Raw genomic sequence first — 71,676 nt, 5'->3', positions numbered from 1 at the left:
TGTAAGGTAAGGCGAGGGACCAAATGGCCTCTGGTATTCTGCCCCCAGCCACCTCGGAGGGCTCCCAGGGCCCTAGAACCCTGGTAGGACACAGGGCCAGCTCCAGCCTCCACGCCTTCCCCTCTTCACAGGTATTTGCAGTCTCAGGCTTGTCTGCAGCTGACCCAAGGAAGCGGAACAGCAGAATTTCGGAGCCCTGGCCCTCTCCCTGCCACCAGACTCAGTGGTGGGCAGGGCCCAGACTGCCCCGAGTTACGGGAGCTGCGTGCCGGCCTCTAGCCCCCTCTTCCCTGGGATTCTCAGGGTCAGCAGGGAATTTGTTGTTGAGTATGGAGCTGTCGTGTTAAGCCTCTGGGGTCGGCCGCCCTCTCCAAGGAGCTGTAGCAGGACTCTCAGGACTACAGGGTCTTATGTGGACTGCTGACAGCCTGAGCCAGGCAAAAGGAGCCACTGGCAAGAGCATACCCCAGGCCCACTTCATTCAGGTGAGGTTTGGGGACTTGTCAGGTGTCCAAGATGAGCCCGCACCATCCAGTTACCTGTGGAGGACCCCTTCTCTGCTGTACTCCTTGGCTGAGGTGTGAGGTACCCTCAGGGCAATTAACTCTAACAAAACAGAATGGGGTAGGGTCAAGTGCTTCACCTGGAGAGCGGGGGGGGGGGGCACCCAGCACTCTGAAACCATCCAACCATTCACGCTCCTTTAGCAGAGGACTTTACTGGTCGCAAGCAGCTCAGGTTTCTGCCGTGAAGCCTGGGCATTTCCATACCAGCCTGGTAAATACATCAGAACCAGATGTGCGCTGCTGCTCTGGCTTCCACCAGGAGCCAGCGAGGTGCCGGGGAGATGTCCTGAACACATTCACTGCCCCAGCTCACCCAGTGTCCTGACAGGCTGGCAGGAAGGGCTGAACGCTGGGGAACGAGCAGAGGTGACCCAACACCTCCGACTGCCCCGTGGCTGAGCCTGCCTGCGTCATGGTGGCTGGCCAGGGCCCCTGCAAGCTGCCCTCCCTTCTCACTGTGGACTCCCAGTGGCGATGTATTCCCTCCCTCCCTCCCTGCCACCTCCTCCCATCCCAGAACTGAGCCTGGATTTCCGTTTGGGGTGAGAAGCGGTGTCAAGAAAGAGGCAAGGGGGGCTGGTGAACCACCTTCAGCCTCAATAGCCTTTACACCAACAGATGAGTCTCACTAACCTTTTCTTTTGAACAGTCACTCAGCCTGTGACAGGCTAAAACCATGTGAACCCATGAGCAAAAAGAAAATCTTTTTTCAGACCAAGTTCCTTATTTCTCCTTTGCTCCCTGAGTTCACCAGCCCTCACTTCCCCAGTTCCTAGCCTTCCCGATATCCACGAGTCCAGCTGAAGATTTAAAACACTTGTTTCTTAAAATCTTCCAGGGCTCTCAGTATTACCAGAGTAACTGGAGGGAGAACGCACCCTCCCTTCCAATCCCCCCACGACCAAATTCTGCATCCAAACCAAATAACCACCACCATCAATTACACTTCGCGTAACTTGACGCAGCCAGGAGTGAAGACTCCGTTATTTACCAGAAGTAGAAATCAACTTTACTGAAATAAATAAATTCCACCTTGACCATGGGATACCTGCTGGAGAGCTCTTTGAGAACTTCATCCGTCTTCTTACCTCCTTTACGGGGGTGGAATGCTATAAAAATCTGGGGTAGCAGAAATTTGAAACAGCGTGGTTTGGAGTCCTCAACTCCAATCATTAGTAATACAGTCATTAATAGTCATTATTGGCACTTAATTGCTTGGTCTGATGGGTGCTTTAGTTATGACCCGATTTAGTTTCCTGGAGAAGTAGAGGTGGTCCAGGATCAGTGAAGGGAAGCCATTTGCAGGCAACTTTTTCCAGCAGAAGGGAAAGTACTTTTGATATACTTGCAGACATGTGTCTCACACATTTTTTTCCCTGCCTTTTGTAAACTAAGAATAAACATTACAGATCTGGGTTTTAATTTATCCAGATGGGATCATAAAGTACCTAGGAGATTTCATAGATATGTGTGTGTGTATATATATATATATATATATATACACACACTCACACTATAGAATATATATACACACTATTTCATATATATTTCATATATATACAAACACGATAGAATATATATACACACTATAGAATATATGTATACATAAACGCACACCTTAGAGTTAAGGACACAAAGGCTGTTCACACTGAAAGGTGGAAAAGAAACTCAATACCAAAGCAGAAAGAACTGAACCGCCAGCGGAATCGAGTAGCTGAGCAAGTTCACTTTATTCCTTCGCAGGAAGAGGGTCAGCGGCGGCGAGGGAAAGTTGCCCCGGGTCTTTGCAGAGGGACACGGCTGCGAGGCGCGCCAGACCTTCCCACCAGCGGCCGCCTGGGCTCCAGGCTTCGCGACCCCTCGTCCCTTATCACCTCCCCATCCACCCACCCACCCACCCACACACACACACACGCTCCTCTCTGCCGGGGTCTCCGTTTCCACCTGGCTCCCCAGTTCAGGACCCAGCCAGCCGGAGGCCTGCCTCTGCCAGGCGGCCCTCCCCCTCCGCCGCCGGGCCGGCTGCCCGCTCCCCGCGCTCTGGACTCACCCGGCGCGGTCCTTCCATCCACTGCGCACACAGACAGGAAACCGGCCTCAGTCGGGGCAACTGAATTTGAAACCGCACTTGGTCGATACCATCAAAGACAAGAGCGTACACTTGGGGCTCAGAGCTCCCGAGCCCGCTTCTAGCAGAAAACCGGGTACGGGGCGGGGCGGGGGTGGGAAAGGCGGCCGGGGCCAAAATCGTCCTTCCGACCGCGCCGCCCGCTTTCTTAAGGAAATGAACGCGACGGGCCGCGCGCCCCAGCCCGGCTCTCGCCCCCGGCCCACCGGCCCCCGGTCCCCGTCGCGGCTGCGGGGACCCGGGCGCGGGGCTCGCGTCCGCGCCGCCGGCCCGGGCCCGGCATTAAATATTCATAGAGATCGCTACTTTCTTAAAGGAGAACCCACCGCGCGGGAAAGTTCACAGCCAAGTGTAGGCACAAAGGAAGGTCTCGCTGCTGCGTGTTCCGGGTCTGGGAGACGCACCCCTTTCCGCGGCGGGGCCAGCGCAGGCGACATAAGGAGGAGCCTAAGGGACGGGAGAGCGTGATCAAGTCACTTTTTTTGGAGAGGGTGAAAGGGGAGCCGAACTTCGTGGCGGAAGGAAAGCTCGCTCCCTGATCCCCGAACAGTTACTTAGAAATTAACCGTCGCGTTTTACGCCCCAGAGTCCCAGGAGCTTTTTTCTTTTTTTTAAGGAGGCTGCTTGAGCTTCACCCGGGCTCCACCCGCATCGGGGACAGCAAGAAACTTTGCCCCGTGTTGTTGGAAACGCGAGCGCCCACGAAGTTTATTAAACCTCGTACCGAACCACAATTTCAGCGGAACGGTTCAAACACACAACCGACCCCGCACCTGCCCGCTTCCCCGCAAAGCAGAGACCGGGCTCGCGGAGAGCGGGGCGGCCAGTCGAAGAGCCTCGGGCGGGCGCGGTCTGGAGGCTTGTGTCTGCGCCCCGGTTCCCACCCGGCGCGTCCCCGGCCCCAGGGCCCCCGCGGCCTGAGCCCCAGCCTCGCGGCTCCTATCCCCGGAGCGCAGCCGGGCCCCGGGACCGAGCGCGAGTGGGCGGAGGGGCGAAGGGTCGGAGGCCGCGGCCAGCGAGCCGAGGCACAGCGGGAGCGCCCCGCCCGCGCCCCGGGCCTGGTCATGCGGCCCCGTGGGGTCGGTCTCGCGCGCCCTTGCCGGCAGGCTGCGTCCCCCCCGGCCCGCGGGGCTTTGTGTGCCCGGCCCGGCGCACTTTCGCGAGTGGTCGGAAAGCCTCGAGCGCCATCTAACGGGAGCAGCCGAAGCTGCCGCCGGGCTGAGGTGGGGACAGGCAGCGCGGCCCGGGCGGGGCCTCCCCACCTCCTCGCGCGCCGGCCGGACGCCACCCCCGGCGCGCGCACCGCACACGCGCTTGGGAATCTGGAGCCCCCGAAGCCCGCCTCCCCCGGGGCGGGGGCTGGGGGTGCAGCGGCTGCCTGGCCGCCCGGGACCGTTCCCTATGGCCCTGCCCTCTCCTCCCTTCCTCGCGCCCCAGGCCACAAGAGACGAAGGATCGTCTTGCACCTGCCTTATTAGGGCCCTGGTGTCCTTCAAGCGCTTTTGCCTTTTGGCCCGCGATGGAAAGTACTAAGAAGTCCCCGTCGGGAGCACCAGTTTTCCGAAAGAAACAGCCACTTAACGAAGAGGTCTGCAGCCAAAGAAGCTTCCAGAGGGATGGGGAAAGGCGACGAAAGAGGATAATGGTAACAAACAAAACAGAAGTGCCCAGCTGAGGGAGATTTGGTTCTGATGGGGCCTCACGGGAGCTTCCGTGGCTGCTACTTGGGAGCGGCTGTTTGGCGGGGCGACAGGTGGGGAAGCCCTGCAGGGGCCTCTGGGGAGGGCGCAGGGAGCCGGGCGCAGGAAGGGACGGAAGAGAGGAGCCGGCACCCCAGAAGATGGGCTGGAGCTTGAGGAGACTCAGGCCTCCTGAGTGTTCCAGGCCACCGTGGCGGGCCAGCTGTCCTGGGCGGTACACGTGGCGGCCATGCTCTCTTGTCAGCTCAGGGACTTCCGCAGAGTTGGGAAGTTGGCAGAAGGACTGGCATCCCTGACAAGGCCCAAACTGCCTTCTCCGCACACCCCGTAGCTACCGTCTGCCCTGATGTTTCCAGTGGGGGTGACCTGTCTCGGTGCTTCCAAGCAAAGGGCCAGAGGCAGGGAAGGCCGGTGGGCAGCCTGAGACCCGCCGCGTGGGCCCTGGTGATGAGACCAGAGGGACTGGAGTCTAGATCCCCCCAACTCCCGGGAACGCGGGGCATCTCCCCAGTCCAGGCCCAGAGGCGGTGAAGAGCTGAGAGTTTTCTGCCCTGCCTTCCTGGGGACTGGAATGCCTGTTCCTCCCTCAAATATGTCAGGAGGGTAGAACATGGTGTCAGATGGACAGTTTTTATTGTGGTAAAACACACATACAGTTCACCATCTTAGCCATTTTTAAGTGTACAGTTCAGTGGCACTAAGGACATTCCCTCTGTTGCACAACCATCACCACCATCCACAGAACACTGTCATCTTCCCAAACTGAAACTCTGTCCCCATTAAGCACTAACTCCCCCTCCCCTCCCCCAGCCTCGGGCACCCACCATCCTACCTTCTGTCTCCATAAACTGGACTACTTTGGACCCCTAATATAAATGGACTCATAGAATATTTGTCCTGGCTTATTTCACTTAACATAATGTCCATGGCATACATTGTAAAGCAATTACACTCCAATAAAGATGTTAAAAGAAAACAAAAGAACTCAGTCCTTTTTAAGGCTGAATAACAGTCCATTGTATGCATAGATGACGTTTTGCTTATTCATTCATCTGTTGATGGACACCTGGGTTGAGACCACCTTTTGGCTATTGTGAATCATGCTGCTTTGAAAGGGCATGTACAAATACCTCTTTGAGATCCCACTTTCAATTTGTTGGGGTGTATGCTGGATCACATGATGATTCTCTATTTAATCTGGGGGGGAGACTGCCCTGCTGTTCTCCAGAGTGGCTGCACCCCTTTGCGTTCCCACCAGCAGTGCCCAAGGGTTCCGATTTCTCCACGACCTCAGCAACACTCGCTATTTTCTGTTTTGGCTTTTTAAATAAGAGCCGTCCTAAGGGTGAGAAGAGGTATCCAACTGTAGTTTTGAAACGTTTTTAAGTGTAAATATAGAAACATAAAGAAATCATATTATTAGGGCAAATTGGCCGTGGGTTTTAGCAGAGTGGAAACATTCTGGTGACTCTCTCAGTTTTTAGTCTAATTTACCAAAGGGGAAAAGGGGAGAAACCGCCAAGAGAGAGGGGGGCGTGCAGACCTAGCACCATTTATGATCACTTCTAATCACCTCTCTTTCTAATCACAAGCTGGAAAATTGAGGGGCTATCATATTAGCGAGCCCTATTCCTTTCTTTGTTTCCAGAAGGAGACCAGAGATTCACCCCCTCTTAAATAGGGAGGAGAAAAGAAAAAAAAATGTGCTTGTCTTCTTCCTGGATTCTTTGAATTATTCCACTTGGAAGCGATGCTAGTGTCCCTGACATTGGTCGTGTGTGTTGGGGGGGGTGGGTGGGTGGGTGGTGGAAACCCCTGAAGTCCTCTTTCCTAGGGAAGGGCTAAGAAATAGCAAGTGTGCACGCCGGAGAGCAGCCGTTCCATCCCAACTCCCTGGCTGGGAGCTGCCTCTGCTTCCTCACATGGCCCCTGGTGGCTGGTGAGCTCCGCCAGCTGTATTTAGAAGTTCCTTGTGGTGTATTTACAAAGTGCCCCGTCCTCCTTTCCTCTTCTTTATAATATTACAGCCTGTGGAGACAGGTCAGGGTTTTTATTGCCCACATTTTAAGTGAAAATATCTAGAGTGGGCACAAGATAATCAGTGGCCAGGACTGTGGTGCCAGGGTCGCAGCCGAGGCTCCCAGCCCGAGCTCTGCCTTGGCCACTGAACCACACTGTTTCTTTCATCCGACAGGAGGGCTGGCGCAGGACACAGATGAGAGAGACCAGAGCAGCCAACCTTGGCAGAGGCCTTGACCTCCCTTCTGCCAGCAGGCCAACCCTGCCCCTTGCTGCACAGCCAGAGCTCGGTAGTGTCGCAGGGGGCATGGAGGGAGGGGGCTGAGCACACCCTTGGGGAAGGGTGTCTTGGAGGCGCTTCCCAGCGCCTCGGCTCCGCGTGGTATTTGGCCCTCCCCTTTAATTGCAGCGGCTGCTCCCCAGAGAGAAGGATACACTGCCCATCAGGGGCTCCGAAACAAGACAAAAGAAAAACTCACGACTGTGCCACATGCGTGCACACACAGTCATTCCCTCTTCCCTTGTTAAAGCTACTTCCACGTGAAAGAGAAGATGCCGGAGGATTACGTCTGGGGGCGCTGGGACTGAGAGACCTCTCGGCATTCTGAAAGGGTTTTGTAGTGTTTGGATCCAAGCCATTTGTTTCTAGAGAGAATCACATTGGGTATAGGAGCTTGCTTCTTCCATTTGCAATGGCTTATTAAGTATAAGCATCTCTCTTCTCTGTTTACTGAGTGATTAGCTCCCCCTCCAATGACCTGGCCAGGGGAAATAGCCAAAGCATACCCTTAACACACAGTTACCCCGCAAAATGCCCTTCCCGTACCCCTGGAGACCACAGGCAGGACTCGTGGTGAATTTTAGTGTCTTCTTTTAACGGTCCACAGCGAGGAACTCCACTGATGGTACTGTGTCACTAATGCCACCCACACTTCCACGTTCCGCTCCAGTCCCAGTGGGGAGACAGAAGTGGTACGTAGTATAGCAAAGGCAGGCCTGGGCTGTGCCCTCTGCCAGTGGCTTGGCTAGGAGGCCACAGTCTCAGGGCTCACTTGTTGTCACGGAATCTTGTCTGCTTTTCCCACAGAAGGCTGTTCTTCCTGTCCCCGCAGGACAGGACAAAGAAAAACAAAGTCTCCTTCGTGCACCTGGATGCAGGCAGTTGAAAACTCTGGAAACTCAATAAAGATTAACCAGGTACTGGTTGATTAGTAGCTGGTGGCCTGGCTGAACCGGCTGGTTGCTCGTAGGTCCATTTAGTATAAGGACGGACCACTGGGCGTGCAGACCCAGCCTCCATCAGCCAGGTTGCAAAGGTCAGAGTGAAAACAAAGTCATGCGATTTACCCAGATTTCAGAGACTGAATTCACTTGTAAGGTTTGGTCTGGAAAGAAGGATGAATGATTTCCGACTAAGTGGATTCTTTTTCCTCCCTGCCAATTTCTCTATTGTGATATAGAGAAAGCCTAAGATATACCATCCAGACTGTTAGATCAATACGGTCTACCTGCCTATACCATAGTAGAGACTGTAGTGACATAATTAAACCAAACTATTTTCAACCTCTTCCATATTCTCAGCGGAATATTATTCCACATTGTTAAGCTTTTGTGATAGGGCTGCGCTCTCACTCTTGTTAGAGTTAGAATTCTTCTGTAGGGGTTGTCTTTATTGTGTGAATCTGGTCTTCTTTTACACTTGGTAGAACACAGGACTGAGGCAGATGCCGTAGATAGGAGTCGGCATCTTGTCTAAGGGTTGGGATTATCTCATCTGCCAGTCACTCCATCCTTACCATCTCCTGAAGACAAAGAGACCTCTCAGGTCACATTACTGAGTGGGAGGGGTCTGGGGTGGGTGGCAAAGACAGACTTGAGCTCTGTTTGAGCTCAAGATTCACTGCACTGCATCCCATGATTTGCGTGTGTGTATCACACCACACACACAGCGCACATGACATAAACAGGATACACAACACACACAGCACATACCACACACACCTATGTGTCTAGTTTTTTTTTTTGGCTGCGTTGGGTCTTCATTGCTGCGAGCAGGCTTTCTCTAGTTGCAGCGAGTGGGGGCTACTCTTCGTTGCGGTGCGCGGGCTTCTCACTGAGGTGGCTTCTCTTGTTGCGGAGCACGGGCTCTAGGCGTGCAGGCTCAGTAGTTGTGGCACGTGGGCTCAGAAGTGCTGGCTCGTGGGCTCTAGAACGCAGGTTCAGTGGTTGTGGCGCACGGGCTTAGTTGCTCCGCGGCATGCAGGAATCTTCCTGGACCAGGGTTCGAACCCATGTCCCCTGCATTGGCAGGTGGATTCTTAAATACTGCACCACCAGGGAAGTCCCTCACCTGTATGTCTTAAGTCGCATTTGGGTTCTGAGCCCAATTCCTTCTCCTCTGGGAGTCTGGGAGACCAGGTCCTTGAAAGGGACGTGAACTGGCGTGGGTGTGACATGGCTGCCCAGGCTCGCCTGGCCTCTGAGATGAAGCATGGTTATCTCAGGTGAGAGCAAGTGGTAGAGGAAAGAAAGCTGGCCTTTTGTTTTGGGGGGTTTTGTTTGTTTGTTTTTTGGCCAACCCTTGTGGCATGGGCATGTGGGATCTTAGTTCCCAGACCTGGGATGAAACCCGCGCCCCCTGCAGTGGAAGCTCAGTGTCTTAACCACTGGACCGCCAGGGAAGTCCCCTGGCCTTTTGTGTTTCTGGTACATGGTCTGCTATTTGTTCTCTCATTTTTTTTTTCAAATCTTTTTGAGAAACACACACACACACACACACACACATTACCCATCTCAGCTACGCTAAGAGAAATCCCCGGAAGCAAGTTTTTCCCACGTTTGGGCCGGAAGATGGCTGCCTAGCCCTTCGGCAAGCAGAACAGCGCAGCAGGTCTCGAAGAAAGAGGGGCCCTGGGGGAGAGGGAGCCAGGGCCCCTCCTGTCCACGGGGCCTCCTCCCGCCACCACGGCCTCTGTGCTCTGTCTTCACCACAGAGCCCGTCCCACGGGTGCCAGTGTTCTCTTCACACCTGCAGAGGGCGCAGGTGATGTGTCAGGTCCCAGGACGAGTGCAGCCTGTCTTCCTGGAGCATCAGGCACCATGTGATTCTTTGGGGGACAAATTAAGTCATTTAACTGATAGATAATTTCAAACTATACCTTTAGATAAAAACAAGCACGGATCTATTATACAACAGCACACAAAGTCATCCCGTGATTTAAAAGCAAAAACCAAGACGTCAGATGCATTTTGTGATTGGAGATGATGGCTTTGGACCAATATCTGGCCCTTCTTCTCGTCCAAGGCACATGGAGTTTCTTCTGACATTAGTGATATTTTGGCGGAAATTTTTGAGAATACTGCCTTACAGCATATTTCCCCCTTCCTTTATGTGGTTGGGATTGAAGTTTCAGGACATTATATTTTAAGATTCATCCTCTTCCCACCCACCTCCACCCCCTACCACATAGACAGATTTGGGGCCACCTGTTCACTCCACAGCCAGGAGGATGGAAAGATTCCTTGTGCCAGATTCTCGCCTGCATCCTGCGTACTCTGCAACAATGCCCTCCAACGTGATGGGAGGAGAACGCTCCCTTGGCTCCACTGCCAGGTTCTGCTTGGACGGAGCACAGTCTGTACAACGACTAACTCCGTGGGACTGGCTGGAGGGGCACCGTGTTCTGGGGGAGCAGCCCAGGGGTCCCCCCTGCACCTTCATGTTCCCTGCCTGCTTCAGGGCGCGCTCTGTGCTGGACCACGCTCCCCGCCAAGGTCTGTGGCCGAGTTTGTATTCATTTTGCTGGTGTCATCAATTCCTTCCCTTTAGAAGTGTTCATGTGACTCTCCTCTTGTTTCTTGGGCATCACCATCAATTCCTTTCTGATTTGTTCTCCACTCTGCACCAAGGAATGGGTGCAGAGCCCAGAGAAGAAGGACAACCTCTGCACTCTGCTTTCCTTTTTTCTCCTAAAGATCTGGTCTGTTTGGTTGGCTCAGTCCTCTGAAAACTCTGTGACGGGCGCTGTGGTCCAGAGCGATTCCCGCGGGCGATGTTCCCGCCTCTTCCCGCAGCCAAGGGCTTGGACAGGGTTTCCTTGTTCAGGGCAGGGGTGGGTTGAGTGCTGTTCTACTAGATAAACCAACACAAGGCTGTCCTCTGCCCTGAGCAGAGATTGTGGAATTAGACTCAGTGTATCATACAAATGCTCTGAAAAGTCAATGAGTCAAAGACATTGTATCGAAAGCTGCTTGCTACATTAACAGGGTGAAAATATTATTTCTTAGAGGCTTTAGACTCTTAGAGGATGAAGGACATCTGGTTTATTTCAAATATAACCTTTTAATTTCACATCTAGTTTATTTCACTTACAATCTTCTTTTATTCGTATTCAGTCCATTTTTCTCCCTATACAATGGTCACAGTGAAGTTCAGTGTGCCCTGTCTTTGTCTCTCTGCCTCTGTTTCTCTCTTTATATATATAAATGTATAGGTATATGATACATATACATCACAGTGCAATTTGTACAAATATAATATCTTATAATATATTTTTTCAAACTTGCTTTCAGCTGGTTGCCTTGATTTTCTTCTGACACAGGCTTAAGTGTGTCCATAAAAACCAATATCTTCCCGAATTCAGTAAAAATAAACTGGATTTGAGCTTTAAATGACGGCAGTTTGTTGGGCCAGGTCACATGGAGGGTCCCATGTGGTTCTTGGGGTTCCTCTGATGTGTGGTCAGTGCTGGGTGGACACCCCCTGAGGTGTCTCACAGCTGGAATATCTGTCATTAGACTGTCACTGTCCCCTCCCCTCCCCTGTATCTCCACGTTGCTCTTCTTTTCTTCCTTATTTGAAAATGAGAGAAGAAGAAGAAATAAAATCTACATTTATAAGGAAAATAATGAAGCAAGTTGATATCTTGCTTATTGTCTAGTTGGTAGCGTTGACTCACCAGATTATTAGAGCAGATAAAATCTACTGTTAGGGAATGGGTTTTTCAGAAATACATAGGGTTTCAAAGGAAAAGGTTGTTTGTTTTTCAAGTCTTATCTGAATTGAAAATTTCAGATCCTGCACCATCTTTCTGGGGAGAAAGAAGACCTGGATTTTTTTTTTGTTTGTTTAGAAGATGTTGGGGGTAGGAGTTTATTAATTTACTTATTTATTTTTGCTGTGTTGGGTCTTCGTTTCTGTGTGGGGGCTTTCTCTAGTTGTGGCAAGCGGGGGCCACTCTTCATCGCGGTACGCAGGCCTCTCACTATCGCGGCCTCTCAGGCTCCAGACACGCAGGCTCAGTAGCTGTGGCTCACAGGCCCAGTTGCTCCGCGGCATGTGGGATCTTCCCGGACCAGGGCTCGAACCCGTGTCCCCTGCATCAGCAGGCAGATTCTCAACCACTGCGCCACCAGGAAGCCCGACCTGGATGTTTTTATTTACCCTTTTCTTCCTTCAGCCTCGCCTGGTCTCCCCATAGACTGGATGTTGGAACTAAAATGGTGTTCGTCCTGACTTTTAAGATCCCGCACGTTGATGGTCTGAGTAATCCCGTGAGTTTCTGCATCTTCACCTGACATCGTGTGACTGAAACCCTCAAAATCTGACTTCAGAAGCAAATTCACACTCGAAGTGCTTTGAGAGTTACATCCACCTTTTCACATGATTCTCTTCTCCTGTTTTTAAATTTGAATTTAACTCACTTCCTCTAGGAAAGGACCAAGAAGAAATATCACAGAATGAAATGAAAGCTTTGCCAAGTGTACTCAGGATAAGGATAGAATACCAGAACAACAGGTGAAAATGACAGGTAGCAGAAAGCAAGACTGTTGAGTATCAGGAATAACAGCATTTAAATGTAATTCTGTACCTGGCTAGGACCTGGGACGGACATCACCCCCCCCCATCAGTGTCCGAGGCAAGGCCCTCGCCGAGAAGAGGCATGGGCAGCGTGGCTTCTTTGTGGAAAGCAGGTGTCTCCTGTGGAGAATTGCCAGGATTACCCTTAAATGGATTAAGGGGAAGTCCTGGAGGAAAAGAGCTTGCCTTTTCTGACCCACCCCCAGCGGCCAGGGCATTAGAGGGGCAGGATGCCCTGGTGTGTAATGCACCAGCCACGCAGCACCCACCCCTGGGCCTAGCGCAGCCTTGGCCTTGGGCCTTTGTGAAGCAGTTTAAGACCCTGGATTAGCTTTGGCCATAGAAGCTGCACACTAACAGCTTCTTTTTTTTCCTCCAAATTGTGCGTGAACTCACGTTGGTCTGTTGTTAGGCAGGGCTGGGACGGGCGGGTCCTTCCCTCGGTGGGAGCTTTGTGTAATGTACTGTCACTTGCAGAAGATCTGGCAGAGGGAAGTCAGAAATATTACACAGCAGCTTTGGCTCCTGTCCAGCTCTCCATTCTCAGCCCAGCTCTCTTCTCTTAGCATCTGGGAGATGCTAACAAATGCAGTTCTCTACTTCCAATCCAGAGGGGGAAACACGTTTCCAGGACCCTCCCATCCCAACCTTATGTCTGATGTCAGAAAATCAGCATGTCGTCTTGTAAAGTTGCAAACATTTCGGAATGAATGCCGTTAGGGTTCAGACCGTTAGGATGGATACGCAGGGCAGGGTGGAGGCTTTTTGCCCCTCTAGCAATAGGAAGTCAGGATAGACTTGGGGTTGTAGAAAGCTCTGGTGTCTAGGAGACCCTTTCTCAGAATTGCTAGGCTCACCAGCAGCTTCTGGTAAGAACGGGGAAAGGGGCGGGGGTGGGAGGTGGATGGAAAGAGCATCTTCCCTGGGTGAGTCCTCAGTGGCTCATTTCAAGTGGCTGCAGATGGTGTAGAAGTGCCCTTACCTGTTAGGACGGATTAGAATAGGGACCATGCTCATTAAATTAGAGAGATGACACCAGACTGGTCTGATCGGTGGAGAGAAGATTATGGAAGGGACGACGGGGAACAATGTGAGTCCCAAGGCTGGCACACAAGTAAACTCAAGACTAATATGATCCTGCAATCCTGCGCCTGGGCATATATCCGGAGGAAAATATGGTTCAAAAGGATACATGGGGGGCTTCCCTGGTGGCGCAGTGGTGGAGAGTCCGCCTGCCGATGCAGGGGACGCAGGTTCGTGCCCCGGTCCGGGAAGATCCCACAGGCCGCGGGGCGGCTGGGCCCGTGAGCCATGGCCGCTGAGCCTGCGCGTCCGGAGCCTGTGCTCCGCAACGGGAGAGGCCACAACGGCGAGAGGCCCGCGTACCGCAAAAAACAAACAAAAAACGGATACATGCACCCCAGTGTTCATTGCAGCACTGTTCACAATAACCAAGTCATGGAAGCACCCTAAGTGTCCGTCAACAGATGAAAGGATGAAGAAGATGTGGCACATATATACGCAACGGAATGTTACTCGGCCATAAAAGTGAATGAAGTAACGCCATTTGCAGCAACATGGATGGACCTAGAGATTGTCATACTGAGTGAAGTAAGTCAGAGAAGGACAAATATCATATGATATCACTTATATGTGGAATCTAAAAAAAATTGAATCAAATGAACTTATTTCCAAAACAGAAACAGACTCACAGACTTAGAGAAGGAACTTATGGTCACCAGGTAGGAAGGGTGGGGGGAGGGATAGATGGGGAGTTTGGGAATGACATGTACACATGTCTTGCTATATTTAAAATAGATAACCAACAAGGACCTACCATAAAATTAGCTAATTAATTAACTTAAAAACTCAAGACTAGTTTGGAATAGTGGTGGAAATCCAAACCCATTCATTTGAGAGTGATGTGTTCACCCTAGGATGTGTTCAAAAGTGTTGCAAGGGGGTAGTTTTCGTCATTCTCTGGTTGTGGAGGGACTTCCCTCTGGGAACCCAATTCTAGAAGGATAGGAAAATCCTCACGGAGTTCTAAGGTACCATAAGGCTAACAAACCAGAAAAGGAGGTTGTTCATGGAAGCTAGGGATGTTTGGAACCTGCTCAGTTCCAGGCGTATACAATGCTTATTATTCAGTATCTGGTGTGTGTGGTGGACCAGTGTGCGTGGTTGAGGGGCAGGAGGTCAGCGATATATACAGAAGGTGACTGCACATCCCAGGCTTTTATACAGAAACGGGACTTGCCATCCTTCATTAGGGCAGAAAAGGGGAGACCCGGCGTAAGCATAAGGGATTTAGGTTGAACTCTGTGTTACTGAAAACTGTTGTCCAGTGACCTGCCTAGTAGAATATTCTAGGCCGCCCATTGATCTGCTCCCTGTGCAGCCGCTGTGGAAACCACTGAAGAAACTCCACCAGCTTTCCTCCCGGGGCTCAGGGTCCAGGTACATAAATAAGGCATCAGGAAGGACCACTTGGGAGTGAAAGAGTCTCTGGACGCTTTCATCCAAGAGGACTTTAAACAGAGGCTGGAGTCGCGGGTGCTGGGGCCATTTTAGACGTGGAATTGCTCCGTATCTGGAGCCTGGACCAGACGGCACAGCCAGGGTATGGGCTCCCAGCTCATCATGCCAACGAAACTTTACATTTCCGGATTTCAGAAGAAAAATGCAAGATTTGTGTCCCCAGTGGAGCCTTGAATGTCGGCACATACTGGTGCCAGGAAACGTGGAAATGTGGGTGGAGTGCAGAGCTCACCAAGGACTTTCCTAGTCCCACGTGCTTTGCCGAGCGGATGCGAACCTCTGCCCTCAGCCTCCCAGGTGGATGCCTGTGAACACACACCTCTGTATCCGCACCCAGAAGCATTTTCAATTGGGGGCCTTCAAAACAGTGTTAAAAGGGGAAACACTGGGGCTTCCCTGGTGGTGCAGTGGTTAAGAATCCACCTGCCAATGCAGGGGACACGGGTTCGAGCCCTGGTCTGAGAAGATCCCACATCCCACGTGCAGCAATGAAGACCCAATGCAGCCAAAATGTAATTAATTAATTATAAAACAAAAGGGGGAAATCCTTAAGAAGCACAATGCTTTCTGCTGAATAACAAATCAGGAACAGTTAGGCGTTTCAATCATGAAGAGTTCTTTTTTTTTTTTTTTTTTTTTTTGGTAGTATCACAGCGAAGGTGGTGCATGTCGACAAAAAAATGCACAACGTGAGAGCTGTGAGTTAAGTTTTATTTGAGACAAAATGAGGTCTATAGCCTGGGAGACAGCATTTCAGATAGCTCTGAGGAACTGCTACAAAGAGGTAGGGGGGAAGGTCAGGATATGTGTGATTTTGGTGAAGGGGGAGTCCATGCAATCAAGCACATGTTTTTTGTAGAAGGTTACTGCTAGTCTCAAGGAGCAGACGTCATCGTGAAGGATTTTAGTGCTTTTCTAGATACGAGGAGATGCAAGAATCAGGCTCATAAAATCTTCTCCTGAAAATATCTATCTGAAGGTCTGTTCTGCCAGTTTTTCCCAGAGCACGGAGCGCCTCATTCCTGAACTCCTTTCAGGGGGTGTTGAAGGTCAGCGGTCATAGCAGCTTGTGATTTAATCCTTGTAGAGGCAGATGGCAAGGGCCAGTTTGTGGTTGGCATGCAGCAGCGTTTTCCTAAGAGGGCAGAGCCATCCTGAACGAGGAGGTGCCGGCACTCACTACTTATCAAAGTGCATCCATTTCAGAGGTAACGTGCCTGCCGTATATAAACATTGCTGCTCTTGAAAAAGACACCTTTTCCTCTGAAAAACGCACCCCTGCATCTTCCTGGGGGCAGCCTGGCTCCCCGTGCCAAATGGGCATATTTCTACACGCTCTGAGGGGGCAAACAAATACTCTGCGAAGGGTTAAGTTTCATCAGGAAGGTCTGACGAGTACCTTCTGTTGTGCAAAAAACCAAGGAGCTAATGTGGATTTTGAACAGGACGCGAGTGAGAGAAAAATATTCCGGGATGAAAGAGCGGCTGGGATGCCAGGCGGGCAGTGCATCTCCCCCTCCTCCTTTGTGCCGTGATTTGGAAAACTTTCAGAATGGGGTGAGTACATATTTTGTTGTTGTTGATCAAGGATTTCTGCATGTTGGAAGGGCTCAGCCTGGATTATGGGCAGAAAAAGTGAACTGTCTCTCAAGGCATGGTTTTGTTATCTGGACTCCAGAAAATGCTTATGTAAATCCCACCCCCAGGAGAAGGAAGGAAATGTGAAGGGAATATTTGCTAAGATTCATCAGATGGAGCCCATGGTTTCCAGCCTGATTTTGCCACTATTTTTCCCACCTGTCCACCCACCCGCTTCCTTCCCCGATCTCAGGAGAGTCTCAGTAACCAATTTGGGGTCTCCGTGTAACACCTGCAAATCTTGGCTAAGTGCCCCCCTCGTTTCTCCTCACCTCCACCCTCCCTCTCACCATCCAAACACTTTGAGTCAGCGCTTCCCATATGATGCCGCTGAAAAGAGGGGGAAAAGTTTTTTGCCTCTATACTGCAAAGGCCCAAAACGTTTGTTTTCTGTTGTCCTAGTTGGTGATCTCTCATCAAATTTGGATAATGCTTTTTTAAAATAAGCTGTTGAGGACTCGATCTGTTTGATGTGTGTGGAACTCAGCCTAAGAGGTAAGAGGGCCACACCTTCTCGGCCGGAATCATAACAAAAGCACCTGCGACTTCCCTGGTGGTCCAGTGGCTAAGGCTCCACTCTCCCAATGCAAGGGACCCGGTTCAATCCCTGCTCGGGGAACTAGATCCCACATGCATGCCGCAGCTAAGATTTCGCAGGCCGCAGCTAAAGATCCACGTGCTGCAGCTAAGACCCGGCTCAGCCAAAAGAAATAAATAATAAATAAACAAATAAATATTTTAAAAAATAACAATAGCACCTGCTAAGAGCCAGAGACTGTGCTACTGAATGTTTTCCACCCATGATCTTGTTGGATCCTAAAATGTGCATGCAGAAAAAGAGAGTATTTATATATTTTATAAATAAGAAGAGTGAAGGGCAGAGGAGTTAGGTGACTTGGTGGAGGCCTCATAGCTAGTCCCTGGGGCCTGTGCCTTTGACGCCCGAACCCTTTCCTCATGTGGGCCCCTGCCCTCCCATAAGGCTCTCAGATGAGCCAGGATTCTGAGCCCGAGACCCACACCGAAAGGGCCACCATTGTGGTTCAACCACCCAGCAGGTAACTGTCACCTTGGTATTTCTACTTCTCACCTTGGTATTTCTACCTGGCACCATGCAGGACATATAGCAAATGCCTGGGTGATCTTGCAAAATTGAATTCGTTTTCCATTTTTGCAAAACTCCTAAGTCTTTAGTGGGAGGAAGAAGTTTGACGTGTCTAATCAATAGATACTCCTAATGTATAGCAAATATATTATGGAATCATCGTTTCTCTTTTTACTTACTGACTTATCAGAATACACAAGGAAGGTCGCCGACTGGACTGGGGGGCCTGCCTAGGTGTGGTCGGGAGCTGGTTCGTGTTGGTACCTTTCCTCCTCACCTAGGTCAAGTATGCCCCTGTCTTTCAAGGGACACCCCTTCCACATGTTTTCCTGGTGGCTGACTCTCGTGTGCTCTCACACCCCAAGGATCACCCTCCTTTCTGCCCTTTCCTTTCGTGGCCACAGTCAGATATCAGAGGGACCTCATCAACCCAACTCTGTGTCGGGAACGGCCTGAGTCTGATGAGAGAGGGGGTGTGACACCAAGCACCGGGGGAAGGAAGCGGCGCCACCAGCCCCAACTATTTCTCAGCTCACAGGCGTCTAGTGGAAGATGCCTGGGTTCTTCTCTCTTCTCTCTCTGGCTGTGCTGGGTCTCCTGCCCCGGGTCAGGGCTTTTCAATGATTCTGAGAAGTTCCGATCCCGTCATTTCAAACCTTCTGGGCCTCGACAAGTGTGCAGGGCAGCCAGCCCATCTGATGTGCCCCTCCACGCCCGGGTGTCAAAGCTGTCCCAGGTCCAGGAATCCCACCCATCGTGGGCTGAGGGGGCCAGGCCCTGGCTCTGCTCCCCCATCCAGCCAAGCCGCCTGTGGAATTTCCAGAGCCGGGCAGAAATGACTACACGGGGGGACTAAGAGAGCAGTTTCAAGGGAGCATGAAGGGGATGCAGGCGTGGGCTCTGGAGCCGGACTGTCTGGGAGCGTTCAGGTTCCTGCAGCTATGAGCTGTGCAGCCTTGAGGGAGTTCCTCCACCTCTCTGAAACTTCTGTGTCCCTACTTGGAAGCTGGAGAAAGTAGGCCGTACCCTCTAGGTTTTTGTGAACATCAAATTGAGATCATTTGCGAAGCATTTGGTACGTACTCCATATTCAGTAAATATTAGTTCCTGCCCATCCAGGGTCTTGTAGATATTAGAATCATTTTACTTCTCCGTAGCTACTAGCCCTGAGGGATACATTCAATTCAATTTAATATATTACATTTTATATTATTAAATGTATATTAATTTACATGAATATTATTTTACTATATAACACAGTATATGTTAATATTTTAGTATATTAAAAATTAATATGTATGTAATATTGATCGAATATGTACCTAATGAATAAATATTGGGCGTCTATTATGTGCAAGGCATGAACATCAGTAATGGCCTACTTTTCTCAGCTCAGGGGACTGAAGCATTTTGACAGAACATTCAGGCTTGCTTATTTAAAATTATGGCAGCAGGGACTTCCCTGGTGGTCCAGTAGTTAAGATTTCACCTTCCAATGCAGAGGGTTGCAGGTTCTATCCCTCGTCGGGGAGCTAAGATCCCACATGCCTCGGGGCCAAAAAACCAAAACAGAAAACAGAAGCAATATTGTAACAAATTCAACAAAGACTTTAAAAATGGTCCACGTCAAAGACAAAAAATCTTAAAAAAAAATTATGGCAGTGAATGATCACAGATGAGTTTGAAAACCAATTCCAAAGTGGGATAGAAGGGCTGATGACAACTGAATTCTGAAGGACTTAGGGGTAGACTCCCAACGTAGGGGTGGGCACCATGACTTTGGGAAATGAAGCTTTTTTTTTTTAAATTGGGGTATAGTTTTACAACGCTGTGTTAGTTTCTACTGTACAGTGAGGTGGAGTTCCCTGTGCGGTACAGCAGGTTCTCATTAGTTATCTATTTTATACATATTAGTTAGTATATACATATATGTCAATCCCAATCTCCCAGTTCATCCCAACCCCCCCTCCCCTTTGGTGTCCATGTGTCTGTTCTCTACATCTGTGTCTCCATTTCTGCCTTGCAAACCGGTTCATCCGTACCATTTTTTTCAGATTCCACATATATGCATTAATATATATTTGTTTTTCTCTTTCTGACTTACTTCACTCTGTATGACAGACTCTAGGTCCAGTCACCTCACTACAAATAACTCAGTTTTGTTTCATTTTATAGCTGAGTAACATTCCATTGTATATATGTGCCACATCTTTATCCATTCATCTGTCAATGCACATTTAGGTTGGTTCCATGTCCTGGCTATTGTAAATAGAGCTGCAGTGAACATTGCGGTACATGACTCTTTTTGAATTATGGTTTTCTCAGGGTATATGCCCAGTAGTGGGATTGCTGGGTCATATGGTAGTTCTATTTTTAGTTTTTTAAGGAACCTCCGCACTGTTCTCCATAGTGACGGAAACGAGCCTTTAGCTGGCGTGTGGGACAAGGTTGTCTCAGCCATCATGGAGTTTCTGTTCAGAGTCATTCATCGAAATAGAAAATATTTATGGAAAAAGAAACTTTATACAAATCTTTTCTGTCCTCAGAGGACTTAAAGGGCACAGTCTCCCCAACATCCAACATTGCTGTGGAAAATTAAAAATTCAATCCGTCAACCAGCTGTTTCTAAATGTACCAAAAGATGGTACAAACCACCTAAATGTTTCACTTTGGGGCTGGAGAAATACATCATTTAGACAGCCTAAAGCACATCATGCACATGGTTCACGAAGAGCACAGCCTTCCTGAGGAATAAAGAGAAAAACGTCACCAGCAAAATTTTCCTATCAGGCAACTCGAGTATACACTTGAGCTCAAAGCAGACCCGCTGAGGTCGCGAGCCTGGGCCAGGGGGCTGAGGAGGATGCCTGAGCTTTTCCCAGGATCCCTGGGATCTGGGCCACTGACTCTGCACCTACAGGATGGCAGGACCCGGGCAGTGAGCCATACGTTCAATATTCTGACTTCATCATTTTGTCACTGTCAAGTTTGATGGTGAAGACAGCCCCCCTGAGAGAGGCAAGAATTTAGAAACATCTGCTCACCTCCCCGGGCACTGAGAACACCCACTTGACACCCAAAATGCCTCCCCAGGCCCTTCCTCTGGTTGGGGGCAGAATTAGAGGAGCTGCAGCTTGTGAGCATTTCAAGTCACCTGAGCACTTAATAATCTAGGTGGTGAAGATTCAGCCAAACCCAGAGAGTCAAGCTTTAGACTGATACGGGGGCAGGTGGGTGAGGAAGGTCAAAGAGGACAGGCTTCTTTTTTTTTTTTTTTTTACGGTATGCGGGCCTCTTACTGTTGTGGCCTCTCCCGTTGCGGAGCACGGGCTCCGGACGCGCAGGCTCAGCGGCCATGGCTCACGGGCCCAGCCGCTCCGCGGCACGTGGGATCTTCCCGGACCGGGGCACGAACCCGCGTCCCCAGCATCGGCAGGTGGACTCTCAACCATTGCACCACCAGGGAAGCCCAGAAGACAGGCTTCTTTGAGACGTTTACCTGCACGTGTAACCTTCATGCCACGATCAGATTCAGGTCATCAACACTAATGCTATTTCATTCAATTAGAATGATTCGCTTAGTCACAGACAACTCCAAACGCATAAGGAGTGGTTGGCTCCAAAGAATTAGGTTTTATAGTCAATGGACAATGTATACACTACTTATAGGTGCCTTAGCATGAAGTTTGAATGTCAGGACCCTTGCAGTCACTCAGTGATCCCAGGCTCACCCTTGCTTTCTGGAACTGAAATAAACACAGGTGGACAAAGAGGAATTAGAACACCAGTAAAAAGATTATGATCCCCGGGGGTAGGTCTGTCATCGGTGGGGTGGCCTTGCACTCACTCTGGATCTCATTTTATCCTGAAAATGCTAGGCCAGCACCCTGAGGAGAGAGCTGTTCAGATCAGACCTTTGTTTTCTGTTTGTTTGTATGTTTGTTTAATATTTATTTTATATTGGACTATAGTTGATTAACAGCATTGTGTTAGTTTCAGATGTACAGCAAATTGGTTCAGTTCTACATATACATGTATCTATTCTCTTTAAAATTCTTTTCCCATTTAGGTTGTTACAGAGTACTGAGCAGAGTTCCCTGTGCTATACCGTAGGTCCTTGTTGGTTATCTATTTTATATATAGTAGTGTATATATGTTAATCCCAAATTCCTAATTTATCCTTTCTCCATCCCTTCCCCCTTTGGTAACCGTAAGTTTGTTTTCGAAGTCTGTGAGTCTGTTTCTGTTTTGGAAATAAGTTCATTTGTATCATTTTTTTTTTAGACTCCATATATGAGTGATATCATATGGTATTTGTCTTTCTCTGTCTGGTTTACCTCACTTAGTATGATAATCTCCAGGTCCATCCATGTTGCTGCAAATGGCATTATTTCATTCTTTTTAATGGCTGAGTAATATTCCATTGTATATATGTACCACATCTTCTTTATCCATTCCTCTGTCGATGGACATTTAGGTTGCTTCCATGTCTTGTCTATTGTAAACAGTGCTGCAATGAACATTGGGGTACATGTATCCTTTCGAACCATGTTTTTCTTTGGATATATGCCCAGAAGTGGGATTGCTGGATCATATGGTAACTCTATTTTTAGTTTTTTAAGGAAGCTGCATACTGCCCTCCATAGTGGCTGTACCAATTTACATTCCCACCAACAGTGTAGGAAGGTTCCCTTTCTCCACAACCTCTCCAGTATTTGTTGTTTGTGGATCTTTTGATGATGGCCATTCTGACTGGTGTGAGGTAGCTGATACCTCACTGTAGTTTTGATCTGCATTTCTCTAATAATTAGTGATGTTGAGCATCTTTTCTTGTGCCTCTTGGCCATCTGTATGTCTTCCTTGGAGAAATGTCTATTTAGGTCTTCTGCTCTTTTTTTTGATTGGGTTGGTCTTTGGACCGTAGGGAAAATGGAGCCAGCCCAGAACAGAGCCACTGGGCTGAGACCATGCAGGGGGTGGAGCGGTCTCTGGGTAACCCACAGAGGGCAGTGGCTGACCTCCTGCTTAAGGAAAGAAATATCTTGGAACAAAATTGTCCCTACAGACGGTCTGCACAGCTTTCAGTGATGATGACAATTCACAGATTGAATGAAGATTAAAAGAGGTAGTGCCGGGCTTCCCTGGTGACAAAGTGGTTGAGAGTCCGCCTGCCGATGCAGGGGACACGGGTTCGTGCCCCGGTCCGGGAAGAACCTACATGCCGCGGAGCGGCTGGGCCCGTGAGCCATGGCCACTGGGCCTGTGCGTCCGGAGCCTGTGCTCCGCAACGGGAGAGGCCACAACAGTGAGAGGCCTGAGTACTGGAAAAAAAAAAAAAAGAGATATAGTGCCTGCGTAGGAATTTGCACCAAGGAATTAAATTACCAATGCTTAGATAATGTTAGCTCTTGTGGCATAGTTATATATACAACGTAAAATATATTATATGAAGTGATAGGGCTATAGGTATTAGCACAATGATTATGCTAAAGGTTTGTTGCGGAAGTTGGTGGGTCACGCGGTCCAGAATCTGACTGTCCAAGTGGAAATTCTCTTCCTGGCAGTTAGCTCCATGGCCTGGAGCCCATCTCTCAGTCTCTCTATGCCTCATTATCCTGTGAGTCCAATGTGGTTTTGTAGAAGTTTCCATGAGGATTACAGGAGATCGGATGTGTACAGCTGGTGAGCGATACTTAGCACACAGCAAGCACTCGATAAATGTCCAACATTATTAGTAAATTAATCATTCCACAGGGACCACCCTCCTCTGCATTTATCATACTGTCACACGGCTTTCATCTAATGATTTAACTTCTCAAACTTTTTTTGTACACTTCTATGAAAGGGCTCATTTATTTTTTTCTTGTGAGATACATGGTCCAAGAATTTCCACTTACAGGTGAAAACTCAGGCCTGTGAGTTCCCTGGCCACACAGCCCACGATGGGTGGCAGGTTCCCTCCTCCTTGCCTGCGTCCTGCGTTGTCCCCATCCCCCACTCGGTCTGCATCCACCGGGGGCAAGGGCAGCGCGTTCGTCCACCTTGGGCAATCCAGAACCTCCTGACGTGGGGACCCCAAGGAGCCTGCTGGGGAACTGGGCTGTGCTCTTTGGGACAGAATTAACAAACAGATAGACAATAAGGGTTCTTTTCAGGAGAGCATCTGGCCATTTCAGTGAAAAACAGAGTGTCTGTAACATCTACAAAGACAAAAGGACCCCCTTGGCAGGTTGGGGGGGAGCCAGCCTCACCCCATGTGGTCCTGGAGGCTCGGCCTCACACCCCCAGCCCTACCCCCCAACAGGTGTGTGAAGGACACGGGGGCTCCCAGGCCTCCCCCAGGGCCTCTGGGTCCATTGGTGGGCTTGGGTTTTCTTTTTTCTGGGCATGTGCTCACCTTTCTCCCTAAAAGTGCTGATTGCCTGAGGGGTTTTATCTAGAGCTTGACCAAAGAATCCCAGTCAATGAGACCTAGCGGCCCAGACTGTGCCTACTCCTCCCGGCCCAGCCCTAAAGCATCTTCCTTCTTTCACCAGCAGCTGCACTTCAGAGGCCCTGTTCTGTCTGTTTCTCTACAGTCTGACCATTTCAGAGCTAATCAGACTTGATGGAAACTCAAGGGTTATCATTTTTTAAAATTTCTTCACTTCCATTTGCCCACGTATTTTGGATAAACAACATGACACAGCCAAGTCACCGTGAATCTCTTCACCAGGTTCGGCTCCTTCAGGCGCTGTAATTTATAGGATTTTACTCTCTACCGTATGGTTGTTTATTTTCCTTTCATGAACGGCCTTATCAGAAGCTTTCTGAAAAGTACAGTAAATTATGTCCACTGGGTCAACTTTGTCTCCAGTTTTATTAATCTGGAAATTATAACTGTAGTGTTTCCTGAAAATGTCTGATACTACAGGAGTCACAAATGAGGTAATTAACATGCAATTTGAAGAATCCATGCCCAGATATCCAAACACAGGGTGAAACAGCAGAGCCACAGGAGACAAACAACCACGACTGAGAAAGTCTGCCACCCTGCTCCCACCTCTGTTTATGCTACCTGCCACTTCCTATGCCCAGTGCTTCTTTTAACCTCAGAGGTAAAGGTTGTTCCAGTGGATAAACACACTGGAGAGAAAGCTTGTCCATCTGGGGGTTTTGAGCATTTTTGTAACCACATCAGGTTTACTGTATGAGACGGGCATCATGGGGCAGTAAAGCCTCTGGTCCAGGACACTGGGCTGAAGACCAGGTGGTCCTGGGGAGTATGGATGCCTCTCTAGGAATAGTCTCCGGGGGGCGGCTCTGACCCTCGGGTGGGCAGCTGAGTGTATTCTGGCAGGTACTAGCTGGGGCGGATGTTCAGGGAGAGGGGCTTGGTAAGTGGACAGTTATCATCAGAGGTCTGGGCAGCAGGGGACTCAGAAGCAGAGGCCAGTGTCCAAGAGTAAGACGGGAGTGAGTATGAGGTGCTTGCGGGGGGTTAGCTGAACATCAGTGACCTCAGGCTGTATGTCTCCCAGGCTTTCTGTGTCCCGTGCAGGTTAGACCCCAACCTGGCTGGGGAGGGGGGCCCTGAATTCACCTGCCGCCTCAACCCTGCCTCTGGCTGGACTGCTGCTCCCTGTCACCTGCACACCCTCCACACCTACACGTTCGTCCCAGGCTGGGGCATGGCCCGGCCAGCACAGCACGGTCCAAAGGTTTGGGGCCAGACCAGGTCCGATTCCAGCTGGACTAAGGGCCCTGTATGACCCTAAGTCAAAGACCCTGAGACCCCAGCAGCTTGTGACGAAGATGACGTGAGACAATGCCGAGTCTCTCCAAGTCCAGTCAACTGAAGGGTCCCCGCATCATTCCCCCCACACTTTGTATTGAATATGCTTTGCTTAATTTTTTGAAATCACCTCACAAGAAGCACAGCCTGGGAAACGCTGAGATTGTTTATGAATCGCCTGGCCCAGAGCCTGGTTTACAGTGGAGACCTAGTCAGTGCCAGCTTCCTGCCCAGCCCCTCAGCTGGGACTCTGCTCTCCATCCCACCCTTCCTTAGATCTGCGTGAGGCCTGTACACTGCCCTGTGCCCAGAATCTCCTGGAAGGAGGCCTGTTTCCACTAAGGTGGGCCTGGGCGGAATTATGATGGAGTCACGCTATAGGCACTGCCCGTGGAATCCAGCACCTGGACCAGCCCTGGGCTAGACCCTTGGTGGGTGTGAGCCCAGAGTGCAACTGGGTGTCAGGTATCTTGGCCTCTGTGGGTCACCCTTCTTTAGGGCCAGCCTTACATCTAGAGTGGGCTTCTGAGTCCCCGCCCTAAATATCCCTATTTCCTCCTTCCTCCTTACAAGCTCGCCATTAAAATCCCAGAGTATGTGGGTCAGAAACTTCAGGTGATGCTGAGGCGGAGACAGAGGTGAGAGCTAACCACCAGAGCAGCAGTGGGACAGCAAGGCTGCAGAGCGTTCTGGAAAGGACATCACTTAGGGCTGAAGAGAAGGATGCCAGCGAGGGAACAGGGCCCGCCTAGGATCCCACTGCTGATAAAAGTCAGGGTGAAAGGCCAGCCCCTCTGCCACTCTGAGACTCTGCTCCCACAGAAGCTGCTGGGGCCCCTCCACCCAGCACTGGGGAACTGGGCCTCTGCTCCCAGACCTGGCAGGTGCCCAGGAATTATTCATTTTGGTAGAAAGCCCCTGGGAGACAAGAAAGAGGGGCTTCTCCATTCTCCCTTTGCTCACCTATTTCTACCCTGGAACAGGGAGAAGGACAGGGGAGTCACCCCCATACAGACAGCAAGCCAGTCAGTTCACAATCCATGCAGTGGAGAGAGACCCTCCACTCCCCCCGAAAGGCCAGAAGCCACCCACAGCCCAGCCAGCCTGGCCCTGCCAACCGCTGAGGGAACCCATGTGCCCCGTGGTCTTAGGCTCTAGAAAAAAATAGAGGATCAGGCAGCAGTGACTCGGAAGTTGGTCCTTTTGTCTGTACTCTGCCGAAACATTGAGATAAAAGTGAGGCACCATCTCAGACCAGATGTTTTGAATGCGTTTCAGCCAATGCTTAGATATTTGGAAACACTAAATGTTAACTGACATTTGTGTCCCTTCAAAGACCAAACATGGAGGCCAATAAAAGCTTCCTTTCTGAGGCCTTAAGAAGATAGGTGAAGAGCTAAAAGTGATGAGGTTTAAAACTCTGAGTCATGTGGCTACTGAAATATCCGAGAAAATGTGTGTTCTCCTACATTATGGATGGAATGGTTGTATCCCAACCCTCCTATTCATACGTTGAAAATTTATTCCCCAATGTGATGGTATTTGGAGGTGGAGCCTTTGGGAGGTGATTAGGTGGTGAGGGTGGAGCTCTCACAAAGGGGATTGCTGCTCTCCTAGGAAGAGGACAGAGAGTTAGCCTCCATTCTTTCCATCAAGTATGAACACAGCAGGAGGTTTGCCGGCTGCAACCCAGTAGAGGGTCCTCGCCGGACCCCAACCATGCTGTCACCTTGATTGCCAACCTCCAGCCTCCTGTGAGAAATGAATTTCTGTTGTTTATTAGCACTGCCCCCCCTCCCCAGTTTATGACATTCTGTTAGAGTAGCCAGACTAAGACACTGAATGAAAATATATTGATACATGTACCTGTTACTGGAGATGTTGTTTAGATCAGAGACATACAAATATGCTTATAAAATAATAAATCGTACCATTGTGATGGATTACACCTTCAATTTTAAAGGCGGTCATTGTTAAGTAAAATTTCAATCTATGGGGACTTCCCTGGTGGCACAGTGCTTAGGAATCTGCCTGCCAATGCAGGGGTCACGGGCTCCATCCCTGGTCTGGGAAGATCCCACATGCCACAGAGCAACTAAGCCTGTGCGCCACAACTACTGAGCCTGCGCTCTAGAGCCCACGAGCCACAGCTTCTGAGCCCACAAGCCACAACTACTGAAGCCCTTGCCTCTAGAGCCCGCACTCCGCAGCAAGAGAAGCCACTGCAATGAGAAGCCTGCGCACAGCAACGAAGAGTAGACCCCGCTCGCCGCAACTAGAGGAAGCCCGTGTGCAGCAACAAAGACACGACGCAGCCAAAAAAAAAAAAAAAATTCAATCTATAGTAGAAAGTCTAGTATCAAAAATATAAAATAGGGCTCCCCTCGTGGCGCAGTGGTTGAGAGTCCGCCTGCCGATGCAGGGGACACGGGTTCGTGCCCCGGTCCGGGAAGATCCCACATGCCATGGAGCGGCTGGGCCCATGAGCCATGGTCCCTGGGCCTGCGCGTCCGGAGCCTGTGCTCCGCAACGGGAGAGGCCACAACAGTGAGAGGCCCACATACCGCAAAAAAAAAAAAAAAAGAAATATATATATATATATATATATATATAAAATAGTTGATACTAGCATTTCTATTACATATAAGTAATCTAATACAGATCGTTGTCATATTTATGACTATAAAATAAAGTATGCCACAGTGGTTCTTTAGGTAGATCTTACTAATAAAACATACAGATAAAAAAATATTTTTTTTTGGCCACGCCGCTCGGCATGTGGGATCTTAATTCCCCAACTAGGGGTCTAACCCATGCCCCCTGCATTGGAAACACAGAGTCTTAACCACTGGACCACCAGGGAAGTCCTCCAAAATATTGATTTTTTTCTACTTGAACTTTTGAACATTTTCCTAAGGTGTTAGAATAAGATCATTTCCCACACTTTCTGTACCTTTCTCTGCCTGAGTTAAAATGCTCACTAAAAGGCAAGCATTTTGAAGGGTAATAACCATGGGATAAGGAAAGAATGTATTCCAGTCGTCCACTCGGGGGAATCAACATTTTTTTTCCTGTTAAATTTTTCATGGAATTCCTGCTAATCGTGTGACAGGTATCTGACAGCAGAACCAGAAGATAAAATAGATACAGAAAGCTATTCGATTAGTGATTGGAAGGAAAGAGGCGAGAGAGTATTCAGTGACTCCTGAAAATTCTCCTTGCTGAACAAATGCAGGTGAGAGGAAACCAATGGTTCTGAGCAAGTCAAGAAATCTGAATTCTAATTTGAGAGCATATGGTGTTGATGGGACACCAAAAGGACGGACTCCCCTCACCCCCTGATGGCAGAGAATTGACATGCAGTTGATGGGTCTGAGGTATCGGTGTGTGTGCCTGGGTGCGTGTGTATTTCCAAACATAGAGGAAACTCCGCTGCAGCCTTGCAGCATGAACCCAGGACAGACTTCTGGATGGGGCCGGGTTCTTCCCTTTCCCCTTTCCAATAAAGGGAAGAAACTGGAGAGAGACCCATTTCCCTCCTCCGTGCCTGGGGATCTGGTATTTCTGGCACAATGGAGAGAATCAGATCCTTGGGCATGAAACCCAGTTGTCTCTATAGAATTTATCTATGTGTGCTGTGTCATAGTCTATTACGGGTTTGTGTGGGGCTGGATCAGATTAAATACCCTGAATCCAAGTCAGCCTTCAGCATATGAAAATATTGGCTTGCAAAGTATTTCTCGGTAATGAATAAAATGCAGAATAATGAACAGTAGCCAAAAAGAGAGAAGATGTAAAGCCAATCAAAGGAAGGGCAGATGTTTCAAACATCTTTTGCTATTCAGGATTGTGATCCAACAAAAGCAATTATGTTTCTGCTTTCTCAATTTCCAAACAGGAGAGAGGCATGTTGAGGGTTTCCGGTGCTCTCACCTCCTCTGTACTTTGTGCGCTGAGAGGGGCGACAGAGGTGCTGCCGACTGCAACCAATGCCGAGCAAGCCTTAGAATTAGGGAGAGTCAGGTGAAGGCTCTGCGGACCACGCAGGTGACCTACATACATTCAGAGACTGCCTGTGTATCTGCATATGTAAATACACAGAGATCAAGATGCCGAGCGAGCTCTGCTTTCCACCGGATAAAGGAATCACAAAAACAAAGCCGTAGTTCTATCCACAAGTGGAAAAGATATTAGGGTAGTTTCTCTACAAGCCGAGGAAGAAGCCTTTGTCAGAAATGAGCGAGGCAACAAGATGGAGTTTCTGGTGTCTTTGGGGCACCTGACTCCGTGACCCCCATGCTTGGCACCAGCGGGGGGCTGGAGAAAATGAAGATGCTATGGTTTGCGTGTATCTCAGACTAGAGCAATAAAATATGTATATGCATACGTTGGGTTCCACCTTAGCAACTGACAACTGCACATCAAAAAAAGGTGTCCTTACTCTGTACGTCACGTGATAGAGAAATCCGGACCGGGTAAAGAAGAAAGAGCCGTGCACGGGAGAACCATTTCATTTTATATGTACAAACATGAATAATTTGACATGATGTTTAGACAGTTTCTCCCTAACTTAAGTCTTTTAATTAAAATGAAAGAAAGGAAATATGCTTTAAATATGAATGCGGGAAGGTGTGGGCTGGCAGCACCAGCCCGCGTGCCCCTCTCTCGCCGTCTTTCGAGAACACAATAAATTCTCGTCTTCTCCCGCTGTCTTTTCATAATGTTTACAGTTGTTTTAGGCACCACATAAACCGCGCTGAGTGTGATATTCCCTTTATTCCATGTCAGGGGCACATATTAAACGAGAGCCCGTCCCTTCCTCTGCTATTTACTTTTGTGGCAAATCAGTCGATGTGTTTTCCTCGACTCACCAGGCGATATTGCAGGGCTGCCTGCAGCCGGGAAGGTAAATGCTAACTTTTCAGCTTCTGCCAAATGGTGCAGGCTGGGCTCAGCACCGAGTGAATGAGAGCGGTATATCGTGGGCTGAAAAATGGGCTCTGATGTTGGCTCTCACATATTACGTGATTATTAAAATGCTGCGCGGTCCAGCCCGTATTATTTCATTTTACCTTCTGCGGGCTTCCCATGGACTGCCTCTGTTTTCTGCGTGCTTAACTTGTAAAATGCTAAACAAGTTGTGCTATTTACCTGTTTAGGATCAAATTGCAAAATGATCTGCTTAGTTCTGTTCTAAATTAAGGTCTCCGTGACATGTCATAGCATTTATCTTTCATAAAATGAGCCAGCAAGGACACTAATTTCCTAGGTATTCAATCACTGCCCCGTGCCACTTGAGAGACAGCGCAGCAGTGAGCCTGTCCACAGTTCACAGCTCACTGACAGCCCTGAGATGGAATCATAAAAGTCAATTAATCATTAAAAGCTGTTACAAGCGCATACCGAACCACTCTGGCACAAAATGTTAATCAGTCCAATATCAATATAATAAATTCCTGCAAATTGGAGCGATCGATACGTTTAGGGCCTAATGAATCCATCGGAGGGCACCGGGCTGCACCGGAGTCCCCGTGACATGGCAGCCAGGCAAGTGCAACATCTCTAGGCTCACTGCCAACAGAGGTCACCCGTCCTAACAGGCTGTTCACTTCAGCCGCAGTTACCACGGTGACAGCATGTCACCGCTGCCCCAGTGTCCTTCTAGGTAGGGTGGAAACCAATGCATCACTGCCCTTGATGGATTTGTCAATAATACTTAGCCGGGGAGGGGGACCGCTCACATAACCCTCGCAGGTCTAAGTCCCTGGGCAGTTTGGTGTGATTTAATTGTCTGAAGAGGTGTGTGCTTCTGCATTTATGCAGGAACTAACCGGTGGTCACAGGAAGAGGGAGTTGGCAGTCTGGCTGGCTGCGTGCAGAAGCCTTGGGAACCCAGCGCAGGCTGGTGTGACATTAACCAGGTCGCCGTGTAAGTCAGAAGTAACCTGGAGCCTCTCAGATGAAGAATTTATTAGCTACAAAATTTTAATACATTACTCATGAGTGGAAATGGAGTCAGGCATTAATCCCTCCCAGGCTGAGGCTCTGCAGCCAGACGCCTGCCGACGGGCTGTGGATGGTGGCCAGGAAAAGTCCATCAGGATCATTGGGGCAGCAGGACCAGTGGCTGCGGGCCTCTGGCACGCCCTCTCGCTCTCTCCCCACCTTCTCCACCCCTGTGACCTCCCCCTTTGCCCAGACAGATACAGGATCAAGAAGCTGGATGCAGACAGGACACACCCAAATGGGGCTTTCAACCAGCCTCTTCATACCTTCTGTTTTAAAACCAGAGTTTTCATGTTTCAAACCATTTTATCTTTTGCTATGCCTATTAAAAAGGACCAGTGAAGGGAGCCAGAAGCAGTTTCCACGTTGCAGACTGAAATGAAACCTCTTTAGAGATAAAAGAAATCTCGGCTACCGGGACTCTGGGGATTCATCGTGTTCCAGAACCTTCACTGTCATTTAACATAAAACATAAAGGTTAACGCTGAATAAAATAATATCCTGGCTGATTATTTTAATGGTCTCCAAGTGCAACTTCTTTTGCTGGGTTGCTGTTCTATAGAGCAGGGACTAGACATGCTTCCGAGGTTTTTAAAATACGTTTCTGCTGCACCAATGGGATGGTTCCATTCGGTTTCGTCCCCAACAGTTACTGGGTGCATCTCACCTGCGGTCATTCATTCCCTTCTAGAGAAATGGAAGCGATGCCCATCCAAAGAAATGTTTATTTCTACGAGCTTGTTATTTTAAAAGGTTTTTTTCTTACCTGGGTAAAAAAGAGAGGAAAAATCATTTTTTTTCTGATGGTGGTCTGAATTACAGGAAACATCAAAATAAATGACAAATTCTACGCTAAAGAAATGACAATTCAACACATTGAGACCGGGTGATGTTCCAGGGTATACAGACAAAGGTAGTGCAGTGTCTTCGCTTAATTGCCCTGACATTGGGCTTCGTTCCTCCAGCTACGCTCTGAGAGCTAAAAATCTCTCATTGTTATTAATTGTATTCCTTTTAGAATGTAATGTCATATCGCTGCAGGCTGATCTAATGAAACATACCCATATTACCAAAATAGGCATATTTCTTTTTGTTCCACGCATTCTATCAAAACTGTCTACCAAAGACATTGTGTTAAAAATCCTTTCACAGAGTCATAGAAAGAATATCTCAGCTACCTCAACATTTCTATTACACGATTACTAAAATGCCCAGGAGGACGAAACAATATAGTGCGAATTCAGTTACCCTATAAGACTTGAGAAATATTGCTAATTCCTGCCTCTGATTTATGTTAATATTAATGCTCGATTACATGCTATGGCTCCTGACTGCATACCAATTCACACAAAGGCAGGGCGCTCCCATGCACCGCAGCCCTGTGCCTCTATTCTAATGAGAATCTGAATTATTTATCTCTATTTATCCTACAGGAGTTCACTCGACCCCAGTCCCATTCTCTTTGCTGACTGCACATCAATGCGTGTAAACATGATTTCAGAGCGGCTGCACACTTCATGTGTCCTGTCCTTTTCCAGCCACAAGGCACAGCTATAGACAGTAGACAAAAATGTTGCACCACTAAGAGAATTCATTTAAGCATTTATTTTAGGTAAACTCTCCTAATTAAGTCAACTTTAACACAGACACGCAAATGGCAGCATGCATATGTGTCTGGCGCCTAGCGACGTCTGGTGAGCCCAGAGGAAGTCAGGAACGGCAGGCCAAGGAGACGGTTAATAAATTCTGTCTCTCCTTTCTGTAACCTCTCTCCTGGAAGACTCGCTGTCTGTGGGGGGCTCTGAGGTTCTGGGGGCAGGGGGACTTCCCATTCTTTGCCTTGTGTCAGCTACATGAAGCTGGTCTGGTGGTTCTGATTTTACACTGATTCTCCAGTCAGCCCAGCGGGTGGCAGAATACTTCTGGGTCCCTCTTCCTCAAGGATTTGTAGAAAGGCTGCAGGGGGTGGAATGATTGGAAATCTTAGGGAGAATTCGGTCTTGCGTCTATGGTGTGTTACTCAGGGTTCTCCAGAGAAACAGAACCAGTGGGACACACACACACACACACACACACACACACACACACACACACATTTATTATAAGGAAGGGACTGTAATTATGTAGTCATGTAATTATGGAGGCAGAGAAGTCCCCTGATCGGCCATCTGCAGACTGGAGACCCAGGAGAACCAGCGGGGTAGCTCCTGTCCACGCCCCAAGGCCTGAGAACCAGGGGCTTCAGCGGTATGAGTCCCAGTCTGAGGGCCAGAGAAGACTGATGTCCCAGCTCAAGTCGTCAGGCAGAGAGACAGCGTCAATTCTCCCTTCCTCCACCCTTGGGTTCTCCTCATGCCCCCAGTGGATCGGACGAGGTCCACCCACGTCAGGGAGGGCCAGCTACTTCATTCAGGCCACCAATTCAAATGTTCATCTCATCCAAGAACACCTTATGGACACATCCAGAAATCACATTTTACCAGCAATCTGGGCATCCCTTAGCCCAGTCAAATTGACCCTTAAAATTATGCATCATGAATGTCGCAGCGTTCTGGGATGGGGAAGATTCCAGAGGGCCTGGAGTATGAGACAGGGTGGGTGGGAAACTGCAGGAACTCATTTACAAAGCTGTGCAAAACTCGTGTTTCTATCAGAAGAAGAGTGATTGTCAGCAATCGGGATTCTCCACCTTTAGGGAGCTTAAAGGGGCACATTACAGGAATGCCTGGTACCAGCTGCTGTTGAGGGGCTGTTACAGGGCCAGTTACTTGGGGCTCATTTTAATTACTGTAGGTTGAATGATTATCTGAGATCACTAGAGTATAGCCTATCTGATGCCACTGACAGGCCCAATGTAAGGTGTACATCAAACAGAATTGAAATGGATAAAACAAAAGGTCCTGGAACATGACTTTGTATTTATATATAAAAAATTTACCAAAATAAAAAAAGAAAAGAAAAGAATTAATGAGCATATAAGGCAAATAGCAATACAGTGGAATGAACCCAGTTGATAACCAATAATTTGTGAAAAGGGAAGTCTAAAACATTAGAATAGTGATGATCTCGGAGAGGCAGCAATGAGTGGTGGCGTGAAGCGAGATCTTGATTCCCTGCCCAGGAATTGAACCTGGGGAGCCCGGATGAAAACCAGGAATCCCAGCCACCACACCCCCTGGCTCTTGTCCCCCGTGAAAAATGCATTCCTCACAGAGGCAAAACTGTAAAAACAGGTACAAACTTTATTATCAGAGACACAGCACAACAACAAGTGGGAGAGCACACAGAGAAGCAGTCTGTTTAGTTAAGACAGAAGCAGGGCAGAGATGCACACGGGAGAGAAAGGGTGTGGGCGTCCCCCCAATAAGGAGGAGCGCAGTAAAGGGGCGGTTACGTCATTCATATAAGGGCAGTTCTTCCGGGTCTCTGTTCACCTCTGGCCAATTATCTGGTTTCTTTCTCCGCACCTGCCCTGCCCTAGCACCCTCCCCAACACGCGTGTGCAACTTTTTTCCAAGATGGATTACAGCCCAGAGGCCTATGGGACGGCCTTAGCATCACCTATTACGGGGTGGTGCCCCCTCCTTTTTGACCCCCAAGGAACCTTTCTGCGCATGTGCAATGTCTCCCTTGCCCCAAGGATGGGAAACGTATGACCTCCTGATCTTTTAACAGGGTTTAGTCCCTCTCTGTCCCTGCCATAAAATGTCCAACAGACGGTTGTCTACCCTATTTCTGTTGCTGGTTTTTATATCGAGGTGCAGATCTCAAAATGTAGACAGGAGTCTGGTCCTAAATATGTAATCCTAGAGCCCATTTGTTTCTTGCCTCAGGAAACGTAAACAGGGGACTGGTAACGAATGTGAGCCTGGACCCCATCTTCTTCTCATCCCAGGAAATGTGAACAGGAGGCCAGTTGTAAATGTCTAGCCTGGAGCGCATCTATCTCCTGCCTCAGTGGGACCAGAGAGATAATAATTTATTTTTGTTTCCTATTATTCCTTAATCAAGTCCTGGTACAATATATAATACAGTACACACACTTCCTGGCACGCCCTGTAGAAATTCAAACTCAGATTGTGTACTGAGATTGGCTATTGGTCCCTGACTTTTATGATTCCAAGTTCCCAAAGGGGATAGGCTGAAGTTCTCAAGCCTGGTTCCATGGTTCCAGAGAGGGGCTGGGAAGCCGAGCAGTTGGGCAACAATGCAGTTTGGGGAGGAGAGAGGGTGAGGCTGGATCTCTGTGTTGGCTGAGTTCCTCAGGCCCAGTCTCCCCAGCTGGACCCATGAAACAGGTGCCAACAAATTGGGAGATTCCAGGGATGGAGCCATTATCCCAGGAATCCTAGCCAGCCCCTAGACCAGCAATCAACCTCATGGATATTTAACCGACACAGACAGCCACCATCACAGCCACGAGGCCCGGCTGGGACCACGATGGGTTTAGAAATGAGCAGCTGGACACCTGGAGCTCAGAGCTGGCCAGCCGCCCGTAGTCTCCGTGGTCTGTTAATCCCCCAAAAACATGACCTTTCATTTTACACAATTGAAGTTTTTGGATTCCATTCATGGCAATCTGGCCGGCTTTCACTGTACATTTTCTTTCTTTGAAAATTTCATTTTATTATAAAAGCAAGGCATGCAGCTTGTAAAATATTCAGACCATACAAATAGGTATAGAGCCAAAGCCCCTTCATTCTTACTGTCCACGCTTGACTACTGTTACCATTTGATGTATGTTACTTTAAATTATATATATATATATATATATATATATATATATATATGTTAATAGGTAACGGAAGAAGAGTTTTGTTTTAACAAAGTTAAATTCCATAGGCCCTAATATTAGACATTAAGGTGTGTATTAGTTTCCTAGAGCTGCAGTAACAAATTACAAACTAGGGGGCTTCAAACAGCAGAAATTGATTCTTTCCCAGTTCTGGAAGCCAGAAGTTCATAATTGAGGTGTCATCAGGGCCACAGGAGAGAATTTGTTCCGTGTCCCTCTCCTGCTTCCAGAGGCTTCCAGCACCCCTTGGCGCGGCTTAGCTTGCAGTTTCATCACTCCAGTTTCTACCTCTGTCTTCACCTGGCTCTCTTCCTTTTGTGTGTGTCTGTGTCTAAATTTTCTTCTTCTTATAAGGACACCAGTTATTGAATTTAGGGCCCATCCTGGTCCAGTATGACTTTATCCGAACCTGACTGCACCGGCAAGGACCCTATTTCTACTTATGGTCACATTCACATGTTTCTGGGATTAGGACTTGAGCAGATTTTTGGAGGGACCAATGCAACCCACAACAATGTGGAAATATTTGGCTGGAGAGAGCCTTCGAAAGTCATGAGCAAATAGGACTGAAACCCACAGAACTGGGATTCCCTGGCGGTCCAGTGGTTAAGACTCCACACTTCCACTGCAGGGGGCACAGGTTGGATCCCTGGTTGGGGAACTAAGATCCCACATACCCCGGGGCAACTAAGCCCAAGTGCCGTAACCACTGAGCCCGCACGCCACAACTAAGACCCAACGCAGCCAGATAAATAAATAAATAAAGATTATTCTGTTTTTACTCACACGTCCCACAATCCAGTCTCTCTGAATCCGCCAGAGTTAAATGTTTCAATGGTACATTTAATCATTTCAACACTCCTCCCCTTAAAGCACTGAATACAAGCTCCAGCCTCCTGAGGGCTTCCTGCCGACGTCGCTCAGGCCCCGTCCTCCCCCTCTCCTGCTTCCTGCAGTTTCCTTCCCCTGGGTCTCTGCTGACAGGCTACTTCTCATGCCTCCTGTCTCAGCTCTGAACCGCCTCTTTGGAGAAGCCGTCCCAGACCCCTCTGTGTGACACCTGCCCCTCTAATTCCACGATTCCATCACGTTCTCCTGAATTCCTTCCCCGCACTCACCACCATCTGAAAGTCTTATTTGTTCATTTATGTGTTTGCTTGTTTATGTTCTATCTCCTCTAATTGCAGGGCAACTTACTAGAGAACAAGGCTCTGACCTCTTACAGCTGTGTGCCCTGGGCACGGCACAAACGTCTCTCCAGAAAAATGTGTTGAACAAATGAACACAGTCTTGTCTCCCCGTTTTCTCCCTGCCTCTTGTGTTTGTGCGGGAAAAGCTATTAATTTTTTTCTTTACGGAGTAGCCACCTATTTCTTTTGCTTTTAAATATGATTTTTTTTAAACTCTCGTGGTGTTTCCCAGGTGTACAATCATATCATATCATCTGCAAATAAGAAAAATGTTGCCTCCTTCTTTCTACTACTTACACCTCTTATTTTGTTAATTCCTTTGAGAAGTACTTCGGGAACAATTTTAAATAATATTGGTGATAACAGGGACCCTTGACCCGGTGTTGACTTTAATAGAAATAGTTCTTTTTTAGGGTTTCACCACAAAACATGACACTATAATACTGACACCAGAATGAATGTGTGTGTGTGTGTGTGTGAGAGAGTGTGTGTGTGCGGTTTGATCATGTTAGGAAAGTATGGACCTAGACCCATTACACGAAGGTTTTTTAAAACTCAGGATTGGATTTCAACTTTCAGACATGTTTTAGCATTTATTCAGATCAACAAATGATTGGTGATTAATAGAGTGGTGAATTATATTTACTGATTTTTTTCTTTTTTTTAACCTCTCTATTGGAGTTTAATTGCTTTACAATGTTGTGTCAGTTTCTGCTGTATAACAAAGTGAATCAGCTATATGTATACATATCTCCCCATATCTCTTCCCTCTTGCATCTCCCTCCCACCCTCCCTACTGATTTCTTATTATTGAACTGTTACTGCATTCTGGAGTGAACTCCATTCAATCTTTTTTTTTTAATACACTGCCATCTCTCTTTGCTAATATTTAATTCAGGATCTTGCAGCGATATGCATGAGTGCCCAGCCATGTACGCAGTTACTTGTGTCCCGTTCCCGGTCTGGAGCTGTCATTGATGAACACACATTGGAATAAGAATATCTCTAGAAGTGAAGTTGAGGGAGAGAAGGAAAAAGAAGAGAGGCCACACAGGTTTGTAATATGGCAAAAAAAATTAATGATTTTGTAGAAATATCCTAAAGTTCAACCACAGTTGATAAAATGCCCCACAGAACTCGTGTGTTCATTCAGAACATGGCTGTGGATCAGAAGATCCAGAGAGGGTACAATCATTCTTCAACAGTCAAAGTACAGAATTGTAGAAGGGAGACTGGAATGACCTTTCGAGAGCATGTGACTACCCTGTCTAAGGAGAATGGAGAAGCCAAGGAACCTCCCACTGGCACACGTGTCCCCAGGGACGACCTGGGTCCACTCCCCTGTGAGCTAATGGTGGTTCGCAAGCAGAGTAGAAGCTGAGATGGACTCCAATCCAGCAAAAGTGAGAAGGATTTCCCTTTCTCCCAGCAGTGTGATCGCTCAGGTTTACCTAAATCCTATTTAAATGTGGTTTCACTAAAGATTTTCCAATGGTCTCCAGCAAAAAAGATGAGAACCAACCCCTAATGTAAGCAATGCATGGAGACCCCAATTATGGTAAAGTATTTAACTTATTTCATGAGTTAAGTCTAAATAATGATGCTTAGTTCATTACAGCCTGATAAAAATACTAGAAAATATTTTGTTTGGCAAAATGGACATCCGTATATCCTTTAAAACATTCTTTTTTTCTTCCTGTCTTTCTCTTTCTCTTTTTAGTACTTGCCCTTTATAAAGATTCTTAGAGAACCAGATGGACGATGGAAAGTCTCAAAATACCAGGTTTCACATGTGATACTAATATTGGGAGAAAAAAGTGACACTAGAAATTATTTAGTTATCCTGAAAGCTGTCACTTTTAGAAAAGAAAGAATTAATTGTAAATATTGTGTTCTTACATTTTCAATACAACTAGTGAATTACAAGGCAAAAATCTCTTTCGATGGTTAGCCCAGGCACTTGCCTCCAACCTGAGAAAGAATTCCTAAGTTTCCTTCTTAGGGGGGAAATTGTCCATGGTCCCAACTGCCCAGAGGATCCCCTGAGAATCTGGACAGGAGCCCAGGAGACACAAGGGAGATGATGCACCCATGTCAGCCTGGGACACAAAGGAAAGACCAGCTGAGGGCTGTGTGAGCCACTTCAAGAATCTGGTGTCAGGAGCCCTCCATCTGGAGTCACCCTCCCTCTGGTCCAGCTGGCCATGGCCCTTGAATCTGTGCTTGCCCTGCAGCCTTTGCCATCCCTGGTCACAACTGATTGCAGCTGCCGGAGCGGGTTTCCCCGTGGCCTCCACCTGCACTGCTGGCTGGAGGGTGCTGGCTGGGCCGGGTCAGGCTGCTTCCCAGCTGGGGCCCCAGCAGCCCATTTTGACATGAAGCCATTTAAATGGAAATCCAGTTTTACAAAGTGCAAATGACTGATCATGAAGACGTGAATGATGCTTATGAGAATTTTATTTAATTTTAAATCAATTGTATATTCTAATTCATTAATAAAGGGAAGGAAAAAGAATACAGGAGTGCTTAATCTCAAATCATTATTCAACTAAGAGAGAGTACTTCTTCATATGAAATTCTTGGGGAAATTGTCAATTTCCCATTTTCCCTGAAAAATCTATTTTTATAGAAGAACTTAGGCCAGGCTCGTTCTATGAAAATTAAATTTGACTTTATTAGATGTTATGTAAACCAGAAAAAAAAAAAGTCCAACCAAGTGCTTGGCTGAGTTTTTCACCATCCATTTTTGTTATCATGTAGATGGTCTAAAAATGGCATTATTTGTGACGAAAAAACTTCATATTGGTAACAATAAAATATCTGAAGAGAATATGATAGTCCTTATGAGAGAATTAAAGGTAAAAAAAGTGCTCTAATGGAGAGACTTGGTTAGAGAGTTGAAGCTCTCGTCTTCCTTGGGCTGCTCTGCTTTCTTTGGAGGTTACGTCAAGGTCAAGCCTGGGCACTGGTGATTGTTCTAGCTCTTCCGGCTTCCCTAAGACCTAGAAGAACTACATATCTGCACGTGGTCTCTCCTCTCCTGTGTGAATTAGGTGGGAAGGAAAGAAAAAGCACCCTCAGAGCCCCTTCCCGTACCCACTCCGCGGCCCAGGGGTCACCCTCTGTCTTCCCCTTACAGCCACGCCGGGTGGCCAAGTCGCTTCAGCTTTCTGGGTCTCATTTCACTCAGCTTCGAAATTATAGTACCTGCCCCACAGGACAGCAGTGAGAGTTAGAGGAGAGATTATTTCTCAGCTACTGCGACCGGAAGTGCTTCGTAGCCGGCCAAAGACACAGTCAGCATCCCAAAAACACCAGCCATGGTTGCCCGTGCACCTGAAGAAGAGGATAAAGCTCTTCAAATGGAAGGACGGTCTTGAATTCATTCAGAGTTTAGCAAATAGTTTTTGTGTTTTTTTCAAATGGAAACCCAGTTGACTCCAACGAAGAGTCAACTGTGTGTGTTTAACACGCAGTGAACAATCACTCAGAGCCGCAAAAACTGGCAAGGGGCGCAGGGAAGGGAGTCTCTGCCATGACTCCACAGGGCAATAGCGCGCCCTTGGGAGGTGGGCCCCGGGCCCGGAAGTGGCGGACGGGAATGCTTCGTAGTTTGATGACTTGGAAACCCCGACTTATCCCCAGGTGCTTCAAGTCAAGTTAAACAGGAAGGTTGGGAGGAGAGTGCAGGATGTAAAGTGGAAGAGAGAGGCCGGTGGTGGTGGCGGGAACAGAGAGAAGGAGCCGCCAAGCTGGGTGCGTGAAAAGCAGAGTCTGGGAACCCAAGCTCATCAGAGCCCCAGGTGAGCAGAGCTCTCAGTCACTGGATGTGGGGCGTATTCTTTCTTCTACTTTTGGTAAAGGAAGGTAGGGGGGAAAGGCTGCAATCCACAGAATCAAAAAAGCACAGGTATGATTTTGTTTAAATTAATATACAGGTACAAGCTGTTATATAACATTATGATATTGAGAATTAGGAGTCAGCTTTCAGAAAGTCTTCACCCTACACACAGACCCATCAATGAAACTGCGCGTGTGATTGACAAGGTCCCGTTTTCCATCCTTTGGGTGGGTGTTCACGCTGCCCGCAGGCTCACAGGGGTTCCAAAGGCCCTCCTGACCTTGGCCTCAGTTCCCCGAGCCCAACACCAGGGTGAGTGCAGCCACGGAAGCCGTCTCTCTGGGGGTGCTGGGTGCTGGGTCTGGTCGTCACTGCACGGAGCGGTGGAGGGGTGGGGAGGGGAGGGGAGGTGCCGAGCACAGGACAGAGCTCATTGGAGCAACTAACTCGCACCTGATGTTTGAATAAGGGAGGGGCTGGGCCAGAGCTCAGATCTCTCCCCTTATGTCACTGGCCACCAGTCCACGTGCAAGGCTGTCCCTGCACCCACCCTTAATCAGTCTTTGTGTCCCCACCTCAATGCTGTTGAGTGCCGTCTAAAACAGCAATTTTAGGGACTTCCCTGGTGGCACAGTGGTTAAGAATCCACCTGCCAATGCAGGGGGCACGGGTTTGAGCCCTGGTCCGGGAAGATCCCATATGTTGCGGAACAACTAAGCCCGTGCGCCACAGCTACTGAGCCTGTGCTCTAGAGCCTGCGAGCCACAACTACTGAGCCCACGTGCCACAACTACTGAAGCCCGCATGCCTAGAGCCCGTGCTCTGCAACAAGAGAAGCCACAATGATCCCGCGCACCGCAACACAGAGTAGCCCCTGCTTGCCGCAACTAGAGAAAGCCCGTCCGCGGCAACGAAGACCCAATACAGCCAAAAATTAATTAATTAATTAATTAATTAATTAAAGAACAATTTTTAAAACCGTAGGGTGTGGGTGACCCCCTCAGAGGTCGCTAAGAGGTGGACAGGGGGCCTCTGGTGGAATCAAGTACACGGCACACTGACCATTCTTCCTCTCTTTCTTTCACGATTCCAAAGGGTCACTTTTCTGCCCATTCTTTAGGATTTGAAAACAGGACTCAAGATGTGTATTCTCTTTATTTTATTATTGTATCTCATCTTACCTAGTTTAACTTGATGTAAAGGCACTCCAGCCCTGAACAATGAACTGTGTGTGGCCTGGTCATACCTGCAGTGTCACAGGACGGAGCGTAAATGTGAGGTCTTCCCGTTCGCTGCGGATGCCCCTTACCTACCATTCCACTCACAGTTCAATTGAGGATGTAATGATGTCAGCATCCTCTTGCTTCTGAGCTGTATGACATTCACTGAGTCAAGGCCATCATCCCCTTGCAGGCTGGTCTGGATTTGCCCTAGATGGAAGATTCTGGAATGTGTTCAAGTATTACTCATCTTCAGGTGTTTTTTTTTACCCAATAAATTTTAATACTTGAATTATGACTCCCAACATTCATGGTTTTATTTCATTTACCTAAATTGAAGAGGAGAAAAAGTAGTGGGGCTTAATGAGTGACCTTCCAAAGGATTTCCAATGTCTCAGATGCTACATAATTCAAATAAGGCTTGATTCCCCTTGCCCTGCGGCCCACAGACCAGAGGTAGAGCTTTGTCACCCCGACAAGCAGAGTGGGCTTGTTGGGTTTTTTAAAGGATAGGGTCCCCAGCTGCTGTTAATGCCACTGTCACTTTTCTCCCCTCCTCTTAGAGCTTGGAAAGCACATCCTATGAGAACATTTAGGTCACCGGCTCTGAAGTAATCACCTAGTCCAGGGATTAAACAATCGGCGCTCTGCTGCAGGGTGTGGTACCGAAAGGAGCATTTTACAAAAATATATATCAATGAGGTTGATTTACCAGGGTCTCAATGAGAGCTGAGACTGTCAGCATTTGTATCTTTTAAAACTGTTAATAGAGGTGTAATATACATAAAGAAAACATAAATAGGTGTCCTAGGTGTACAGCCTGATAAATTTTCACAAAATTAATTTATTCTTGTTATTTGGATTAATAGATCTTTATATACTTCAAATATTAACAGAAGCTAAGCACGGTTTGATCATCCATCATAAAAATGGGAAAAAAATAGTGCCCATATATACAGAACCTCTGTCTCTGAATAGAGGCTCATTTACAATGAATGTCCAGTTTTTGAAACCTACATAAGGTGCAGAAATGACAGCTAGATTTTCTACTGTCCCTCACATTCTGCTTTCATTCCAGCTCTTCTGACAAAGCCACATACTTATTTATCCTCCTTGCATATGTTCTTGGGCTAGTTCTGTTGAGTAGAAAAGCAGTTTCACTGAGCATCTCTGTTTTATTAAGTTTGTCAAACAACAGAATATTGGGTCTGTTGGCCAGAATTTGTTAATCTGTTATCACGGCTCTATCCCAATTTCCCAACACATTCTTGGGTTCATACTTGTAAATGGTGTTAATCCACTTGTTGACTTGATAGAGGGCCAATTATTGATGCTAAATCTTAGTGCCACTTTTCTGTGTTATTCACATTTTTGAGGAATCCTTCTCTACTCCATGTCCTAGCTCCTCTGCTGGGTTGATTCGTGACGGTAACTGATCACTGGTTCTCAAGCTTCAGAAGCTTATACTGTGGAAGTTGAGGGGAGAAGGAATCCAGGAGTAAAACTTCCTTTTTATGAGGAAAAACTAGCATGAAAATTCCCTATTTCTGCGTAACTTCTGGATTTGATGTGTTTGGAATATTGTCTATCAAATCACACTAAGGAGCAGTGATTTCAACATTTGCCTGGGCTGTGTCCATGGTGAGGGCTGTATCTGGGGATGTCTGGTGATCTGAAGGAAGACAGCCCAGAACAGAGCCGAGCTGCACGTGGACTTGGCTGTGGCTGACAGAGCGGGGAGGGTGCCGTGGCCTGAAGTTCCCTGGAGAAGGGGTGGAAAAGGGAAGGAAAAGACAAGTCCATCTCCTGCCTCTTCTCCCACCAAGGATGAATTCTAATCCCTGACAGTGTTACCATCAGCACAAGCTACAGTCAGGGAGGGACATGGGCTCCAGTGACACAGGTGACACTGACTTTGGGGAAGGGACATCCTACCAGCCTCTCTGTATTTAAAGTAAATGACCACTTAGGCAACATGGTAGAGGGTGTGCAGACCGCAGGGCTGCCCTTCCCATGAAACAAAACCACCCAGGCCCCAGGTCACTTCCAGAACATGTAGAAAACACAAATAATTAAGTAAATCCAGTATTTGTGCCATGTCTTATAGTTTATAAGGCACTTGCATGCAGAAGACTTTATTTAATCCTCATTTTAAGATAAAAAACTCATTTTCACCATGAAGAGCTCAAGATATTGAGAGGTTGGGTGCTTCACGTGAACTCCTGATTAGAGAACCCTTTCATTCATACATCACTTATTCAGCTAGTGTTTATCGACAGCCTCCTCTGTGCAGGCGTTCATCTAGGCATTGGGCCGTGTGAACATGAAGCCAGAGATGGCCAGCAAACCTCCAGAAGCCGGGAGAGGAGCCTGGAACAGACCCCTCCCTCGGAGCTCTCAGAGGGACCCAGTCCTGCTGACCTCCTGGCCTCGGACTCCTGGCCTCCAGAAACGGGACACAGTCAACATCTGTGGTGATATTTTTAGGGCGCCCTATCAAACTGACAATACACAGAGTAACCCAAACACCCCTCTGGATTTGGAAAGAGAAAGATGGGAAATTTACAGTGGTCATTCATTCATAACATATTCTAGACGGACCCACCCTGCATGGAGTAAAGTGTGTGTGTGCGTGTGTGCGCTCATAGGTGTGTGCACTGTGGATCCACCTGCAGCCCGGCCCATGTCTGGGGGAGCCCCGTGCCCCGTCCCTGGGCTCCTGGCCTTTGCCCTCTGCAAGTCACCTTTCTTCTCCACAGCAGGTCTGAGATGTCCGTGGGCTCCCACAGCCCACTTCCCACCGGCGCCCTTTGGCGGCCCAGGAGTGGCTTCAGGGGCTGAGTGGTCGCAGGTTTTGGCAATACAGTGACCTAAAAAACCCGTCATTTTTTGGTTTATTTGCTTCTGGTCAGGCCGTGTGCAAATAACCCTAACCACCAATAGTTCCTTAGCCCCAAGCCTTTGGTTTTTCATTACCAGCCCTGAGTTCTAGCCACTTCTCCGCTCAACTTAGCGCCAGTGATCTGAGCCCCTCTGAGACAACAGGCTTGAAAGGGAGGCCGCGCCCTCCCGTCCAGCATTTGACCCTGGACTGGCACTGCTCTCTCCCCTCCCCTTTTTCCTCCTCGTCCCCCTCCTCCTTTCTCTCTCTCTCCCTCTCATTGTCTGGTAAAAACCAAAAAGAAAATCACCAGAGTTTCCTGAAAAAGCCTTACAAGGGCTTCATTAAAGGGCTACCGGAACACCTGGCTCTTTACCTCGGTCTCTCACTCAACACAGATTTTATGCTGCAGACACTGAGTCGTGTCTCTGCAGAACAAAATCCCCATCCGTCCCCACCCCGGCCAGGCGACTACCTCCAGCTTGAGTTCCTCTCTCTCTCAGGCCTCTGCTAAAAGCAGCAAGAAGCAGCCAGTACCCACCGGAATTCTCAACTTCCCCGCCCTCGAGCTAGGACGTGATGCTCTGTGATCTGCCTGCCAGGTGTTTGCAGGAGATGATTTTGTCCAGTGTTTGCCGTCGGTGGGGAGGGTCACCGGCCCACCGGCCTACAGTTTCTGAGTTCTTGAAACTGGCATCCACCACAAAGACAATGTGCTTATTTTAAACATTTTTGGTACCAAATTCTGTTTTATTTGGACATGATGCATGTCTGTAAAAGAGATCCAGAATACAATCGGGTTAAATTAGACAGGCATTCATTCTCAGGTAAAATCCAAAGGTAAGTGACATGGGCCGGGTGTGGTTCTCTGCTCCGTCTGGCTACTCACAGTTGCCTTGTCACCTCTTAGCTCTGCAGCCAAGAAGGCTCATGTCCACATCCCTGTTCCGGGCAACAGGATAAGGAAGAGCGAAGAGGACAGACACACTTTCTCCTTTCAAGGACTTTCTCTGGAACTTGCCTCCATCACGTCGGCACACATCTGACTGCCTAGCACTAAATCCCACGGCCACACCTCGCTGCTGGGGAGGAGAAGTCACCTTCCTCCATGAGATCATGGGTCCAGCTAACAACTGCAGCGGGGGAGGTTCTGTTACTCAGAGAAAGAAGAGGGGCAAGCAGCAGACTCTGCCTTACAGGCAGCTGGATGGCCGTGGTGGACGGGGAGGCCGTGCGGGAGGCTGATCGCAGAGGCTTGATGGGTGGTGTCTAGGCTGGATCTAGTGGACGTGAAGGTGATGCTGTTAAAAGTCACACCAGGACAAGAGGCGCCAGCCAGACGGTCCCAGGTGAGCCTGGACGTAGGTCTCCTATGACTAGATCATGTTACGGATACAGGATTTTTAGAAGGATGAGCAGTTACTGGACAATTCTAACTAGGATCGGGCCATGATCATAATTGAGTTTTTGGTGAAGTGCATTGGTTGCTATGTAGGAAATTGATGGGGGGGTGGGTAAATTCAAACCCTTATCTTCTGTCTCCAGCAGTCAGTCACTTATGGGATGTAGAAATTCTCCCTTCCTCCGCATGGCCTCCTTCCAACTCCCTCTAATGCTTTAGTTCTCATTGCTCTGGGTTAAGAGTCAGATTCATCTCCAAGAAATGTCACATCTCACAGTTTTGTCTGTTCTTCCATTAACAGGGTTTTCAATACAATGAAGTAATTACTGAGCCTCCTCCTCTGCCATCTTTACCCAAAACCGTTTTCCAGTCACTTCCCACTTCCGATCCTGGTAACCTCACGTTTCCATCTTCTGACCCAACCTTGTCTCTTTTGAACTGATTTTGCCACTCTCCTGAAATCTTGTATCTCTTGGTCTCAGTTCCGAGCTGCCCGTCATTCTCCTTGTGTGATTATGAAATGGAGGCCCTGACACTCACACCACTCAGTGCTTCCAGAAACCACATGCAAATTTTGCCACTTTGTAAAAAGTGATTAGTTCTACATGTCTTCCTCCTAAATCTAGGGTGTCATGAACATAGCTCTGTGTATCTGTTAAGGGCAGCACACTTTTTATAAAGTACGGGACATGATGGATAAGGCCACTTTTGCACTGCAGACACATTGCAGTCTAGCAGCTCAGCACGCGGAGGGAATTTCTATCCAAGTGTCACCACAAAGCCCTTGGAAGGTCATTCCTGAAAAAGCGAATCTTCACTCCCCCATCTACCTGGGAGCAATGCGGGATTTCCTGCTTTGGGTCTTGTACTCGTGCCTACAAGTGACAAAGAACCAGGGACACCAACTTCTGCCCCAGCCAATCCAGACTTCATCTTGTTGGGGGGTTTGGGGTACCCCTCGTGCTGGGACAGGGAAGACTTTATGTGTTTATCCACAAATGCTTTTGGTGACTTGCATATCAGATCACTGCATGGTAATACATTGAGAAGAGTCTTCCATGAGAATAGACACATCCTGGGGGGTGTTGGAAGGATGTGCCGGGAGATTGGAAATAAGACTGGAGAGGGGTGGATGATAAATGCCCAAGGTTTCCTCTGGCTCCCCGGGCTTCACCCCTTACTCTAATCCTCAAAATAGAAGCAAAAGAAGGCAGAGAGGACCCCCCCGTACCAACCAGACTCTCCCTAGAATGTGTGGAGTTGGAGGCTAAACCGTGCACCCTGCAGAACCCAGAGAAGGCATAAGAGAAAAATCCTCAAGCCCCCAAATAACGTTAAAACTGCAAAAAGTAAGGCTACAAAGGAAAGCTGATTGGTTAGTGATGATTTAGCCTAGAATTTGGGTTAAAGAGAAAAGTCTATTCATTTTCCTCATTTACAGCGAAGAGTAGCTCCTGACAGCAGTTCTGAACCTCCACTCCACGGAATCGGAGAAGATTAACCCAGACACAAAGGGTTCCAAGGCTGAGGTAGAGTTTCTGCTGGGGAGTTCTTTTGTTTGTTTATAAAACAATTGTGGACCAGGTTGGGAATGCTTCCTTCGGTAGCTTTAAGATGCAGACACAGAGAAGAGAGGGAAGGGAAAGAGAAAGAAAAAGAGGAGGAGGGGAGAAAGAAAGGGACTGAACTCTGGCAGATACAGCATGTTTTTAAATTAAAAAAAAAAAATTCATGAGTAGCCTGGAAGGGGAGTCAGGGGAGGAGAGGAGGAAGCCCACCTCACCGGACGGCAGAGCTAACGGAATATTCTCGGCACACGCGGAAGTGGAGACGTGCAGGAGTGAAAAAGTATCCTCACTGGCTATCTTTTTAAAAGAAAGATCCTTTTCAAATGATCCTCCTTAAAAAAAAAAAAAAAAGAATCCAGTGAAGAAAATGCTGCCAGAGAGGCCCAGTATCTTCCCCAAGGGCACACAGCTCCCAGTGTCTGGACATCAGGTCTGACTGAGCACCAGTCACGTGTGCTGTGTTCCCTGGATGAGGGTGTGCCAAGGTCAGCGATGGGGTCTGGGGCCCAGAACTGCTCCAGTGCCATGGTGTGTCCCCTACATGTCCCCACGATGCCCTTAGGGGGTCCAGGGGCTCCACCATCATTTACACCAATCTTGTCTCAGAATCCTGGGCTCTGACAGTCAATCTGGAAAGGGCACCTCCAAGTATGCATCTATTCCTGTGAAGTAAAATACATATTGGTGCACAGTAAAAATTCACATTCTACAGAAACTTGTAAAAGACAAAGAAGAGTTTCCCTTCTTTCCCCCAGCCTACCCCTTTCCACAGAAGAAATCACTATGAACAGTTTTGTGTGTGTCCTTCCAGAAAAATGTCCTAAGCATATAACCAAGCCTATGTTTAATTTGGATCTTCTGCCATAAGGTCTTTTTTTTAATATATAAATTTATTTATTTATTCATTTATTTAATTTTTGGCTGCATTAGGTCTTCTTCGTTGCTGCGCGTGGGCTTTCTCTAGTTGCGGCGAGCGGGGGCTACTCTTTGTTGCAGTGCACGGGCTTCTCACTGCAGTGGCTTCTCCTGTTGCGGAGCATGGGCTCTAGGCACGCAGGCTTCAGTAGTTGCAGCTCGCGGGCTCAGTAGTTGTGGCTCGTGGGCTCTAGAGCGCAGGCTCAGTAGTTGTGGCACACGGGCTTAGTTGCTCCGTGGCCTGTGGGATCTTCCTGGACCAGGGCTCGAACCCATGTCCCCTGCATTGGCAGGTGGGTTTTTAACCACTGTGCCACCAGGGAAGCCCTGCCATAAAGTCTTAATCTAAAGGAGTGATCGAGATTATGAGAATTGGAGGTACGATACCATGAAGCCATAATTTATTTTTGACTTTTTATTATTTTTTAAAATCCAATTAGTTGATGACAATAGCTACGGCTTGCTAGCAATTCTTTTGGCTCTGGTACAGTAAAGATTTCTTTATATATATTACTTAATTTCACAACAGAGTTATGAAGTAGATATTACTGTAATTTCGCACACAGGTCCTGTGGGAACCTTGGAGAAGGTCAGTCCCTCAAAGTCTTACAGCACGAGGGATGGAGTCAGGAATTGCCCCTAGACAGTGGGACCCCCTCCCATCTTGCATCATTAAGCACAATAGATGACCATTCATTCCAGAAATGTCACAGGCCCCTTGGAAAAACAGAGAAAATAAAGACAAACGCCCCTCAGTGGTCACCTGCCCCAATAAAATCCATATCCTCATTTATTTTGACATTTCCTACAGTGACTGTCTTTCCTAAACTCAAAATCAAGACACAGAACCCCACTCCTGACTAGCTGTCTGTTTTGTGCGTGCATTCACATGCAGAAAGTTCTACCACGGGAAAGGAATTTAGTTGCTGTCTGTCGTACAACCAGTCATGAACTGGTCTGCAAGGAGTGTCCTGAAAATCCGGAACTTGCTCTATAACTGAGGGAGAGGAGGAAATAAGTGATGTGACTGCGCGGTCTCCCCGCAGGGCAAGGGGCTCCAAGTCACGGCGGTGGCGGCAGCTGGACACCAGCAACAGAGCCTCTCCCCATCGTCTGCCAGCCCGCCGACCCCACATATCACCAAGAGCAAGGAGGGCCAACTACGCCTTTCAGTTTGGATGGACACACAAGTTCAGGACTGTCGTGAGGCTGAATCAAATACACTCACGTGTGGGTCCTTACAAGGAAAGGGGCTGTGCTGCTGGGGCATCCCTGTGTTTGGAATCCCTCTGCAGGTGGGGAGAGAGCAAGAGAAAGTGACTTACAAGCTGTCTAGCCAGGCCTGGGTATTTGTTTTTATTAATTATGAAGAAAACAGGAATCTTAACAGCCTTCTGATGTTAGAGTCTTATGGATGTTATTATTTTTTATGTGCTTAGGGAAATCTGGCTGAGAAGCGTGAGTTGCAAATTCATCCCAAGAATGCCGCTAAGCAAGGCGTATTTCCTGTCCCCACCACTCCTGTGGTCAGATATAAATAGCAGCACAGATACTTGAGCTATTCTCACTGAAAACAAAGTAATTAACTGGTGTTATACACAAAGGACTTCTCTATTTTTTTTTTTTTTTGGTAACCCGCACAGCTTTAATTACAAGTAATTGTTCTCAAAATCAGGCTGCTGAAAAGTTCTGCATTGTAGACAGTGATCAAGCAGCAATACACTAATCTATCACTTTCATTATTTTAGTCACTTGGGTGTGTAAATTTGTATTTAATTCAGACAACAGACTAGGCAGTTTACACTGTTTCTTTCTATCAAAGTATGCCTTTTTGAGGCGCAATTTGGATGATTTAGATTTTCATTCACTTGCTTTTACTTAGGAAAAGAAGAGTACGTTGTTTTTCCTTTTGCTGACTGCTAGGTAAATACCATGGTATCAGATGTACCAGGAGCTGGGTTTGTTACCAGTTCACGGAGATTTTACTAGATGTCCCTGTAGAACTAGCGATAGTGGACTGAAGCTTGCAGAGATCCCCCTACAGAAATCTCTCCGTGCATGAATAGTAGCCCGCGCCCTCCTTCATTCAGAGTTTGTACGTGTCTTCCCTCCCTTGCTAGACACAGAAGCTGTCGCCCGAATAGTTAAGCCACAGCACGCTGGTAACTCTCCACTGGGCGTTTGTGTCAATACATCTCCGTGAATTTCAAAACTCAAATTCAAAAGCCTTCCCAGGACATCTGATGGGAACTCATTCCCTCCACCTCGCCCTCGTGGATGACTCCACTATTTTCTTTTCTGACCTTTTATGCATGGAGAAATTCTTTATTTCCGAATAAAATAAGTTGTCTTGGATGTAAGAAAAATAGTGATACCCTTTGTTTCTGTTCTAACATTTTTTTGTGTGTAATAGTCCAATTCTAGACAAGAGAGTTTTAAGAGAAAAAATGGAATTAAAAACCTATCCATACTTATACGAAAAAATAAAATAATCAAGTGATATCTTTGGTAGACATTGAATGACCCTCCTAGAACACACACAAAAAATTCTTCAACTAAACTTGAGACATTACCTGATAACAAACCGTGCTGTTATCCATTTCAAAGCCTATTTAGAATTAGAAATTGTAAACTGAAGAAAATTTACAGTTAAAACTACTCATTTTCTTGATTAATTCTTTTTTTTTTTAAATCAGGCTTTCCTATTAAACGTGCATGCTGTAGATTGAATTAGTACAGAACTAGGCTGCTGTATCCTAGCTTTCTTCCCAGGCAATGTTTTTATTGAAGTCATGAGAATTTTGCCTAAAAAAGTTACCAGTAATTTGACATTTACTGAAGGACTTCTGTGATTGTAGATGTTCGGTGATACTGGGACTCATGATGAAAAAAGAAGGAGAGAAAGATGACGATAAAGGACATATTCTTGTCCTCCTGCAGGAATTCATGGGGTCCACAAATGTAACATTCGCCGCCGAGCACGCAGGCACGCACGCAGCTTGCGTTCCAGATCAGAAGATGAATGTGGTACAAGCTGGACACCTGAGTATTTAAGAACCGAGAGGACCTCAGAAAGTGGAGGCACCAGATGTACGTTGGAGCTAATTCGGAGAGCTCCTAGAAATGTAGTAAATTGAATAACATAGTTCGTCAATCAGAGAAGTCATGCCAACTTTGATGAAATAATTTTTATTTCACAACGGTTATTTAAGCAGTGCTTACCAGTCGCTTACTAGGCTTTTTACTTACATGAACACTCGAAACAGTCATTTTGGGAAAGGGTAAAAGGTTACAGGTTGGGGATACTCTGGGGAGACTGAAAGACACAGGAAAAAGTTTCCAGGCCAGAACGAGCTGGTCAGGAATGAAAGGGAGCTGGGGTTGCTGAGAGCGCGGTGTCTGTCTGGGTAGAACTCGTGGAGAACAAGGCAGGTAATTCCAGGAGGAAAAATGATGGTGGAAGGAGGGACTTTCAAATCAGGTAGAAGCGCTCCAGCGGCCACAGGGCATTTTCACATCATGATGGATGACACTCGCTTTGTATACGTTCTCCCTGAAGCCGCTTAGAGGCAGTTGCCCAAACCAAAGATTAGTCAAAGCGAGACACACTACAAAGAGGTGTGTTCAGCCTCTACTTCCAAGATCTCCAAAGCACAGCCATTTAGCAGGAAATCAACAGGCATCTGACAGAGAGAAAAGACCCAAGCGCTCATTTACATTTTACATTTCCACTCCCCTATGAGTGGATATGTGTGCACTGCCTGAGACTGTGGTAATCCGGGGACGACCCTGTCTTTAAACAGGTAACGGATCCCTGAGGGACACAGTGGTCCAGCTGTGTCAACGGGGCCAGTTATCGACACAAACAAGGAATGCTGAGCAGAATCACATTCAGACTGAAGTGCTTTGCAGGTAGCTTTTCCGCCACTCGTATCTGCACCTATTAGGTATTTGGTGAATTGTTTTTGAACAAAAGAGGTTAATTTGCCTCTTTACAATGTGATTTGTACGACACACAGAAGACTTGAGTGGCACATCCATTAGCTGAGATAGTTCATGGATGAGAGCCTCACCCTGCGAGCCACGCCAAGAGCAAAGGCAAAAGTTTTGGGGTGCACGGGCAGCCCCGTGACCAACGCTTCATAGAATAAACACATCTCTACGGAGTGTGCCTGTTTCCATTTCCGGAAATAAGAAATAGGTCCCTTTGGTAAAACTTAAACACCTATAAGTGAAAAGACCAATGGATGGAATTTTGAGACCCTAATTTGCAAGTACCATTAAAAAATTTCAACTATGAAGCCCAGGTATCTGTATTGATTTTTATTGAGTTCATGTATATTTTTGTGTAGAGAGATTATTTACGACGTTAGGAAACAAGGCTGTTGCTGGAGAAACTTTCCTGGGGTTGCGAGTAGCTCAGATAACACTTTGGCCACGAAACAGCGTGACCTTCAGCATTTGTCCTGCGGAAGGAATAAAGGCTGAAGCCCTGGAACTGTCACGCCACCAGGAGATGAGAACTGTCCGTTCTGTGTTAACAACTCAGGTACTTTCAGGAAAACGAGAGTGTGACTCCTTTTACCAGATAATGGAAGGTCTTAGCTCAACAGAGTGAAATGGCTGCGTGGCTGGAAGCCTCTCCTGGAATCCCGGGACAGATTGAAATTCACACTCCCAGAGGATTTCTGTGAAAGGGACGCTGACTTTGCTCCCATCACTCCGTAGAGAGAGGCTGCTTCGAGGGGTGCTTGGAAAGTCCCATCACTGAGCAGGCTTTGAGTCCCCGGATGAGAGTTTAACCTCACTGAGCATCTATGGAGGCATGTTCATTTTGCATCTATTTTCAGCTTCGTTACTAACCATCCAGTAATAGACCGATTTTTACTGAGCAGTTGGGCCATCGCAGCCCTGAGCAGGCTTCCAGAGACTTTGCAAGCCTCACCTTCAGGAAGCTTAACATCTTCTTAGAAAGATGACGCACCCACGGCAGTAAAGAGATAACGCCTCCGTTTTCTAGGCAGTAAATCATTTCCACACAAGCAATACAGGAACCTCAGAGAAGGAAGAGCTTTCTCCACACGAGGCAGGGCAGGGCTTTGCAATAGTGTGGTGCATTGCTTCAAGGTGAATATTATGGAGAGGGGGAGCCGTGGAGAAAGGAGGGAGTCCTTTGAGTCAAGTAGGATGCTGGGAAGTAACACGTCTGCAGCCCAAGTGCTGGTTCTTGGGACGGGATGTCCCCACCGGCGACTCACACTTGTGTGTGTGACACGGGCCGTCTGAGGGGCCCCGCCGGGCAGCAACCTTCTCCACCACCACTCAGCCTGGCGCGGGGTGTATGAGTGGAGCCTCCCACAGTCTGGTTACCCCACTTATTCTGCTAAAACGACCATCCTCCCCAGCCGAGTGATGTCCACAGAGAGAACCAGAGGGCCAGGCCAAGAGCGAACGTTGCTACCTAAACGCAACCTTCCATTTTTATAAACTGATTTGCAAATCGGCCTAACTTCAAAGATCGCATACGTCGCCTGTTTACAGGGGCAAGAAACCATTTGTGATATTATTATTGTTTTTAAAATTTAATCTCATGTTTCTATCTTTCCAATAGCATCTGGACAATCTTTCAATTCTTGTCTGGCGATAATGAAATCATTAAAAAAAAATGTACCAGAACTCTTTTCTGCTTATTTCTGTGCCATTTGGAACACATGTGACTAAATTGAACTCCACTTGCTCATTGGTTTTCTCGTTTTTCTCTCTCCCCTTTTTTTTTTTTTGTGGTACGCAGGCCTCTCACTGCTGTGGCCTCTCCCGTTGCGGAGCACAGGCTCCGGACGCACAGGCTCAGCGGCCATGGCTCACGGGCCCGGCCGCTCCGCGGCATGTAGGATCTTCCCGGACCGGGGCACGAATCCGTGTCCCCTGCATCGGCAGACAGACTCTCAACCACTGCGCCACCAGGGAAGCCCTCTCCCTTTGTTTTTAAAAGCGCTATTTGAATCTAGTCCCTAAAAGAGCAGGCATCCGAGTCACGTATGACGCTGCGAGGTACCCCTCCACGTCCTCCACATGACCTCGATCTGGATAACGAGCCACAATCTAGCCAGTGCTTTTTTGTGGCTGAAGTGACCTAAGAGTCTGGGGCCTTTTTTTTTTTAAATAAATTTATTTATTTGTTTGTTTTTATTTTTTTGGCTGTGCTGGGTCTTCGTTGCAGTGTGTGGGCTTCCCATTCTCATGGCTTCTCTTGTTGCAGAGCACAGGCTCTAGGTGCGCAGGCTTCAGTAGTTGTGGCACGAGGGCTCAGTAGTTGCAGCGCAGGGCTTAGTTGCTCCGTGGCATGTGGTATCTTCCCGGGCCAGGGCTCGAACCCGTGTCCCCTGCACTGGCAGGCGGATTCTTAACCACTGTGCCACCAGGGAAGCCCCTGGGGCCTTTTTTGTTGAAAATTTTCTTTAGGTTCCAAGTTGATTTTATAGTAATAATAGCCACCCAGTTTGGGCATTTCACAAAGTGTTCCTAGAAGACCACGGGGAATCCAGCTATGCTGTTGGGATGAGCAGCTAAAATATCTTGGAGCGCCTGACATACATCAAAGAAAATCTTTCCTTTCTTGGATACCCCGTTGCCAGCCTTTCCAGCCACAGGGCCCGAGTTAAGGAGAAAGAGAGCAGCTCCAGCTCATCCCAAGAGAGGGCTCGCTGGAAAGAGCTGGGAAAGACTTTTCCAGAAGGAGCTTGCACCAAAGCATAAAAGGTTCAGCCTCCAGCCTCTCATTCAAAAAAGTTTTTAAAGCCTTTTTAAGGAAACAATTTAAACCCAGCTGCACTTATTGATCAGTGATTTGATTTTGCTTTGTTAGGAGGGATTTGTAATCTGCTTTTAAATGTTTTTTGTTCCTGGCCTTCATTGATAGCAAGTTCTGCCCGAGGCTACTTCTCAAAATGCATCACTGGGGGGCTTTCGAGGCTCTGTGAATAATGAGAATAATTTGAATCTGGACCTCCCCTCACCCCCAAACCTTTCCCTCTGTGCACAGAAGGAAATGTTAGTCAGGTGCAGCTAAACCTAAAACCTATCCAAAAGAGTCATTTGTCTTTAAAAGAAAAGGGACAGAAAGCGAGCAAATTCCGCTTACAAAGTCAGAGAGTCCAGTAGATTTCATTTCTCAAGTGCATCCGGTTAGTCTCGAAAAGGGTACAGCTCTTCAGATCTTGTCCCTGCCTGGTGCCCGCTGCGATGCAAAAATAAAGTCCAAAAAACAAAATCTGAATCCCAGCAAGCAGAATATTCTATTTCTGCAGTAAATAGATTGTATGGAAACTTTTTTATTTACAGCTTTCAAAGGTTGTCACTCTGCCTTCAATGGCGTCGTAAGCTGTTAATTCTATGTGCCCTAAAGCACCGTAAAATAGTGGCCGTTCTATTATTGTAATATGAACTGAAGAACAGGAACTGTGCTCTTTATTTAACTAATCACTTCTGATATTTCCCAAGCTTACAGGAACCCAAAACACTTATAAGGATGTCTGTTCTTTGATTTTTGTTAATGAAATGCACTCATGTTATTTTTTATAATGTAAGCATATGCTTCCACATGTATGATCGTTATGAGTTTACTTAGCAAGAAACCAAATATGTGAGGAAAACAGACTTTTTCAAGTGGTGCCTTAATTGTCTTTGCTGCATGTTCTACAGACCGTTACCGAATGTTTGCGGGTCCGGCGCGGAGCAACTTCACACCCAACGAGAGGGTAACGTGTCTTCGTTGTTTACAAAAATGACAGCCCCTAATGGGCCATATCAGCTTTAACACAAACTACTAAATCCCTTTCGTTAAATGTTGCTGTTTTCTGTTTCAGCATCTCAGCGGCCCTGGGAAGTAGGTGCAAACTCCAAGGACCCCTGAGCGCACATTGAGACGATTACAGATGCTGGTTATTAGATAAGCCTCGGAAGGATGTTTTCCTTGGGCTGCTCACAAGCATTTGGAAAGAGTCGCGCTCCAGGTTTGAGGGCCGATGTTTCTTCCTCTTAAACTATGAGCAGCTGTAGCACATGACCTACTTCTGTAGGGCCCTGTAATGATTTCCTTCCTTCGGAGGCTTCAGGAGTCCTCCTTCTGCCCTGTGAAAAAAGGGACAAATATTTTAATCCAAGCAAAATGCTGAAGCAGGTCTTGTTGGTTTCAGGGAAGAAACTCAATCCAGTTCCAGCACTGAGTGGAGGCCTCAAATTGGAACCATCTGGGCTGCAGAAGGGCTCTCCGAGACCTTTGGGGAAGGCGGGGACAGCCTTGCCTAGGGCTGCGGCCCATACACCTGCAGAGACCATCGGCGTCAGGGCAGGAGGCTGGACTCTGCCTGGAATCCGGCCTTTCACGCAGCACAGCGGCCATGCCACCAGCTCAGAATAGCAAGGAAGGCAGGGTGGCAGCTTGTCCAGTAAACGGTCCTCATAATAATGGGAATGCCTCATTTTTCTTTTGGAACATATTTGACACAAATCTGACACACATTTCCTAACTTTCTTTCTGGAGGTCAAGGGAGAGAGACTTCAGGAAACTGCAGGTTGGGACACACGGTATTCTTGGAGTTCTCCTTAAAGCTGGGGGAATAAAAGGTGTTGGAAAAGCCATGTACGTCTTTAATATTCTCTGCATTCTTTCTATATTTGTTTTTTTGTTTGTTGACAGTGTTGATTGGCTACTTTGACGGTCCAATGAAGGTCTTTTCAAGTGTGCTGTAATATCTAAACCAGAAGACTTAGGCCAGCTCCTGGGAGGTTTTTTTTTTTTCTTATTTTATTTATTGATTGATTTTTAAAAATTTTTATTGGAATACAGTTCATTTACAATGTTGTGTTAGTTGCAGGCGTACAGCAAAGTGAGTCAGTTATACATACACATATATCCACTTGTTTTTAGATTCTGGGAGGTTATTTTAAATAAACTATTTTTGAAATTTTTGTATTGCACACTCTCCGTGGGTGTTTCCTGTGTCCACCCATTTTTAAACAAAAAGGACGAGGATCTTTGCTTAGTCAAAGACCAGAAATATTATCACTTACTTTGAAACCCAGCTCATAATATATTTTCCAGAAAGAAAATGGGACACAAAGATCGAAATGGGACACAAGTTGTTCATTTAATACATATATTTTCCAAATATTGGTTGATGAGGAATATGCCATTTTTAATCTGGGTTTTAAATTATTTACTATGCTTAGAAGCATAGTGACTACGATGTGGCCATTACACGATCCTAAATAATATGACCAAACAGGACACCCTGGGGGTGGGAGCCCCCGAATCCACCACAGCACAGAGGTCAGAAGTCAGAGGGCGTTACAGTGAGAGCGGGTCAGTCATTGGAAAAGGTGGCGATTCAGGGAAAATATAGGAGAGGTGGTTGAAATTTTGAGTTTAGTTAAATTTGTGGAAGTGTACATTTATCTGGCTTTTTCTAAGTAACCTTTCCAAAGGAACCAATGGATCACACTTTTTTGCATGTAATTGTAATTAAATGTTTTTGTTTATTGTAGTTAAATGTATTGACTGATGGAAATTATACAGTCAAGATGTAGACAATATACTTGAGGAAAACATTTTATATATTTAAAAAAATAAGAAATGTCGGCAAGAATCCTTTTTTGTTTAATCCCTAAAGGGAAATGAAACGTTTCAAAATAATAATTGGCTAGCAAGGCTCACAGGACATCTTTCATTTTGACAAAGTTCTGAGACTATAAAGGATATGCACAGCGCAAGTTTCCCGGACACGTCGTGAGGGAGTTTGGCTGTGCAGGGTTCACGTCCTGGCATTCGCCCAGGCAGCCCTGACCCAAGGTTCCTGGGAGGGCTGCAGGAGTGTGTGTTGGGCTTACTGCTTTTAACCCTGTTCCAAATTTATATGCATGAACATTGAGATTTTTAACCAAATCTTTATTCCGTTTCCTCCCAAGCATGCTTCATACTCCTGCCTATGCGCCCAGCTGCACCTAGAGACAGACCTGCTGCCCTGATCCTGCAGCCTGCACTGCTGTCCGCCCCGGCCACGGAGCCAAGCTCAGTGGAGCTGAGCATACTTACTATGAGGCTTCCTGCGGAAAGCCAGTCGTCTGAGACTGGGAAAGGCCCTGTGGAAAGAGATGGGGAGCCCGGCATGAGGGCAGCTGGCCCTTTCAAGCGATTACATTGATCCTTTGATATGAGCTTGGGTTTCTCTGGGAAACACTGCCACCGTCTCATTCCTGTAGCTCTGCGAGGACGCCCATGCCCGGCACCGGGGCCAAGCAGGCCAGCCACGCGGACGAGTTGTGAGTTTCTGAAAAGTATCAATGCCTAGACTCAGGAAATTGAGAAATTCTGCAGGTGTCTTTATTATTATTTTTAAATACAGGGTGTGATACCGTCAACTTACCCCTAAATTAAAGCAACGATTATAACAATCATGTGGCAACGAAGTCAGTGTTTTGATGGTTTTTATTTGAAAAGCACATTCTCTACAAATAGGAACTAATATAAACACATCTTATATATGTAGATGTATGTATAGCAAAACGTATATCTGTACACACACACACGTATCTCGAGAAAAAGCCCACCCTGTTCTCAGGAAAGGTGAACAGTTGGGAGTGGGCGATTTCAGATTGATTTCCAAACTGGGAAAGTGCTTCTGATTTAAAAAGAAAGAAAATTGTTTTGGCCAAAATGCTCAGAAGGTGGTGAGGACTGACCCCTCCCCAGCCCTTGGCTGCCAGATCTTAACCGCCTGAAAACTTACAGAAATGCTTGATTAAAACTAGAATAAAAATCGCCAGTCGCCCTCAGCAAACCACAGCATAAGGGTGGGGAAAAGCTGTGCCAGGTTGCAGTAGAGTTACTTGGCGTCTCCTGAAAGCACTGCTCCCTTCCTGTTTAATAATTAATTCAACTTTAAAGCCCCAAGGATCTGGACTCAGCACCAGCTTCACAAAGCAGTACAGAAACAAAATGCTTCCAGAACTGGAAGTGGGGGGGACAGAGGAAGAAAGAATCTAACATTTCAAGAAATCACCGCATGGGGCCGGTGAGCAGGGGTGGGCGGTGGGTGTCTGTGGGTGGAAAGAAGCAGGGTGGAGAAATTCAAAATAAAATAAATACACACAAAAGCAAGGTTATTCACGGCCACTGGCACCAGTGCTGGGAGGGCACAGTGAGCCAGAAGTCATCCACTCGGGACGCAGGCTGGGTGCCCGTGGCCTAGTGGGGACCCAGGGACCGATGGGCTCCATCTCTGGAGAAGGGGAGACCCAGTCTCTCTTCATTAGTCACAGCGCCACGCTGGAAAGGGCATCAAAGGTAGGCCTGTGCCCCCTCGGCCTCTACCCGGCCCCCAGCCCCACGATTCTCTACCAGGGGATGGTCAGGGAGGAAACACACACATACACACACACACACACACACACACACACACACACACACAGCTGAAGGGAGAGAGGAAGGACCTAGTGAGTATAGCTGCTCGGTGCATTAAGAACAACACGGAAGCCCAAGCAAGTTACTAGGCTTAAATATTCAGTTGCAGAAATTAACCCCCAACACAGCGGCAAACTGCAGAACACATCCAGCCGCGCACCCGAACCTTGCGCTGTGCTGTGCGATTTTTATAAATCGTTTGCTTTCTCTGAGCGGGTGAATCCAGCACAGAGAGAAATACACCAGGGATGCTTCAAAGAGGCAGAAGCCACTAACAACTCACCAAATCTCTTATCACACCCAGGAATGAGGAAGTATGTGTCCAGAAAGATTGCACCTCAGCCTCAGGATCCAGTGTCCAGTGTCACACGGACTGCGCCTTTGCACATGGGACATCTCCAGCCTCCCAAAGCACTGCAGAGAGGGGGGATGCAGAGTAATTAAATGAAGTGAAGGCCCGGATGGCCGAGGAAGAGAGGAAAGCTATTTAAGCACCAAATTGTGTTTACTTTTCACTTATTATTATACAGAAGTCAAGGTACAGAACACTCACACGTATCCGCTGAGACCCTAGGAGGATATTTTGAAAAAGACATTCACGTAATTAAATGGTTGAGTTGAACAAATACTGGCCTGAATATTTTTGCTAATCCTTGAAAAGGGGGTAATACTCTACAATTATCAAAACGCTGTGGATTCTCTTGGTATTTTACTTTCTACACAAATTAGTTATAAGATGTTTAAAGACACCTCCTTCACATCTCTTCCCTCCCACGTCAGACTGATGGCGCTGCCTTGAAAACACGTCGAGTGCCTTTTAAAAATAAGCCTGTCTTCCTCCAAACTCTGCCAAGTCAAGTTTGAAACCAGCTTCCCGTTACTAAACAATTTCAAAAGTAGAAGGTCAACGTGTTCTCTATTTTTGAGTCAGTGAACGTCTAGCTGCCGGTTTTTTATTTTTTTAATTCCAAGTTCAGAGTTAAGCTAATGTCCCTGTTCTTCTGAAGCTCATAGTGCTTTGGGTCCATGAGGGACCTGACCCCACGCCAGTTACCTATTCTTTCCGTGCCTCAGTTTCCCAACCTGTGAAATGGAGACAGTCTTCGTTCTCAGCTCACCAGGCTGTGATGAGATTTGCGGCATGACGCACCTGGGGCGCTCAGCACAGCTCCCCTCAAATTCAAGAGCCGTGGAGCACAGCCCTTCCCCAGGTGCCCGTGACCCCTCCCTCAGCTACCCTCTCGGGGGTGATTATTGAACCCACTTGGTGTGTACTGAGTCCCTGGGTGCCCCTGTCGATTTACAAAATAGGTGTGTTATAAAGGCTTGTAAACTGAATTTCTGTAAAGCTCATCTATTTCCAGGACCAAGGGAGCTTCCTATTTAAAGGAGCCTCCACGGTGAATCCCTTCCTAGGCAGCAAATTCCTCCGTGGTGAGAGCAATTACTTATCAGCTTATCTTTCTTTTCTTTTTAAAAATAAATCCGGGTATTTGCATGAGGCACTAACCACGAGACAAGCCAGCCTCTGGACTGGTCCAGCCACTCACTGTGCAAACCCAAGCAAGTTACAGGCCCAGCTTCCACGGCAGCTGAAGGAGGGGCTCACGGCCCTTCCGGGGGCACTAAGAATCTGCCGTGTAGACGGAGCCAAAGGGCCCAGCGGGGAAGCTTGTGTCTGGGGAGGTGGAGGCCTTAACAGCACCCATAGTCCACGCTGTAACAGAGCCATGAATTCAATTAAATGGACCCGAGGGCTTACAGGGCCCGTCGGGCTCCACAACACTCTGATTCCACGTGAATCCTGGATTCGCCAGCATCTGAGTCTGCGCCCCAGGGTCCGTCACTACTCACTAAACGTCACCTGTGCCCTGTCACTCCCGTCAGCCTGGCCTTTCAGTGCAATTCACGGCAACTGGTGGGGTTAGGTAATTTGGAAGGTACCACCTGTGGATGTGAGTGTGCCCTAAAAGGGGAGGAAGGTGACTCTGTGATTAAAAGAATGGGCATCCAGCTTGACTCTGGGTAACCCACGCACTCCCTGGGGCAGGTGTATCCTATTCAAAACTCCCCACACAAGGTTAAAACGGTCTGTTGGAAATTCGTGGATCAAAGACAGGACTATGAAGAAAACACCGCAACCTCCCTACACCCAAGCCCCCTTTCTGGGATCCTTCCTCCCCATGGTTTGCAAGCCGGAGCACCTTTCACAGAGGTGGTGTGTGGGCCCCGGAGCCCCACGGGGCAGGACTCCTCACCTCAGTGTCCTCATCTGAAAAGTGGGGATGACAGCCTCCGACGGCTGCTGTGGTGATTACACGATTGGCGCGTGTAATCCCCGTGGTAAACTACCCAGCACTCACCAAGCTCTCAGCTGGTGTGGGCCATTGTGATTTCAGGAGCAGCTGCGTTTAACCGAAGACACTGTGATCAGAATTACACAACTAATGTTGCCAAGCTGAGATATTTTAGCCCCTGTATTGGTTTGCTACAGCTGCCATGACAAATGACCACAGACTAGGGTGGATTAAACCACAGAAACGTATGTCCTCGCAGATCTGGAGGCTGGGAGTCCAAGGCCAGGTGTGGGCAGAGCTGTTTGTCCTGTCTTCTCCCTGTGTCTTCACAGGGTCTTCTCCCTGTGCCTGTCTGCGCCCTAACCTCTCCTTATAAGCACACCAGCCCTATTGGACCAGGGTCCACCTAGTGACCTCATCTTAACTTAATTACCGCCCGAAAGACCCCATCTCCAGACACAGTCACAGTCTGCAGCTCTGGGGGTCAGAAATTGAACGTATGAATTTGGGAGCAGGGCAGGCAGGGGGACACACTCCACCCATAGCAGCCTCCATACCAATAAAAACATTGCCTGCATTAAATTTTCACAAATCACAGCAGTTCAGATCTGTACACACGGGTACACAAGTGAAAGACTGGGAGACACACTCCATCCAGACTCCTGATGGACCATCCCTAGGATGAAGCGTGTGGGTTTTCTGACCGCTTCTCTGAAAAGAACAGACCCCCGAGAATGTAGGCGGTTACAATCAAACAATGGTGAGGATGACGCCCGTGGAACCAGCGAGGATGATACACTTGTTGACTCAACTCAGTGAAGCTTTGATAACATAAACCAACAGGAATCTTCTTGAACCAGGGTCCTTCCCGCCAGGAAGGAAGCTGAGGAGGTGCCTTGGTCTCCTGCTGGCTTGACTCCTCCCATCCCATCACCTGTATGTCTTCCGTAGAGTCCCTCACTTTGCTTTCTCGTTTTCAGTGACCGATGGACCCTGGGTCTCCCGCTGTGTTCACCTCACAACTAACATCTTGTCTATAACTGCCCCTGGCACCACAGCTGTGTCCCTCCTGCCTCAGTGCAAGAGAGGATCGGGTTCATTATTTAACTAATTTCCATTTTGAAATTTCTTCCCTTGGTAAGTTTAGATTCTATTCATGTTCCTTTTGAATTTTTTCTCTTCCGGGCTCTTTTAGACCTTGGGGATTTGCTAAACATTCCAGTCCAAGGAAGGTATCTGAGCAACACAGAATTCCATTAGCTATTGGCCACCACATTGCTTGAGCAGGAAGCTTTCAAAGAAAATTAAAGTGAGGGGGGAAAAAAAGATCTGGTATTGGTTATTAACTCCACCTCAGGGTGACTTCTCTTCAGGGACAATTAAATAGCAGCTCTGGGCTGTTAAGTTTACTGGTTTACTAGTAGGTGGCACGTCTTCTTCAAGGAGAGTCGAGATTCAGATTGGCTTTGATTTCACGTGATGAAGCCAAGGCTGCCTCTGCAGACCCAGATTTTATTTGAAATTGTAGGTGTGACCACACGTGTGTGCTCTGACCTTTCTTCTTTAAGAAACAAGTTTTGCATTACCAGGTAAATGCCCTTTCGGTGGAATTTTCATGGAACACTGGTGACATCCTGTGGTCACTTGGGTTTAAGGCAGCCAGTCTTTCTCAGCAACTGTCTTGGGGAATAAAGAAGAAAATGCCCCACATAAATCCTAGTGTGTTCTGCAAAACCAAAAAGAAAAAGAAAGAACTACACGCTGAACTCATAATCATTTTTACAACACAGACATCTCCTTTTTTGAGCAACGCAATTTTTTGGTGAATGCGGACAAGAGCAAGTTCTGGTAAGCAGTATTTTGGGTAAGAATAGATATCACACGGACACAAAATACAGCTTCATCCAAACAGAGGATGAGTGCCATGATGTCAGGTGTCGCCCCGCCACCGTACCTGGTTCCCACCATCTGCTACTTAAGTTCTCTCCGTGCCTTGGCTCCAAATCCAGAACTTGCAGGAGACAGCCTTCTGCAAAAGAGCACACAGCGTGGCTTAAAGGGAAAACAGTGGGTATTTTGGCATTTTTACACCAGTGACAATAAATTGAAGCCATTTAGTTGTAAATGTGATATTACACTTGACGGTTTCCCCTGGCAAAGCACTGAGAGGCCCATATTGAAGAGAGGCAAAGAAGTGGGTCTGGGGGAGCAGAGCCAGTCGCCAGAGTAGCCGACCAAAGGGGCTCGTAAAAACATTTGTCGGTTGTTTAGAATCACAACTCAGCTCAACACTCACGGTGCCAGGAGCAGCCTGCTCGGTGGAAGCCGTGCAGAGCAGGCAATGGAGTTTATGTTGTTCTGTTTATTAAAAACGGATGGGAGCACATGACAGAAAAATCAAACTTCTGGTCACGGCTCATTAATCCCTGTTGTATCTGTCAGGGGTGTGTGTGCGGCTCCAACAAGCCTCTGGAAGGGGTTCACAGCTGAGCTTTGATTTTCTCTCTCATTTGGAATGGAAAAAGGGGTGCCAATCACCTTGAAGGGGAGAGAACAAGAGGCTATTTTTAACCCACCTACTTTGGTGGACATTAAGTATAAGTGAGTGGGTTTAAGATGAAAAGGATTACGGTGGAGAGTGTTATTGACAGTATTTCTCACAGAGGGGCAGAAAGGTAAAAATGAATGTGGCCTAAAGTCTACTATTATGGCTCTTTTATGAAACTCATAGCTCTTGGAGATAGATCCTCGGATGAACTCTGCAGACTCCTGACATCTGCATATAGGGGAAAGGACCGGTGGCATTCCAGTCTTCCTGTCGAAAACAATGACCATGTTTAAGAAAATGTATGTTCAAAGCCTTGCCTCTGTGCCCAATGCAGCCTTACTGGTGAGAAGGACCACGGGACCAGGAGAAACACTGTTTTTCCTGCTGGTTTGGGGCTTGGGGTCTGAAATCACACTTCTGACTCTCCCAGATTCCTTGTGTGTACGAGGCATAAAGACAATAATTTAGCTCCTGCCCCACAGCATGTCAGAAGGGTTAAATGAGATAATGCGTGTCAATCACTTAAGCACAGCACCTGGCCCATAGGAAGCCCTCAGTAAAAGTTATTCTCAAAGTTGTTGCTAGTAAACTGTAATTCGAAAAGACACTTATGTTCATAACAGCACTATTCACAATAGCTAACACATGGAAGCAACCTAAATGTCCATCGACAGATGAATGGACAAAGAAGATGTGGTACATACATACACAATGGAATACCACTCAGCCATAAAAAGAAATGAAATAACGTCATTTGCAGCAACATGCATGGACCTAGAGATTATCATACTAGGTGAAGTAAGTCAGACAGAGAAAGACAAATACCATGTGATATCACTTACATGTGGAATCTAAAATACGACAAAAATGATCTTATTCACAAAACTGAAATAGACTCACAGACATAGAAAATAAATTTATGGTTACCAAAGGGGAACCAAAGGGGAAGGGGGGGATATATGTACATAAATAGATAACCAGCAAGGACCTGCTGCACAGCACAGGGAACTCTACTCAATGTCTTATCATAACCTACAGTGGAAAAGAACCTGAGGAAGAATAAATATGTATGCATGTGTATAACAGAATCACTTTGCTGTACACCTGAAACTAACACAACATTGGAAATCAACTAGATTTCAATTTAAAAAATTGTTACTAGTGACGTCATCGTCATCTTTACGGACAGCACTTTTCACTCCAGGCTGTGCTCTCTCCACGCTGCATTCTCCGGCGACAGGTCATGGGCATGTGAGGGGAAGTAAGGGAGAAAAGATGGAGAGAGGTCCAGATAGGTCAACTTATTCCACTGGTTGGGGCAATTCTTCAACTAATCATTTTGAGCTCCATTCTGGGCTGGGTGCTGTGAATGATACAGAGAAGTTTTAAGTGTAGTGCCTGTGTTCAATAAGCTTAAACCTACTTCATGTTCCTGGACACAGGAAGTTTTCTGTGAAGGCAGCCTTAGGTCAACAGCTTTAAAGCAAAGTAGGTGAACCCTGGAGCGAGGCCGGTGCTGAGCAGAGTGAGGACTCAGGAGGGAGCAGGGGTCACACCTTGCACCTGCTGCGTGTAGGGTTCACCCCCTGGAGACTAGGATTAGCAGGAATCATGCCTCCGAGGGTCTCCGGGGGGGCCAGCGCCTCCTTGTGCATATCTGGTTCTTTTAAAATTTGGTGTGTGGACTTCCCTGGTGGCGCCGTGGTTAAGAATCCATCTGCCGGTGCAGGGGACACGGGTTCGAGCCCTGGTCCGGGAAGATGCCACATGCCGCGGAGCAACTAAGCTTGTGCGCCACAAGTACTGAAGCCCACAAGCCTAGAGCCCGTGGGCCACAACTACAGAGTCCGTGTGCCACAACTACTGAAGCCTGCGAGCCTAGAGCCCGTGCTCTGCCACAAGAGAAGCCACCGCCATGAGAAGCCCGCGCACCGCAATGAAGAGTAGCCTCTGCTCCCCACAACTAGAGAAAGCCTGCATGGGGCAATGAAGACCCAACGCAGCCAAAAATAAATAAATAAAATAAATAAATTACTAAAAACAATAGTTAGGGTGGGTTTTTTTTGTCTGCACTACGCGACTTGCGGGATCCTATTTTCCTGACCAGGGATCAAACCCGGCCCCTGCAGTGAGAGCCTGGAGCCCTAACCACTGGACCGCCAGGGAATTCCCTGGTTTTTGTTTAGAAGCAAACACAGTGGGTCCCTTTCTTTGCCTAATGTTCTCTGCCTGGGGAGAACTGAAACCAAATCATGCGAGCAGAATAGTTTGAGGGACTCTATCGGCCTCCACTACTGTGGTCCTTTCTTCATCCACCACCTAAACTCCCAGTAAATCCTCTAAGAATAGTTGCTGACCACCCACAAGGGTGAGGATAAGCTGTGATGGTAGATCTGCAGGAGATACCTTGATGGCACAGCTGCTCCGTCAGGAAACCTGCATTTCAGGCAGAAGGGAGCCTCGTGTGCACAAAAGCATAAGATGTAAGACAGTAAATGTCGGTAACCCAGCAGAACAGGGCAGAGCTCAGGGCAGGGAGGAAGCCCTTCTCTTGAAAGCCATCAGGAAAGCTTTCTGAATTACGAGATTTTGTTTTAACTGGGCCTTCAAAGGCCATTAGGGTCTGGACAAGTGTTATTGATAGAGGGCCCTCCAAATAGAGAGACCAGGGCCCTGGGGCCAAGACATCATGGTGTTTATACAGGAAGGAACCCGAGGAAACCTACACAGCATCCCCTGGAAATCTCTGCTTGCTAAGGACAAACAAAAATATTCCAAGGAATGCTTTACATGGGAAACTTTATCCTGCTAATCTTGTTGGAAGCAGTCCATTCCATCAAAAGAGGTGAAATCAAGATTTGGGAGTCTAATTAGCCCTGTGGTTTTTATTTATGTTAGAACTCAAACCTGTTTACAGCTCCCAAACCCTGCTCGGCCTGAGCACAGGAATCTAAGGACCGCGGGCTGCAGTGTCACAAAGGAGCATCCCGCTCTGAGCCGTATTTTCAGTGTTTATTAGCATTTCTTATTTGCCCACAGCCCGATTTCTTTTAGGCTTGACATCATTTGCATGATTGAGTTAATCCAAGTGTGAAATGCAGTAGGAACCCGATTCAATGGGTGGCCGGAAAGGCGGCATTATTAGGACATAAAAGAGATGGGGCAGGCACTGCCCCGGCAACTCCAGGTGCAAACGGGCTACATGAGGACACCCTGATCCGGGGCTGAGAACGTTCCTGCACCACCCCCCCGAAGAGTAAGCTGCGTGCGCCCCGCATCCGAGTGCGGTTTTCAAGGTGCTTCCACACTAAATGTTTCGGGCAAGGCGCTGGATTTGAGCTGGGCAAACACTCTCCATGCAGCATCAAAATCTCTAGCACTCCTTGTAAAAGGGATATTTTCAGCACTTTATTTTATAACCTTTTATTTTAAAATATTATTTTAATTAATTTATTTATTTTTGGCTGCGTTGGGTCTTCGTTGTTGCACGTGGGATTTCTCTAGTTGCGGCGAGTGGGGACTACTCTTCTTTGCGGTGTGCGGGCTTCTCATTGCGGTGGCTTCTCTTGTTGCGGAGCACGGGCTCTAGGTGCGCGGGCTTCAGTAGTTGCGGCACGCGGGCTCAGTAGTTGTGGCTCGCGGGCTCTAGATTGCAGGCTCAGTAGTTGCAGCGCACGGGCTTAGTTGCTCCGCGACATGTGGGATCTTCCCGGACCAGAGATCGAACCCGTGTCCCCTGCACTGGCAGGCGGGTTCTTAACCACTGCGCCACCAGGAAGTCCCTAAAATGTTTTTAAACCTACAGAAAGGGCATCCAGAGAACCCTCACCTACCCTTCACCTGCTTGCCCCTAAAGCTGCTGACTCACAGTACTGTGGCACCAAACTGAGAAAGTAAAACCAGTCCAGTCCTGTTGACTAAATACAGCTGTCTCCGGTTCTTTCACTAAGGTCACTTTATTCATTTTGAAAGGGATATGTCTCCCCTACTCATTTTGCGAGTTATTTTTCATCAACAGAGAAAGTCATTCTTGACTCCATTTTGCAGCCTGATGGCCCTGCTTGACCTCCGAGGTGCAAAGCCCACTCCCCACAAAGCCGAGCAGAGCCTCCGAGTCCCACGTGTACCCTGCGTCCTTCCCCGGATCTCTCAGGAGGACAGGTTTTCTGCTCAGCCACGCCTGGAGCACCGAGAGGGCCAGAAAGCCAGCTCCAAGCAGCAGCGGCTAAGCCACCCCTGGTGATCAATCAGTTCTGTGGCGTGCCCGGTGCCCTGAGACCTTCAGACCCCCAGGAAGGACCTGGAGGAGGGGCACTCAGTGGGGATCGTACAAAGCAGAGACCTTTTTCTTTTTCATTGCAAACTCCTGTGATCGTAATAAATAACCCCTGGTGTGCTCTTAGTCGTTTCTGCAAATAATTTCACTGCTTTGTGATTTTTAAGTAAAAATTATTTTATATCACTGTTTTGAAAACCGTATCTTATGGTTCATATTTTACAATCTTTAATTATTACCTATAAAACATCACATCTTCATCTTACCAAGATATAGATGACATAGGATATTTCATTCACTTTAAATTAACAATTTTAGAATTGATTGGTGAATTAATTTTAAAATGGTATATTTTCTCATCCTTGGAGACTGAATGGGTATTAAAATGCAGGTTGAAATTTAACCACACATTACTGTGTCATTTATATTAAAAATTCATTTCATGGCCCGATATTTAGAAATCTTGCATATTGCTCTTAAAAAATTAACTGACTTGGGGCTTCCCTGGTGGCACAGTGGTTGAGAGTCTGCCTGCCGATGTGGGGGACACGGGTTCGTGCCCTGGTCTGGGAGGATCCCACATGCCGCGGAGCGGCTGGGCCTGTGGGCCATGGCCTCAGGGCCTGCGCGTCTGGAGCCTGTGCTCCACGACAGGAGAGGCCGCGGCAGTGAGAGGCCCGCGTACCACAAAAAAAAAAAAAAAAAATTAATTGACTTGTTTTTATAATCTTTGCTTTTTTTTTTCCTCAATGACAAATAAGGGAGAACATTTCACACTAATATTTGTAAAAACTTTGCAAATAACATGTTGACTGTAGAAATAGTTTTATGTGTTTAATTCCTGGTGAAGTAAAAGCCAAATTTCATATATTTTATGTTTTTAACATTAACTATTGAAGCACTAGTAACACAGTCAGGTGCAATAGGATATCTGCAGCTCAGTGCAGACACTACTGAGAGGAATTTGCAGACTCATTGCCATTTTGTGCTTCTTATTAATAATTATTTTGCAATATCGATGTCCCCGATACTCCTCTTTCTAGACGAATGGCCAAATACAAGTTTTCTCTACACAGTATGTAACTACGAATAAAAGTGATTTAAACCTGCTCAGTGGTGAAAACCTTCCTGGAGGGGGACGTGGCCAGGTGGGTGACAATCTGTTGTCATTTGCACGCCTGTGCCATCCAGGTTATCCCCAGGCACGCTCCCTAGACGCCCACCCGAGGGCTCATGAACTGTTTAGACAGAAAAGTATTTTTAAAGTTATTTTCTCTATTGAATCCATTGAACAACATGAAGCCCTGGGACACACATATATCTCAAACCTCAGGGTGCAGATAAGCCCATGAACGGACACTCCAGGCTTTGGACATTTGAGGTCTGGGAAGGGTGGAGAGTGGAAGGAAAAAGGAACAGGTTGGACGTTTGCTCTCTTGCTGTTATGAGCTCCCTTCAATTTCATCACCCCAACCCCTTCTCTCCTGTGGTTTCTGTATCTGAAGACCCTTGTCTCCCAAATTCACAAGGGTTTCCTACCAAAACTTCCTGACAGATGGCTCTGCATGGGGAGAGACGGCCGGGTGGGGAGAAGAAGAGAGCAGAGAGAAAGTTATGTACTCAAGAAAAGAACTTGAAGTCTCCAGTCTAGAGGGAAGAAAAGGTGCTTAATCTGGCAGTAAAGGCTTGAATATGTGTGTGACACTGGACACAGAACCTTAATGAAAGTATCCATTGTCATAAGCATAAAGGTTGTAGAGTCTGGCATTTTATAAAACTTTATTATATTGGAGTATAGTTGTTAACAATGTTGTGTTAGTTTCAGGTGTACAGCAAAGTGATTCAGTTCTACACATACACGTATCTATTCTTTTTCAAATTCTTTTCCCATTTAGGTTGCTCCAGAATATTGAGAGAGTTCCCTGTGCTACACAGTAGGTCCTTG

General features: G+C 47.5%; 3 long non-coding RNA genes across 4 annotated transcripts in view; 1 reads left to right on the top strand and 2 right to left on the bottom strand.

Annotated features, from left to right (window-relative positions):
- LOC114900974 overlaps positions 1–2,923 on the bottom strand; it is a 6,895-nt gene extending 3,972 nt beyond the window's left edge. The window contains exon 1 of the long non-coding RNA XR_003794977.1: positions 2,617–2,923. This is a non-coding gene — a long non-coding RNA (uncharacterized LOC114900974). The remainder of the gene's footprint in view (positions 1–2,616) is intronic.
- Positions 2,924–15,948: 13,025 nt separating this feature from the next.
- LOC114901055 lies at positions 15,949–41,404 on the top strand. 2 transcript variants are annotated; one of them, XR_003794998.1, is made up of 3 exons: positions 15,949–16,371; positions 38,221–38,376; positions 40,968–41,404. It is a non-coding gene; the product is annotated as an uncharacterized LOC114901055 (long non-coding RNA). The 2 variants fall into 2 exon arrangements; XR_003794997.1 differs by lacking the exon at positions 40,968–41,404 and adding an exon at positions 39,043–39,822.
- A 15,350-nt stretch (positions 41,405–56,754) lies between these two features.
- On the bottom strand, positions 56,755–64,941 carry LOC114901056. Its single transcript, XR_003794999.1, has 2 exons — positions 64,862–64,941; positions 56,755–57,279 (listed from the first exon to the last, which is right to left on the bottom strand). It is a non-coding gene; the product is annotated as an uncharacterized LOC114901056 (long non-coding RNA).
- Positions 64,942–71,676: the final 6,735 nt, after the last annotated feature.

The sequence above is a fragment of the Monodon monoceros genome, unplaced genomic scaffold, assembly GCF_005190385.1.
Source record: "Monodon monoceros isolate NGI ecotype Baffin Bay Population unplaced genomic scaffold, NGI_Narwhal_1 Super_Scaffold_19, whole genome shotgun sequence".
Classification (NCBI taxonomy): Eukaryota; Metazoa; Chordata; class Mammalia; order Artiodactyla; family Monodontidae; genus Monodon; species Monodon monoceros.
This window is presented reverse-complemented; position numbering and strand designations above follow the sequence as displayed.